General features: G+C 44.8%; 5 protein-coding genes across 6 annotated transcripts; 3 read left to right on the forward strand and 2 right to left on the reverse strand.

Moving 5' to 3' along the window:
- Window positions 1-35,394: 35,394 nt before the first annotated feature.
- LOC125519681 (L-type lectin-domain containing receptor kinase SIT2-like) lies at window positions 35,395-54,728 on the reverse strand. The gene is made up of 3 exons (XM_048684411.1): window positions 52,844-54,728; window positions 47,791-48,324; window positions 35,395-36,880 (listed from the first exon to the last, which is right to left on the reverse strand). The coding sequence occupies exons 1-3, from the start codon at window positions 52,876-52,878 to the stop codon at window positions 35,395-35,397; spliced, it is 2,055 nt and encodes a 684-aa protein (XP_048540368.1). The 5' UTR covers window positions 52,879-54,728.
- On the forward strand, window positions 51,523-55,272 carry LOC125519686 (uncharacterized protein At4g28440-like). The gene is made up of 2 exons (XM_048684416.1): window positions 51,523-51,919; window positions 54,737-55,272. Exons 1-2 carry the CDS (start codon window positions 51,643-51,645, stop codon window positions 54,946-54,948), a joined length of 489 nt encoding a protein of 162 aa, XP_048540373.1. The 5' UTR covers window positions 51,523-51,642; the 3' UTR covers window positions 54,949-55,272.
- Window positions 55,273-55,869: 597 nt separating this feature from the next.
- Window positions 55,870-58,208, reverse strand: LOC125519682 (GDSL esterase/lipase At5g45950-like). 2 transcript variants are annotated; one of them, XM_048684413.1, is made up of 5 exons: window positions 57,540-58,208; window positions 57,322-57,452; window positions 56,719-56,952; window positions 56,370-56,622; window positions 55,871-56,266 (listed from the first exon to the last, which is right to left on the reverse strand). In XM_048684413.1, exons 1-5 carry the CDS (start codon window positions 58,114-58,116, stop codon window positions 56,079-56,081), a joined length of 1,383 nt encoding a protein of 460 aa, XP_048540370.1. In that variant the 5' UTR covers window positions 58,117-58,208; the 3' UTR covers window positions 55,871-56,078. The 2 variants fall into 2 exon arrangements, with proteins under 2 accessions (XP_048540369.1, XP_048540370.1); XM_048684412.1 differs by having other exon boundaries at window positions 55,870-56,266; window positions 57,322-58,208.
- Window positions 58,209-59,734: 1,526 nt separating this feature from the next.
- On the forward strand, window positions 59,735-63,219 carry LOC125519684 (homogentisate 1,2-dioxygenase). Its single transcript, XM_048684414.1, has 8 exons — window positions 59,735-60,197; window positions 60,311-60,556; window positions 60,773-60,852; window positions 61,460-61,627; window positions 61,724-61,899; window positions 62,081-62,150; window positions 62,261-62,415; window positions 62,504-63,219. The coding sequence occupies exons 1-8, from the start codon at window positions 59,989-59,991 to the stop codon at window positions 62,828-62,830; spliced, it is 1,431 nt and encodes a 476-aa protein (XP_048540371.1). The 5' UTR covers window positions 59,735-59,988; the 3' UTR covers window positions 62,831-63,219.
- Window positions 63,220-65,321: 2,102 nt separating this feature from the next.
- LOC125519685 (lupeol synthase-like) lies at window positions 65,322-69,963 on the forward strand. The gene is given in 18 exon segments (XM_048684415.1): window positions 65,322-65,488; window positions 65,677-65,766; window positions 65,938-66,135; window positions 66,389-66,473; window positions 66,585-66,751; window positions 66,948-67,136; window positions 67,235-67,367; window positions 67,492-67,601; window positions 67,684-67,806; window positions 67,946-68,044; window positions 68,278-68,334; window positions 68,444-68,490; window positions 68,564-68,707; window positions 68,897-68,969; window positions 68,971-69,075; window positions 69,317-69,397; window positions 69,609-69,692; window positions 69,813-69,963. Coding segments are annotated over 18 exon segments (1,902 nt in total). The 5' UTR covers window positions 65,322-65,485; the 3' UTR covers window positions 69,927-69,963.
- The last annotated feature ends 948 nt before the right edge of the window (window positions 69,964-70,911 follow it).

Genomic DNA, 70,911 nt, shown 5'->3' on the forward strand with positions numbered 1-70,911 from the left:
TCAAGTGAACGCCATGACCTCCATAGTATTTGGTAAATACTCCTAGCAAGGTATCTGAAATATCCATCTTGTAAGGTGCCGGTTGAAATATGAAATTCTTAAACCATTGCAGGTAGCCGCATTACTCATCTAGGCTCAGATGTATGGATGAAGCTAAAAGCAGCATATACTCTGCTTGAACAACTATACACCAGTGCTCAACGGGTTATCTGCGCAGCATCCTATGACAATCCGGCCCCAACACTGATCAAGGACACTCTGGCAAGGCTATCCATGGTACCGGCACATCTAGAAGAGGTGAAGCGATCTGCTGCCAGGGCCGGCGCTTTGTTGGCACTTACCCGAGCCAAAGTGTGGATAGCTGACTTGGATCCAGTTGACCTTGCCAAAGGCTTTCCAAGCACACAAGAAAACGGGGCAGATTTTGATGATGCAGCCCTTAAAAGAGTGACAAGGGAAATGCGTCCTCTGGCAAGTCAGCTGGCAGAAGATGCTAACTTGACAGTTCACCGGTCTTATTATGATGCCAACAACAAACGGGTTAACCCTGTCATTCCAGAGGTGCAAAATCTTATTCCAGGAATCCGTAAGCACACTTATGCCCCTGACATTGATCCGTCAGAACTTATCAGTGAAGAAGCTATCTTTCAGGCCTTAACCCGGATTGACTGGACCACTACAAACTTCCAGCCGCTAGGTGGGGAGGAGGAGGCTGAGCCGACGCCAGATGACCCATCAACTTCGCATCAACATGGCAATGAGACTTGATCCGGCAATCAGAGTGATGCTCCATAAACCTTGTTCCGCTGGAAACACCATATTTTGGGCCTTCAAGCGCCTTGTAATAGGCTAGTGAAAAAACTTTGATCCGTTGCCATCGTGCACTGGGAAACACTTTGCATTGATTCGTCATGAGAATTTTAGTACTGGCTTATGTACTTTTACAATATTATGCAATCCCTGTGTCTGCCTAAGGCAAATCTGTCCAGGCGGTTTACCACCAATTGTGATTTGAAGAAGGGTGAAAACCTAACTTCCACCATGCCATGCTGGTATATATAGGATATAGAACCGGGTTGTGATGAACACTGGCCGATTGCTGGAGACAAAGTGTCAAAGCCAGACCGGTTTTGAAGGATGTCGGGTTACCTTTAATTGTATACTTTAACAGAAGATCCGTAAGCCATACCGGGTTAAAAAAACTCCGATTTAACATGGACGTTACGAAAAACAAAAAACTTGGCAAAAAAAAGCAAACAAAAACCATGGTCGAGGCTTTTCAAGGGCTGCCAGGCCCAAATCAAGGCTTTTCATGGGCTGCCAGGCCACTAAGTTAAACCATTTTGACAAAGCCTTTTAAGATGGCCCTCCAACTAACCAATCATCATTTTAACTTTGACAAGTTCAGGGTCTCAATGAGAGTAACTGTCAAACGTTCGACGGGTCGTGCCAGGATTACCTGGATAGGAGTGGCTTACTTGATGAAGGCAGGTTAACCCGTGGTTTTAGGTGAATACACCAGGCTTCCAAGCCGTGGGTCGATACCCAGCTACAAGGGTCCTTTCAAACTCTTTGGTATTTGACACAAAGAGCCCCCAAGTAACTTTGTGAGCTGTGCTCAATGGGTGCCTATGTTTGGGTTGTGCTTTACGCAATCAATCCCTCTTTGGCCCCTTGGGTGTGAAGCTCCCCAGCTAGATGGTGGCATGGTAGCCGGGCTAACATGTAGTACTTTGTGTTATTAGCTGAAGCCCCCAAGTTAACAGATATTTGAAGAAAAAACGGCGGAGACCCTGCTTGATAGCAAGGATGCCGGTTTATTATATTGATCATAATATATACATTGTTGAAATATGTACATACGAAAAAGCCTGTGGCTTCAAGTGTAATAAGGCTGTAGGAGAGCTATGTTCCATGGCCGCTGGGTCTCCTCCTCAGAGCTACGTGAGTCTTCTCGAACGTCAATGAGGTAGTATGATCCGTTGTGCAGATTTTTGCTGACCACAAAGGGCCCTTCCCAAGGTGGGGATAACTTGTGCATATCGGTCTAGTCTTGAATGAGCCGAAGTACCAAATCGCCTTCTTGAAAGGTTCTTGTCTTAACCCGACGGCTGTGATAACGCCGCAGGTCTTGTTGATAAACCGCCGACCGAGCCAGACCCATGTCTCGTTTCTCATCTAACAGGTCCAGCGCCTCTTGGCGTGCTTGCTCGTTGTCCGCTTCAACATAATTCGCGACCCGGGGCGAGTCGTGACGAATATCACTTGGGAGGACAACCTCAGCCCCATAGACCAGGAAAAAAGGTGTATATCCCGTAGATCGGTTTGGGGTGGTATTTATGCTCCATAACACAGATGGTAATTCTTCCACCCAGCAACCCGGCGTCCGCTTCAAAGGGACCATAAGCCGAGGCTTGATACCCTTCAGGATTTCTTGATTCGCCCTCTCAGCTTGACCATTAGACTGGGGGTGAGCCACGGATGCTACATCAAGCCGGATGTGCTCTCGTTGGCAAAACTCCTCCATCTCGCCTTTAGAAAGGTTCGTACCATTATCTGTGATGATGCTATGTGGAAAGCCGAAACGGAAAATAATCTTTTTAAGAAATTGAACCACCGTGGCTGCATCACATTTACTGACGGGCTCCGCTTCAACCCATTTGGTGAACTTGTCAACCGCCACCAACAGGTGGGTCTTCTTGTCCTTAGAACGCTTAAAGGGTCCAACCATATCAAGCCCCCAAGTAGCAAATGGCCAAGTGATGGGGATCATGCGTAACTCTTGAGCAGGAACATGAGCTCGACGTGAGAATTTCTGACAAGCGTCACACCGCTTTACCAAGTCTTCCGCATCAGAATGAGCTGTCAACCAGTAGAACCCGTGTCGGAAAGCTTTAGCAACCAAGGACTTTGAGCCGGCATGGTGACCGCAATCCCCTTCATGGATTTCCCGTAGAATCTCTTGTCCTTCTTCAGGAGAAACACAACGTTGGTATACGCCTGAAACGCTAGAACGGTGCAACTCGCCATTGTGAACAACCATAGACTTGGATCGCCGGACTATCTGTCTGGCGAGAAGTTCGTCTTCTGGTAATTCTCCCCGGTTCAGATACGCCAAATATGGAACCGTCCAATCCGGAGTGGCATGTAAAATGGCTACCAACTGGGCCTCCGGATCAGGAACAGCTAAATACTCCTCTGTAGGCAACTTCACAGATGGGTTATGCAAGATATCTAGAAAGGTATTGGGTGGTACCGGCTTACGCTGAGATCCCAGCCGGCTTAGAGCATCTGCTGCTTCATTCTTGCATCGGTCGATGTGCTCCACCTGATAACCCTTAAAGTGACCTGCTACAATATCCACCTCATGCCTATAAGCCGCCATGAGTGGGTCCTTAGAATCCCAAGTACCGGAAACTTGTTGAGCCACCAGATCAGAATCTCCAAAGCATCGAACCCGGCTTAAGTTCATTTCCTTAGCTACACGAAGGTCGTGGAGCAAGGCCTCGTACTCTGCTGCATTGTTACTACAAGGAAACATTAAGCGGAGGACATAAAAAATCTTATCTCCTCGAGGGGAAGTGAGGACAACCCCAGCCCCCGAGCCTTCCAACTGCCTGGATCCATCAAAGTGAATGGTCCAGTATGTATTATCCAGTTTGTCCTCTAGTGCCTGTAACTCGGTCCAATCATTGATGAAGTCCACAAGTGCCTGAGATTTGATGGTTGTTCGGGGGGTATACTTCAAACCATGGGGACCAAGCTCGATCGCCCACTTCGCAACCCGGCCAGTTGCCTCTCTATTCTGGATTATGTCGCCCAAGGGAGCAGAACTAACCACTGTAATAGGATGGCCTTGAAAATATTGCTTGAGTTTCCTACTTGCCATAAAAACTCCATACACTAGCTTCTGCCAATGCAGATATCTTTGCTTTGATTCGATCAGTATCTCACTGATATAATAAACTGGTCGTTGAACCGGATATTCTTTTCCGGCCTCCTTGCGCTCAACCACAATCGCCACACTGACCGCTCGGGCATTGGCAGCCACGTACAACAATAGAGGTTCATTATAAACTGGAGCAGCGAGGACTGGCGGTTCAACTAGCTGCCGCTTCAATTCCTCGAATGCCGCATTGGCGGCGTCACTCCAGACAAATTTATCTGTTTTCTTCAACATCTGATACAGGGGAATCGCCTTCTCTCCCAAATGGCTAATAAATCGGCTGAGGGCTGCAATCCGGCCTGCCAGACGCTGAACATCATTGATACACACCGGTTTAGCCAAGGATGTGATTGCTTTGATTTTTTCCGGATTTGCCTCAATACCTCTGTTAGACACCAGAAAACCCAAGAGTTTGCCTGCCGGAACACCAAAAACGCATTTGTCTGGGTTGAGCATCATTTTGTAAACCCGAAGATTGTCGAACGTCTCCTTGAGATCATTTATCAGGGTTTCTTGCTTCCTGGATTTCACCACAATATCATCCACATAGGCATGAACATTACGCCCGATCTGCTTGTGAAGACAATTTTGCACACAACGCTGGTAGGTTGCTTGGACACTCTTGAGCCCAAAGGGCATAGAAACATAGCAAAAGGCTCCAAAGGGGGTGATGAAGGTTGTCTTCTCCTGGTCCTTAACTGCCATTTTAATCTGATGATAACCTGAATAAGCATCCAGGAAACTCAGGCGCTCACAACCCACCATTGCATCAATGATCTGATCAATACGCGGGAGAGCGAAAGGATCTGCCGGGCAAGCTTTATTTAAATCAGTGTAGTCCACACACATACGCCAAGTGCCATTTTTCTTAAGAACAAGCACCGGATTAGCCAACCATTCGGGATGAAACACTTCGACAATAAACCCAGCTGCCAGTAGCCGGGCTACCTCTTCGCCGATGGCCTTGCGTCTTTCTTCGTTAAAACGGCGAAGGTACTGCTTGACCGGTTTAAACTTAGGATCAATATTTAGAGTGTGCTCAGCGAGTTCCCTCGGTACACCTGGCATGTCAGAAGGTTTCCATGCAAAGATGTCCCGGTTCTCACGGATGAACTCGATGAGCGCGCTTTCCTATTTCGGATCCAAACTGGCACTGATACTAAACTGCTTGGATGAATCACCAGGGACGAAGTCAACGAGTTTAGTCTCATTAGCCAGTTTGAACGTCAGGGCCGGGTCATGCTCAGTTGTAGGTTTCTTCAGAGGGGTCATGTCTGCGGGATCAACATTGTCCTTATAGAATTTCAGCTCCTCTGTAGCACAAACCGATTCAGCATAGGCCACTTCACCTTCCTAGCAATCCAAGGCAATCTTTCAACTTCCATGTACTGTGATCGTCCCCTTATAACCCGGCATTTTGAGCTGTAGATAGACATAACAGGGTCTCGCCATGAATTTCGCGTAAGCCGGCCGTCCAAACAGCGCGTGATATGGACTCTGGATTTTCACCACCTCAAAGGTCAAAGTCTCAGACCTGGAATCAAGCTCATCTCCAAACACGACTTCCAAAGCGATCTTTCCCACAGGGTACGCCGATTTACCTGGTACTACACCATGAAAAATAGTGTTGGACGGTTTAAGACTCTTATCTGTCAACCCCATGCGACGGAAAGTCTCATAGTATAGGATGTTGATACTGCTCCCTCCATCCATCAGAACCTTGGTAAACTTATAGCCCCCCACCTGAGGGGCTACCACCAAGGCTAGTTGACCCGGGTTGTCAACTCGGGGCGGGTGATCCTCTCTGCTCCACACAATGGGTTGCTCCGACCATCGTAGATAACGTGGTACGGCCGGTTCAACAGTATTGACTGCTCTCTTATGAAGTTTCTGATCCCGCTTGCACAGGCTAGTAGTGAACACATGATACTGTCTGCTATTCAACTGCTTGGGGTGACTCTGGTAACCTGACTGTTACTGATTCCCTTGGTTATTCTGCTGGTTATTACCATGGTTGTTCTGATGGCCCTGGTTGTTCTGAAATCCAGAGCTTGAACCGCCGCCCCCATGGAAACCTGGGCCTGAACCGCCTGGTGAATCCTGATCATACCGGTATAGATCAGAATTTTTGAACTCCCTCATTATATGACAATCCTTCCAAAGATGTGTGGAAGGGGCCTCCTTGGTTCCATGCTTCGGGCAGGGTTGGTTTAACAAACGCTCCAAATTCATCCCCCCGCCGCACTGGGGCGGTTTACCTTTGTGACGCTGCATATTTGTGTTAGCCACCAAATCTGAACTATCCGCTTTACGCTTACCATTATTCCCATGGTGTCGGTGTCAAAACCGGCGGATCTCGGGTAGGGGGTCCCGAACTGTGCGTCTAGGCCGGATGGTAACAGGAGGCAGGGAACACTTTGTTTTACCCAGGTTCGGGCCCTCTCGATGGAGGTAATACCCTACTCCTGCTTGATTAATATTGATGATATGGGTAGTACAAGAGTAGATCTACCACGAGATCAAGGAGGCTGAACCCTAGAAGCTAGCCTATGGTATGATTGTTGTGTATGGAGTTGATTGTCTACGGACTACAACCCTCCGGTTTATATAGACACCGGATAGGGTTAGGGTTACATAGAGTCGGTTATAATGGTAGGAGATCTTGAATATCCGCATCGCCAAGCTTGCCTTCCACGCCAAGGAAAGTCCCATCCGGACACGGGACGAAGTCTTCAATCTCATATCTTCATTGTCCAGGAGTCCGGCTGAAGGTATAGTCCGGCTACCCGAACACCCCCTAATCCAGGACTCTCTCAGTAGCCCCCGAACCAGGCTTCAATGACGATGAGTCCGGCGCGCAGATTGTTCGGCATTGCAAGGCGGGTTCTTCTCCAAATCTTGTGTACCTGTAGGGATAATGTCCGATTTTTGTAATGTAGTGCTCCTCGGCGTCCACGCTCAATAATGGCTGTCTTCCACGTGTTCAAACAAATGCGAAAAGCCAGGGTGTTTTTACATCCACACCCCTAGCCGTATAAACGAGCCGCCTATTTAACGAGATGGGGATTTAGGTCCAAACCACATCTTCTCCCTTCCACGAGTTATCATCAGAGCGCCTCCAGCAAAGGTCCATTCCAACATGACCAGCCATCGCAGCTCCTCCCCTCGCCCCTCCGGTCCCAAACCCAGGGACTGGGAGAGTTGCACCATCCCGCATAGCGAGTTAGCGTCACTTCAGGCCAAGGGATTTCTTCCTCTGGCATACATGGTCCCGGTCCGAGCCGGTCTCGCCACCTACAATGGCGGAAAACAAGCGGAGAGCACCCCCAATCCTTCTAAAGGAGAGCGGGTGTGCCTCGTCCCCTATCTAATAAGGGGACTGGGATTTCTAATTCATCCATTTCTCCGCGGGCTTCTGGAGTTCTACGGCCTCCAGCTGCACAATCTCACGCCCGCCTCCGTATTGCATATCGCGGGCTTCGTCGCCCTTTGCGAGCTATTTTTAGGCGTTGAGGCTCATTTCGCGTTGTGGAAGAGGTTATTCTGCCTAGTACCCCGTTCTCAAAAGGGGTCTATATACCAAGTGGGCGGAGCCGAAGTATGGCGCGTCGCCGGGACCGGATACCTATCCGGAACCCCAAAGAAGGCTTCCGAGGACTGGCCTTCGGAATGGTTTTATATAGATGACGTCCCGCTACCGGACCCTATCCGGGTCGGTCTCCCTGAGTTCAACAGTGCTCCATTGAATAAACGCTTGAGCTGGCGTCTGCAGAGCTCTCAAAGAGAAAGCGACAGAGACGTCCTTTACCTGATGGGCCGGATAGGACTGTTGGCTCATTCCGGACTAACCATGATTGGAGTCATGGCCGCATGCATTACGCAGGGGGTGCAGCCGCTTCAATATAGAGGCCACCCCATGTGGGATTTCAACGGGGAGGATGACGCCACACGTTACGGTCGTAAGGGGCCGGCCTCAGCCGCCGCCTTAGTAAAGATCCTGTCCTCTTTGTACAAGGGAGAAAAGGAGGAATTCCTCCACGTCAACCCGCGGGCCGGATTCAGTATGTACGATCCTCCAAGTTGGGTAAGTGAACAATTGCGCTTGCCTGTTTGTTTTATACTCCCATGATTAGATAGGTAGTCTAACGACTTCAATGCAGGAACTGCGACAGGAGGTAAAGGATATAAGCAGCCGCCCTCCACAGCCCGAGGACCCAAAACGGTCCCTCGATACGGACTCCGAAGAGGATCCGGATATATCGGTGGAGCTTATCGACGGGGTGTTCCATCAGCTAAGCAAGGACAATACCTTGGTAGCCATCACGGCTGATTACCCGGGGTTAATTCCGGCCTCCCAGGTGACAGAAACCGGAGTCTCATTCCCTTGAGAGAGATTCCACTCTCATGTATTCCGGTGTTTCTGACGACAATCGTGTTTTGCAGGGGGGATTTCCGAGGCAGGAGGCCGAACCTGCGGCGGCTAGCCAACGAGGGGCCGCAGGGCCCCGTGGGGCAAAAAGGAATGAAGTCCGGACTGAGATGCCGGCGCAAAGGTATAGTGCACCCTCTGTTTCCCTGGAGTTATTCTATCAGGGTATATTAACGTTCATGCTATCTTCAGAACGAAGAGACCTCGCCGGACTACATCCGGAGAGGTTGCCAATCGCACCTCCACCAGCCAGGCTCCAACGTCTGGCCAGGAAGCGGAGGCGAGAACAAGGCGCGCACCGGACGCTCCTCCGACAGAGGATGCGGACAGTCTGTCTGCCACAAATTCTGAAGTGGAGAGTGCCATGAACCACAGGCGTCGCCGGACAGTTCTACGCGACGCTTGTTTCTCCCAAGAGGCTTTAGATGCCTTTAATTCAGGAGATGCGTACCTCCGTGCCGCTCAAAATGGTTTAGCCAGAGCCACGGAGCAGTATGTAAAAGACATACGGGTAAGAAAATTTTGGTCAAATATATATATACCAGTAGCCCCCGAGACTTGAAACAGTTAGAGCAACTGATTTAAGGATCATTTAATATGCAGGTTCTTACAGAGAAGAATACTGTACTGTCCCAGGAGCTGGAAAAGTGCAAGGCCCAACTAGAGGCCGCACTAGCCGCAGCAGGGGAGCCCAAAGAGACCCCCTCAGGTAAGATACACTTCGAAAGATTAGTATTGTGCGGTGTGGGTGCAAATCTGACAAATCATGTTGCAGATGGCGCCGGACTCGATCCAGAAAAGCAACAACTCTTACGCCGGTTAAAGGCCGGTGAGAGTACGTTGACAAAGGTGAGGCGAGAGAAGAATGATCTTCAGGATGCCAACACCAGGCTGGACGTCGAACTTAAAGATGTTCGTGGCCAGCTGTAGGACTCCACAAAGGAGAATCAGCGGCTTCGACGCGGCATATTTAGTAAGTGCTTGAACGAACTTTGAAAAAAGAGTTCGGCGAGGAAGTCGACTAACAGAGTAATGTCTGTAGGTATGCTCACAGGTCGTCCTGCAGAGGAGATGCCCGGTTCTATGGGTGACCTTCTTCCCGAACTCATGCAACTGCACGAGCGAATTCGGCAGGCGATGCGAGGCGTTGCCCAAGCCTTATGGCCTGCCCACTCCATGCCCGAGGGCCTTGGAGAGCTTGCGAAGAAGCTGAAGGGAGCTCGGCGGCGCTTCCGGCTATGGAAGATATCGGCCTGCCGACAAGGCGCTAGGGAAGCCTGGGCCATGGTGAAGACCCGTTTTACGAAGTCTGACCCAAACCACATGGCCGAGGTCGGACCAGTGGGGCCTGACGGGAAGGAGATCCCTGTGAGCTTAGTATACGGCCAAGTTGAGTTGGCCGCGAAGTATTCCCAGCAGGACTATAAATTAGACAGCCTGTTAGATGGTATAAAAGAGGAATACAATCAGTCAGAATGACTATGTAATTTTGAATTGACATGTGTAATGCCTTCTAGCCGGATTGTAGATCGTTTGTCATTGCCGACCTTTTCGCTTCAACCTCGGGACCTGACGGTCCGGAGTGTGTCCGAATACCATAGCAGTTATATAAGAACCGTGGTATGCGTGGAGACCAGGCGTAGGGGTCATTAGTGCTTTATCAGACAAGTGCCCAACTAGTTATGTTATATTACATGGTTAGTAAGAAACATCTTCCAGAGAGAATAGTTCCGTTAGGGGTTCCTTTCGCTGGGAGGCATGCCCTAAAGTGCATGTCCGGACTGCGTAAAAAGATGCAGAAAAAAGCATCTGGGGGCGCATAAAATGAGTAAAAAGATCATCTTTTATCTCACCGACCGAATATTCCCTTAAGAACGCTAGCTTTCGGCTTCACCCAGTCTGAGGTACACATCCGGCTGACCCGGCAGTAACAATCGCAGAGGTGCTCCCTTTACCGCCTAGCCGAACAATCGGGAACGTAGGGGTAAGCACAGGAGCCAGGCAACCCAGCTTGGCCAAAACTTAAGTCATATCGATGCATATAATGGTGAAGAAAAAGGTACATGAGGAAGTTTGACGCATGTGTTGGGCATGAAGCCCGTATAAATAAGCTTCTGTTAAAGAAGCCCCCAGGTTTAATGAGCGCGAGTAGCGCGTCACTAGATGAGCCTTTAAGGGCTGTAAAAGAAAAGAGGGGAAGGAGAGAAATGTAAGACAGAAAAATGCAAAAAGTGGACAGAGGAAGGAGACGAACACAGAGTCCGGCGCTAGGCATGGAATCTTCGGAGACGGGTGGCGTTCCACGGGTTCGGCTCTAGTCGGTTATCCGACGCATCTCGCAGGCGGTATGCCCCGCCAGTCAGGACTTGGTCGATTATGAATGGACCTTCCCACTTGGGCTTGAGTTTGTCCTTTTTCTTATCCGGCAGGCGTAGAACTAGTTCGCCGACATTGTAACTTTTGGCCCGTACTTCTCTGCTTTGATATCTTCGGGCCTGCTGTTGATAAAATGCGGAACAGGCTTTTGCCACGTCACGCTCCTCCTCCAGGGCGTCCAAGTTGTCCTGCCGATCGAGCTCGGCTTCTCTTTCTTCATACATGCGCACTCTAGGTGAGTCATGAATTATGTCGCAGGGCAGAACTGCCTCTGCGCCGTACACCATAAAAAATGGTGTGTATCCGGTGGTGCGATTTGGCGTGGTCCGCAGCCCCCATAGCACAGAGTCGAGCTCCTCTACCCAGTGCGTGTTAGATTCCTTGAGGGACCGCACCAGTTTGGGTTTAATGCCGCTCATGATAAGACCATTTGCACGTTCGACCTGGCCGTTGGTTTGTGGGTGATAGACGGAAGCATAATCGAGCTTGATGCCCATGTTTTTGCACCAGAGTTTTACCTCGTCGGCGGTAAAGTTTGTACCATTATCGGTTATGATGCTGTGGGGGACGCCATAACGGTGTACAACCCCGGATATGAAGTCTATCACAGGTCCGGATTCGGCCGTTTTAACAGGCTTGGCTTCTATCCATTTGGTGAATTTATCCACCATGACCAGTATGTATTTTTTCCTATCGGTCCCACCTTTAAGGGGTCCGACCATGTCAAGCCCCCAGACCGCAAAAGGCCAGGTGATGGGTATAGCTTGGAGTGCGGTGGGTGGCATATGGCTTTGGTTGGCAAAAAGTTGGCAACCAACGCATCATTGGACTAAGTCCTGAGCGTCTGCCCGGGCCGTCGACCAATAAAAGCCTGTACGGAAAGCCTTGCTAACAAGGGACCGAGCAGCAGCGTGGTGACCACCGAGTCCGGCATGAATTTCAGCCAGAAGGTTCCGCCCTTCCTCTTCGGAGATGCACCTTTGAAGGACTCTGGTAGTGCTTTTCTTATAAAGCTCTCCCTCATGGACTCTATAGGCTTTAGATCGCCGCACTATGCAGCGGGCCTCGTTTTGGTCCTCCGGGAGTTCCTGCCTAGTAAGGTAGGCTAGGAATGGTTCTATCCACGGGGCGATAACCACCATTTTTACGTGGGCTGAAGGTGTAATTTCATTGGCAGAGCCTCCAATTGTGTCAGATTGTTCGGCGTTGAGTGGTGCGGCTGGGTTCAGGCTATTATTTGCGGGTTCCCCCTCCCATGCTACAGATGGCTTGAACAATCTTTCCGAAAAGATGTTGGGGGGGACTGCATCGCGTTTTGCTCCGATGCGTGCCAGGACGTCCGCTGCTTGATTGTTTTCTTGGGCTATATGGTGAAACTCCAGCCCTTCGAACCGAGCTGACATTTTTAGGACGGCGTTGCGGTAAGCTGCCATTTTTGGGTCCTTGGCGTCGAAGTCTCCATTTATTTGGGATATCGCGAGGTTTGAATCCCCGCGTACCTCTAGGCGCTGGATACCCATGGATACTGCTATCCGGAGACCATGTAGGAGGGCCTCATATTCGGTTGCATTGTTGGAATCCATGTACATGATCTGGAGCACATATTGGACTGTGTCTCCTGTGGGGGACGTCAGGACGACGCCAGCCCCCAGTCCGGCCAACATTTTGGAGCCATCGAAATGCATAATCCAGTTTGAATATGTGCCGTACTCTTTAGAGAGCTCGGCCTCCGTCCATTCTGCGATGAAGTCGGCCAAAACTTGCGATTTAATAGCTCACCGTGGCTTATAGGTTATATCGAACGAGAGAAGCTCGATGGCCCATTTTGCAATCCGGCCCGTTGCGTCGCGGTTGTTGATAATATCGTTGAGTGGTACTTCCGAGGCTACTATTATGGAACACTCTTGAAAGTAGTGTCGTAGCTTCCGGGATGCCATGAATACCGTGTATGCAATATTTTGATAATGCGGGTACCGTGATTTGCATGGAGTGAGGACAGTGGATACGTAGTAGACCGGCCTTTGAAGGGGGAATTTGTGTCTGTCTGTTTCCCGCTCGACAACGAGCACTACGCTGACAACTTGATGTGTTGCTGCAATGTACAATAACATTGGTTCGCCGGTGTTCGGCGCGGCCAGGACTGGGTTTGTTGCCAATATGGCTTTTATTTCATCAAGTTTGGCCATGGCGGCCTCCGTCCACTCGAAGTGTTCGGTGCGCCGAAGGAGGCGGTAGAGGGGTAGTGCCTTTTCTCCCAAGCGGGAGATGAAGCGGCTTAAAGCCGCCACGCATCCGGTTAATTTTTGTATTTGTTTGAGGTCCTTTGGGATATCCAATTGTGACAAAGCTCGGATCTTGGCTGGATTTGCTTCAATTCCTCTACCGGATACAATGAAGCCCAAGAGCTTTTCGGCTGGAATGCCGAAGACGCATTTTTCCGGGTTGAGCTTGATGTCATATTTTTAGAGGTTATCGAATGTAAGCCTCAAGTCGTCTACTAGAGATTTGACATGTCTTGATTTGATGACCACATCATCCACATACGCCTCCACTGTTTTGCCGATCTGATTTGCCAGACATGTCTGGATCATGCGCTGATATATTGCGTCGGCGTTTTTCAGCCCGAAGGGCATTGTGTTGAAGCAGAATGGGCCGTATGGTGTGATGAATGCTGTTGTAGCTTGGTCTGATTCTGCCATCTTGATTTGATGGTAACCGGAGTATGCGTCGAGAAAACACAACGAGTCGTGTCCTGCGGTGGCATCGATAATTTGATCGATACGGGGGAGGGGGAAGGGATCCTTTGGGCAAGCCTTGTTAAGGTCTTTAAAATCGACACACAGGCGCCAAGATTTGTCCTTCTTTGGTACCATCACCAAGTTTGCTAGCCAGTCCGGGTGTTTTATCTCTCTAATGAATCCGGCCTCTAATAGCTTGGCTAGCTCTTCTCCCATAGCCTGTCTCTTGGGTTCGGAAAAACGCCAAAGGGCTTGTTTGACAGGTTTGAATCTTTTTAGGATATTTAAGCTGTGTTTGGCCAGCCTGCGTGGGATCCCTGGCATGTCTGAAGGGTGCCAGGCGAAAATGTCCCAGTTCTCTCGTAGGAACTCTCACAGCGCGGCGTCTACATCAGGGTTCAGTCTTGCCCCAATGGAATCTGTTTTATTGGGGTCCGTTGGATGGACCTGGAATTTGACTATTTCGTCAGCTGGCTTGAAGGATGTGGATTTGGATCTCTTATCGAGTATCACATCATCCCTGTTAACCGTGGAGCGCAGCGCAGTCAGTTCCTCGGCCGCTAAGGCTTCGGATAGCGCCTCAAGGGCTAATGCGGCCGTCTTGTTTTCGGCGTGGAGTGCTATGTCCGGATCACTAGCTAGAGTGATAATTCCATTCGGCCCGGGCATCTTAAGCTTCATGTACCCGTAATGGGGTATTGCTTGGAAGATTGTGAATGCCTCCCGCCCTAGTAAAGCGTAATGTCCGCTCTTAAACGGGGCCACCTGAAACATGACTTCTTCGGACCTGTAATTATCCGGCGTGTCAAACACCACATCTAGTGTGATTTTTCCTGTGCAGCGCGCTTCCCGACTGGGGATTATTCCTCTAAAGGTTGTGCTACTTCGCTCGATGCGGTTCCAGTCTATTTCCATTTTCTGAAGGTTTTCCTCATAGATGAGGTTCAGTCCGCTGCCTCCATCCATGAGCACCTTGGTGAGGCGAAAGCCGTCCACTATGGGACTGAGGACCAATGCGGCTGGTGCTCGGGCTGTTCGGAATCTAGGTTCATCACTTGTGTTGAAGGTAATAGCAGTGTTGCTCCATGGATTTATTGTTGCAACTTGATAGACTTCGGTGAGGCTGCGGAGTGTTCTTTTTCACATATTGTTTGATGCGAAAGTCTCGAAGACTGTGAGAACAGTACTGGTGTCCTCGGGCTGGTTTCTGCGGCCTCCAGGATTAAGAGGTCCTCGCCAATTTTGGCCACCTGCCGGAGTATCCAACATGCTCTAAGGCTGTGAGTTGGTGTGGCGTCTTCTGTACTGTGAATTCTACAGGGTCCATCAAGCCACCTTTCCAGTACGGTTCCATGCCTTGTAGAGGGTTTTGGCTTTTTGGTGTTTATCTCGGGTGTCCTATGATGATGCACCCTCTTAGTTCGGACGGGATTACTATTCAAGGCCGGATTATCCCAAAATTGTATTTCGGTTTTCCAGGCGCTTTCCATCGCACAGTATTTTTGTACTATGGATGCCAAGTCAGTGAAGCATGTAATATCATGATGACTTACGGCGTTAAGGATTCCCTCGTCCGTGCAATTACTGCAGAAAATAGAGATTGCGTCTCCCTCGCGGCAATCCTTTATCCTGTTCATAACCAGGAGGAATCTGGCCCAATAATGATGTACTGTTTCCTCGGGCCTCTGCCTGATTTGGGAGAGATCGCTTATGTTCGGGTGGGCGGGTGTCGTTGAATCTGAAACCTCACCCAATCCAAGATTCGGAGGCCGAAGAGTTTCCGAACTCTGAAGTTCGGATTCTTGGATGTTGTCCAACGAACCTAGCCCGTTGCCTGATCCTAAGCTCAGGTCTTGAGTCACATCCTCCTCTCCGCGGGTATCCGGCTTGGGGGAGTCAGGAATTCGGACGTAGCTAGTCCTTAAAATAGATGAAGGGTTGCCGCACTGCGCCTCTACCACGGCAACATGGTGGGTGACTTGGGGAGAGTTAATTTCTCTTAGATCGGGTTTAAGCCCAACCTGGTCGTAATCCGTAGTGACCCCCAGGGCGGCGATGCGATCCAAGATCTCATTTACGGAAGAGAGCTCCATTGGATCTAGCTGCTCGACGAGCTCCGAGCTGACGTGTAGGTTGCTTTTGATGACCCGAGAGGTCACCGTCGGCGCAACAGCCGAACAGGCGGTCATGAGAAAACCACCTAGCCAGAGGGTTTGGCCGACAGCCAAGGCTCCCTTAGCAACGGCGCCGTCTTTAAAGACGGGAGGAGGCATCCTTCCTGATTTTGACGGCACAGAGGAACTCTCAATGAAAGCACCAATGTCGGTGTCAAAATCGGCGGATCTCGGGTAGGGGGTCCCGAACTGTGCGTCTAGGCCGGATGGTAACAGGAGGCAGGGAACACTTTGTTTTACCCAGGTTTGGGCCCTCTCGATGGAGGTAATACCCTACTCCTGCTTGATTAATATTGATGATATGGGTAGTACAAGAGTAGATCTACCACGAGATCAAGAAGGCTGAACCCTAGAAGCTAGCCTATGGTATGATTGTTGTGTATGGAGTTGATTGTCTACGGACTACAACCCTCCGGTTTATATAGACACCGGATAGGGTTAGGGTTACATAGAGTCGGTTACAATGGTAGGAGATCTTGAATATCCGCATCGCCAAGCTTGCCTTCCACGCCAAGGAAAGTCCCATCCGGACACGGGACGAAGTCTTCAATCTCGTATCTTCATAGTCCAGGAGTCCGGCTGAAGGTATAGTCCGGCTACCCGAACACCCCCTAATCCAGGACTCCCTCACATGGCTTCCTTGGTTGTGGTGCTACCCTTTTGCACCACCGTTCTTCTTTCCCTTCTCCGGTTTGTCCTCCTCTGAATCCGGATCCTTGGTATTATCTAAATCGGCATACTTAACCAAAGCGGCCATGAGTGTTGACATGTCGTTGCAGTGACATTTGAGCCTTCCCAACTTCTGTTTCAACGGATTGAAACGGCAATTGCCCTCTAACGTTAACACTGCGGTGTCTGCATTGATACGGTCTGATGAATGCAAAATCGCCGAGACCCGTTTGACCCAATGGGTCGTGGACTCCCCTTCCCCTTGGACACAAGCGGCCAGATCTACAATTGACATCGGCTGCTTGCACGTATCCTTGAAGTTCTGGATAAACCGGCGCTTTAATTCGGCCCATGAACCGATAGAGTTGGTCGGCAAGCTCTTCAACCAAGTGCGAGTTGTTCCTTCCAACATCATGGTGAAATATTTAGCACATACCGCCTCATCCACATATAACATCTCCATGGCCATCTCATAGCTCTCCACCCACGCCTCTGGCTGCAAATCGGCGGTGTAATTTGGTACCTTACAAGGTCCCTTGAAATCCTTGGGCAATCACACATTACGCAATGCGGGAGTTAGACATGGTACCCCTAGGGAACTGAACATTACCCCTGGCTCCATGGAGGCAGTGGGGTGAACCGGAGTAGGTTGCCGTGCTTCATGTCGAGCTATCAACTCGGCCTCTCGTCGTGCGCGGCCGTGGTCCACAACATCTTGCGCGTTAGCACCTCCCCCGGCCGGGTTGTTCCCCCGTGGCGAATTTCGGTGGCGCGCGCTACTGGACATGGCCGGTTTGTCTTCCACGTGTCTGCTGTAACTCCGGCTTGGACGGGGAGTGGAATGAATCCGTTCACGGCTGTGTGAATACGCTTGCTGTTGATTTAGTGCTGTCTGAAGGAGATCCCTGGCCCGACACGCTTCCACTGCAACTGGTGACTCGCCGTCGGTCGGGAGGGCCGCCAGACGCGAAGCGGCAGCTACAATATTATCCAACGGGTTGGAATAATGCCTGGGCGGCATTGATGGTGCGACGTTGTTCTGGCGAGGCAGGTCTGTTGCGCGTGGCTGAACCGGCGCTCCCGCTCCCGGTGCCCCCGCCCGGTTTGGCGCGGGTAGGTTATCAGCTCCTGCACCTGGCATGTTGAAAATATTCTGCGGCTCATAAACCGACGGGAGACGTGATCAGTACCTTCTTCTCATGACCTCTTCCGAAGCATTCTGATCCAGCCTAATCCGATAAGCCTGTGCTTCCAACTCGGCCCGCTCTGTAGCCATCCTGGCATTTTCTGCTACTAGGTTCGCTTTAGCCTGGGCTATCTGATCTTTCACCTTTAGAATCTCCGCATCGTGTTGATCCCTGGCTGCTGCGTCTACTTCCGCGGACATCAGTGACGCTAGAGCGTCAAACAAATCAGACAAGACTTGGGCCGGAGGTGGCGCCGAGCTTCCTGCCCCTGCTGGCGTGGTCGTCGTTGAACCGGAGAGCACTGCTATGGCGGTAGATGAATGAGGCGCTAGTCGTGTGCCGGCCATGAAGACGGCGGCCCGGTTTGGCAGACCGGGGGAATCCGGAATACTGTTGCCCTCGGATCCTCCCTCAATCCGGCCGTCCTGCAACTGGTAAAGCGATTCGGTTTCTCTAGAAGATTCGTCACCACTGCGGACTACGGTTTCTCCATCGGAGACCGGTTCCTCCTCATACTGCAAACCATGGACGACACCTACGAAAACATGCCTTGTCTCAGGCTGAACCGGTGAAGACCTTGCACGCCGAGCCGTTTCGATGATGTCGGTGCAGGTGTCCGGCTCGGGGCCGGTTCGTCGATCTTGTCGATGAAGACGTGAATCCCACCAAAGGGGACCCGTTACCCGTATTCGATTGAATCGGCCTCGGGACCCCATCCTGCGTTGTCGATGTAGAGCTTTCCACGGCGACTCTTCGTCATCCGGCCCATGGCGTATCCCTTGAGTCCATCGAAGCTGCCCTTCAAGAACTCAAAACCATCGTGCGATAGCCCCACGGTGGGCGCCAATTGTCGTGGAATTGTCACGGCAGATGTCCTCATGAAAGGACTTAGTCGTGGAGCCATCGCTACGGGTTAGCTTGAAGGGGTTAAACCGGACAAGGGGACACGGGAGTTTTATACTAGTTCGGCCCCTTCGATGAAGGTAAAAGCCTACGTCTAGTTGTGATTGGTATTGCTAGGGTTTCGAAGGCCAGGGAGCGGATCCGCTTTGTCTGGCTCTCGAGTTGTTGTTTTCTGTCCCTGAACCGCCGCCGGGTCACCCCTTTATATACTCAGGAGGACCCCGGCCGGTCTACAGAGTCCCGAGGCTGGCTCATACAAGTGTCCGCCTCGGTCTCTTCTTTCTTATCTTACAATGCAAGTTTATACAATCATGGCGGTTTACTATCATGGGCCCTAAATCGCCTGCGGGCTCTGGGCCTCTAAGCCTCATCCGTAAAGCGCCATCTTCTGGGTTTCCTTGGGCTTCAGTATAGGTGAAGGTGAACCGGCCCCTCCTGGGCGGTTTACCCTTAGTGGTTATATCCTCAACAAGCCGGGTGGTGAAAACCCCCGATTCATATGGTCAGAGAAGACAATGACTTCACCGTCTTTAGGATTGGGCCGTTCCTCGTCCGGGTCAGGTGCACGGTAGGACATAACATTCTTCCCTGAAAAAAATCCTATGGTGAAGAATTCCTTCAAATTATCCTCAATTACTGTGGAGGGGACCCAGTTGCAGACAGTTGGTGCTTTGGACGGCATGATGAAAAACAGACTGAAAGGAAAGTGATGTGCCGGTTTAATCCAATAATGAAAATAAAAGTTAAGATAATGATGGTACAGATAAGTAATAGCGGCTTACATAAGGGCTAATGCCATATAAAGGAAAAAGTGAGCCGGCGCCATAAGCCGCCATAACTACAGATACTTGAGAAATACCAGCAACAGAATTGGCTAAGTGTTGAGACAAACAAGTTTCATAACTTCTTGATATTATTCTGGATCAAATGGCCGTTCGAAATGGAAATATTCTAGACCTAAAAATCTAGCACAGATGAGTTCGTGAGTTCTAATGAGGCTTTTTGTACCAAGAGAAGGAATCTACTGGTATCAAGGATGGGCACAAAACAACTACCGCACGAGTATATATTCTTTTTGGATCAAGAAGAAGCTGCAGTGGAAGAACTACGAAGAAACTGAGATGAACTATGAAGAACACGCAGAAAACCTAGAAACCCTAATGCGGATCTGAGGAACAGGAGGGCAAACACTTACAGCCACGAATCTTCCGCGGAGAGTCGCCGCCGTTCTCTGGACCGATTCCGGTTGATGCAGCGGCCAAGGTCGACGAACACGAGGTGCTCTGCGACGGCGGCGGAGCTCGAGCAGCGGCAGGGTTGTGAGAGGAAGAAGACGAAGAAAGAGAAGAATGAGGAAGACCGGGGCATGCCTATTTATAAGGAGATAAGCGAATAGGCAGGCGCAAAAATCGAGGAAGACCCAAATAATGATTATCCAACTAAACGGACGCCTCGATTCTCGGAAGACATTAAAAGATAAAGATCCGTTGAGGATGACGTCATAACAGTTTTTTGTGTTTTCAGAAGATGACGTCATGGCGGGTTACAGAATTTTTACAGAGAGAGGAAGATGAATTTCGTCTAAGTATTGAAGATTGACAAAGAACAAAGTTCAAAGTCAACCTGGGGCCTAATGTTGGGAATATAGCTACCAGGTAAGACCCGCCCAGGAGGGGCCGGGTCAACCCTAATGGCGGGTTACGAAAGAAGCCCAGTAACATTCAAGGCGATAGTTTATTAAGACTTATAGAAGGCCTAAGCCCAGAGGCGGTTTAAGGCCCAATATTGTAAACTGCCGTATGTAAAGAAAGACTTGTAAAGAAAGGCATATAAAGAAGTCACCAAGCCAGACACGTTTATGAACCGGCCGGGACTCTGTAGGCCGCCAGGCGTCAACTCGTGTATATAAGGGAACGACCCGGCGGCGGCTTAGGGAAAGAAACAACTCGAAGCCAGGCAAAGCGTATTCGCTCCCTGGTCATCGAAACCCCAGCAATTCCAACACAACTAGACGTAGGCTTTTACCTTCATCGTAAGGGGCCGAACTAGTATAAAACCTCTCGTGTCCTTTGTCCCGATTAACCCCTTTAAGCTTCCTAGTTGCGATGGCCCTACGACTAAGTCCTTTTGCTAGGACATCTGCCGTGACAATTCCATGACACCTTGTTTATTTCTACTCGATTTGATTACACCTCAGTGACCGAGTCTAGTCCAGACACAAAACTAAACTCGGGAACAAAGGAGAAGAATATGCTTTACTTTATATATGGATATACTAAGAGATGACACACTTCGGAGAGCCTTGATATAGCTTTTAGTTACCGCGGGCTCTTTGGTGGTCATGTTTATTTCGGTTTGTTCGATCTAATGTACTATGCTTAATTATTATTTTTGTGTTCTATGTTCAACTGATTAATAGCATCCCAGCATTTAGTAATAAAAACTTGTCGTGCATACCAAGACATCCGGTAGGGAGGAACTCTTGGCCATATTGCCAGATGAAGTGAAATCAGTTGTAGCACAACGGAGGGCATCAACTGACCATGAAGCTATTTTTCTAATCTTGTTTCATCATGGTTAAAGCTTATGAATGTTAGGATCTGTGGGACATCAGACTTGTGTAAAATACTCACACATCTAGTAGGCTGAAACACCGCCAAACACTAATCAAGTTTTTTATCATTAATCGTCTCAGAAGAGCTCACAACCCAAGATTTTTTTTCCATGTTTTCCGTTTGTCCGCACACTCAAGGTTTGCATGGTGTATTGGCAATGGGTTGAGTGGCAAAACATCAGGAAGTTCAACTGGTGGTTGATCATGTCTTGAGGAATGTCCTTGAGAAATTTACAAAATCACCATGCCAAAGCTGAAGCAACACGACTCACAGTCTCTGCCACCAACTGCGGACTAGCTATTGCGAGGCTACTGTGAATTTGGATGGCATGTCAGTCGTGGCGGCATGACCAGGACTTCTACATAGGCACTTGAGGGTTATAATATGTGGATGATATTCAACGTCTATGTATCCAGCCTTGTGTGTGTGTGTGGCGTGCATTTGTATCGAACTATTGATGATGGTGGCTTTATATATAAAGCAGGGGGGCCTTTTTCTTCTTAATATGGATGGTACAATCCCACACTATAAGTTCACTCCAGTGGTGTCATGAACGCAGATGGAGTATGTCAAATCATTTCAATAACTATTGAATCTGAGCACCGGTGGTCAGCTCCAAACATTTCATTGATGTTACATCGCTAGTTAGTTTTATTTGGCACTAGTTGCAGAGATGGTTTGTGGACAAGTCTCATAATTCATTCTATGGATGTATACAATATGCGGATAGTTATTAGGTGTACCTGGACGTAATTAATACCCAATAAAAGTGACCACTAATAGCCATATTCGATGATGTAGGGGTCAGCTTCTACATCATATGTGTTGTCCATAGTCACCACCATAGAAGGATGAGTGTTATATGTTTCTATCTTTGGTTGCAATCTCAGACCAGGACATGATCGGAGAGGAGATGGAGAAGGAGACGACCTGAGAAGATAGGAGGAGTGAGCGAACCCTGGCAATCTTAGCCATGTATGTTGTTAACCACTCATCTACCGACATTGGGAAGCTCACATGCTCGAGTGTCTTGCCTCATACATCGAGAAACATCGTTCAACTCACTTTGAGTGGCTCTGCATATGGCTGAATTTTCTAAACTAGTCCTTCAATTCACAGAACAATGACATTATGGACGTCGACATAACCCTCACAATACAAATATGATGGAAAACAATATAAAACCCATTAGAACGGTAATCTTTTGGCACGAATCTATACATATGATTTTCAGAAACCATATCTAAATGTCTAAATTAGAACTGGTTGTTCAAATTTTGAAGTATGGCTGGAGTTATGTCCAAGACCATACATTATGTGAACAATAGGTTGTGACCCAGTCGTGTCTCATGCAATTTTTCGGTTCATTTCCTTAGCCAAAGGATGAACCAAACAAAAGTTTTTGTAGTCGTCATATTTATTGCAACATAGCCAAGATATGTTACCTTGATTTTGTTTAAATTGTACCAATAAGTCGGTTTTTTATTTATCAGAACATCGTCATAATTTACACGTGACATACGTGTCATAAATTATAGTGATGTTTGGTCAATGTCTAATTTCAATGTTCGTGCCAGTGTGCATACACTCAACTAGTAGCCATTATGGAGGAGACGAGTGATGTTTATTCCACACTTTATTATGATAACTTATCTAGTGGCATTAGGGAGGTGTAAGAGGAGATGCTTAGATAATAGATGCAGATGGATGAACAGAAATCATCCCGTGTCCATGAGTGCACTACCCCACCCCTCCATCCATTCTCCCCACCTGATCCAATGGTGATTCCTTAAAACCTAATTAGCGTGGTACCTCCATTTGACATAGAGGTATGAGCAGCAGAGGCAAGGTAAGTGCATACACAGTACAGACATTTAATCACAATAGAATGTTTTTCGATAAAGGGTAGTTTTATTATCTCATAATATAGTATCAAGCGGATACAAAGCATTATGAGTAACACCCGGCCTATGGCCCCATCTAACTTGCATGTAAAAGTATGAGCTGTTGTATTAACTCCTGCACAAAACATACTAGACTGGAACCTTTATCACTGGAAAAATGACTGTAGCGAAAAACCAAAATTTCAACAGTATAAAATTCTGCAAATAATCACTATTTTTCTTTTCCAATTTTCAGCAGTGAGTCGTTGTAGAGCATGTTGGAAGTACATGACCACTATGACCATTTAATTTGCATGTAAAAGTACGAGTTGATATACTAGCTCATGCACAAGAGGTACTAGACAGCAACTCTTTGCCTAATTTCACGTCATTATGTTGCGTTGAATTTATTTAGCACATTATTGTTAGATTTGCACCCAATGAACCACAAATGTGCGGCACCACACCACATGGATGTCAGATCCTCACTCGTAGATGAAACCTTGCCGTCGTTGTTGTTTACATTGCAAACCATTCTCACAATAACGATGATTACAACATAAGTATATAGTTTGTCAAAAATAAAATTCATATTCATAAGTTATTTGCCACATACTATGAAAGAGAATGAAATTCACTGGAGTGTTGTCTACATGTTGCAATATTCTAACTTAGTTCTTTAATTTCACAAAATCATATGACTTTATACATTAATATAATATCCAAAATGTATGATTAACCATTAATTATACGTATAAAACCCAATAAAATGATAGTAAGTTAATTAGGAAATTGTTTTGTGACACCTCTACACATACAACTTTAAACTCGCTATCTGAAAATTTGAAACAACATCGATTTTTATATAACTTAATTTCTTTTTAAGGTATGCCCAAGGCACCACGTTTTTTGAACAAAGGCCGCACATTGTAATTAAACAAAAATAGAAACCATGTCTTGATTTACGATATGACTTGGTTATCCGTGCAACTTTCTTATATATTTTCTTAGCCGAAGTATGTAGCATATTAAGTGTTGCCTTTACATTATATATGTTCACATCCATGTAAGAGCAAACAAATATCTAGAAAGAGGTCATGGAAAAATGAGTGTAGATAACGTAGGGTTCTAGATTATACGGTTTTAAACTTAGTCTAGGTGCAACTCGGTAGAGCATTCTAGAGCGGGAAATGCCCTTTGGTTCGTGTGTGTGTATATATACACCTGATCTAGAAAAAAAATAAAAAATTAAATCTTTTTTAGAATAAACTTGACTTACTTTTGCACCGGTATGTAAATTTTCATGAATAAAAAACAAGCATTGACTTCAGGGCGAAAAATAAAATGTATTGCTATTATAAGTCACTATTTACACTATTTTGGTCGAAAATTTTGTATTTTTTAAGAAGTCAACGGCCTTTTTCTTTTTGTTGAATTTTTTACAAATACAATGGAGGGTCAAGTTCATTTCAAAAATATTTTCAGATTTTTTAATTTTTTTGATTTAATTACTAATTTTCCCATATAGGGTGTATATACACCAATAGACCAAACGTTCTTGTCCATTCAAGAGCCAATTAGTGTATGTTGCCAATGGCACATGATTTAGTGCACCGTCTTTTGACCGATGGCATGGAGCTAAGAATCGATCTTGGATGTAGTGGAACTTGCTAGCAAATCTACGTGAAATTAAAAAAGAATTATGTATGAGATGGCTCCTTTTTTATGTTACATATATGATAGGAGTGCAAACCTTCTCGTAGGGGTAGGTAGGTGACATGAAGCAGAACTGACACTGTTGCATTTCCTTTTTTTCTACCCTACCACACACGACAACATGGACCCAAGAATCTACCCATACCCGGTGGAATCGGCTAGCACATCCATGGTAAAATATGAAATTGTGGAAGTATAATAAACGTTTTTGTTTGCAATTATCATTTAATTGTTGGTGCATGTTTTTTCATAATTGTTTTTGCATAAAATTGTTATACAAAATTGAAACTGTGGAGAATTGAAATAACTTGGCAGAAATTACAGTAGCGAAATCCATAATTATATCATAGGTATTCCTCTTTTTTGGTAAATATTTTAGTTCATGCTTAGCTTTAGTTATTTGTTATGTTAACATGTATTGTTCATTAAAGTAATTGTTTAGATGAAAAGAATATACACCTTAGATATATATAAAACCTGAAAATATTCCTATGAATGTTCATGTTTTTATATCATCATATAAAAAAGCTGAAAACAAACATATCAAATTATACTTTTATATATACATCTTATCGTGCTATAAAATTAAGTGTAAATAAATGTGTTATTACAAGGGATATGGAGATGTAGGAGAGGGAGCCTGGATAAGAGATACAAATGAATCAATTTTTCTTGATGGAGTCGTCTGCATTGCAAACCGCCCCCACTACAACAATGTTTACAACAAGCGTACATGGTTTGTCAACGATAAGCCTCACATTCTCACTTTGGTGAAGATTTTATTTTCACTTTGGTGAGGCACGCATGATTCCCAGTATTTAAATCAAAATCAGAATTTTTAGGTTGTACACTGTTAATCAAAGCAGAAAGCACATTCACAGTTGCAATATGAATTGATTATCATGTGCCTCCTGTGTCATACTATATAACAAATTACATGTTGTATTTACGTTGATGTCTACTTGAGCATGACCAAATATATTTAAAGTGGTTCTAGAGAAACAAGTGTGCAAATGTAGGTTTCTAGAGTGTATGGAGCTTAGTCTAGGTGCAACTTATAGTAGAGCATTCTAGAGCATACTGAGTGTATGGAATTATAGCAGAGCCTTTCTTGATGGTATGATTTATTTTCAAAAATTACTGGAACATTTGTTACATTGTATAAATATTTTTCAAATATTGTGAATATTTTTTATGTACATTTAAACAATTTTTCAAATACACATTCAACATATTTTTGAATGATACAAACCAGTTTTCCTTAAACTACGCAATCATTTGTTTACAATGTATAAACACTTTTTTTACAAATATACAACAATATTTTCTTGAAATGCGTGAACATTCCTTTGAAATGTCATGAAACATTTTTGTTGTACGTAACATTTTTTGTAAGTTACACAATTTTTTATATTGTATAATAAATTTCCAAAAAATGTCACAAGCATTTTTGCAATTCTTGAACATTTTCAAATGTCACGAACATGTTTTTAAGGGGACCTCCTATTTGCCACATGACGCGCTGCAAAGACAACGAGTGCTCATTCCCGGGCGCCCCTATATCTCGCGTTCAGCAAGAGGGGAGGAACCCTCGCTGAAGGGCACCGAGATGAGCCGGCCCAGGAGTGCTGAAGGGCACCGTTTACATTTTTGCTTTATTTTTCTTCTTTTATTTATACTTTAAAATATTATAAATATAGAAATTACAAAAATAATCTCTACAAACACATTTTGAAAATATTGAAGAAGTATTTGAAATGTATTAATCAAGCATCCGAAAAATGTTGAACATGTATAGAAAAATTGTTGATCACGTATTAAAAAAAGATGCAATTTTTCGATCATGTATATAAAATGCTAATCAAGCATTCGAAAAGGTAAGTATTTTAAAAATGTTAATCAAGCATTTGGGAAAATGTCAGGTGTGTATACAAAAAATGTTAACCATGTATTAAAAAAATGTCCGTATTGCATTTGAGAAAAAAAAATCTTAATCAACCATATACAAAATGACATGTGCATAGAACTTTTTTGACCATGTGTTAATAAAATGTTATCATTGTATTTAAAACATATAAAAAATGTGCATAGAAAAAATGTTGATCATGTATTAAGAAATGCTAATGTTGCATTCGAAAAATGTAAAACAATCATATGAAATGTTAATCAAGAATTCTCAAAATAGGTATATAGAAGATGTTGGCATGTATTCAGAAAATGTTAAACTCTTTTTGAAAAATGTTCAATGTGTATTTGAAAAATGTTCGTGACAGATACAATTTTTTTAGAATAAACACTAAAAGAAAAAATAAAAACAGTTTTATAAAATGCTAAATTTGTAATTGTATAGAAAAATGTTGACCATGTATTAAAAAAAATCAAAATCATGTTGTAAAAATGTCAAACGTGTATTTGGAAACTACTCTTGGCATATACAAAATATATAGAATGAACCAAAAAGAAAGAAAATAAAATACTAAAAACAATGAATACCGGAAAAGAAACTAAAGAAAAAAAAGAAAACTAAAAGTAAAACCGAAAAAGTAAATGCAAAAAGAATGATAAAACATTAAAAATCAATACAGAGACAAAGAATAACAAAAAGCCTTGAAATCCAAGAAAGACACAAAAAACCGAAGAAAAAAAAGGAACAATAAAAGCCAGAGAGGAATAAGAAAACCAAACCCAAAACAAAAGAAAATAAGAAAAAAGAAAAAACCCAGAGAAAACTGAATAAAAATGAAGGAAAAATAGAAAAGAGTAAAAAACAAATAAAACTGAGGAAGGTCGCGCCGTATTACTATGTCAATAGTTCGACGCACCACAACAAACTATTAAGGACAACTGGGGTCAAAACCCCTGTGAGCTCCCTTTTTATTCATTTATTACCATTTTAATGTTTTTTTGACGAAAAGGCCTTCATGGCTAGCTTTATTAACTCAAATCAAACTTACATCATCTGCTAACAAAGGAATAATAAAGCTAGGAGGTGTATTCGACCACAAAGTTGGTGGATTACTCCTCCTAAACCTAGCAAGCTCATGAGCAACCATGTTTGACTCCCTGTTACATTGTTCAACAAGTACCTTCCTGAAATTCAAAAGTAGACTTCGACATTCATTAAGTATTGGTGCTGCAATCATTGAGTAACCCTCGTTCAAATTCAACGCCTCTACCACGGTCACATTATCAGTTTGGACAATTATGTTGGCACACCCAAGGCTCTGAATGAGCATTAGCCCTTGCTGCAACGCTTCTAATTCGGCCGAAACCACATCGGCTACATGTTCCATGCAAGCAGTTGTTGTAGCGACAAAACCTCCCAGGTGGTCATGTACCACAGCTCCACATGAACCAGAGTTTTCCTCGTCAGAAAAGGATGCATCCACGTTAAGGATTTGGAATCCTGATGGTGGCTTCTTCCATTCATTCAAGCGATCATGTACCTCTGGCAGCCTTGCTGATCGAACAAAGCTCAGGGATAAGGCGTGTATTGCCAGAACTGTGCGGTCAATTGTCTGCACCTATTCTCCTCTCACAACTTCTCTTCTTTGCCACCACAAGTACCAACACGTAGATGCAACTATCTCAGGAATTTGAATGCAATCAGAGAAGGTGCACTAGTATTTATTTTCACACAACAGGAACTCAAGCACCTTTGCACCTGATTGGTCCACCACCAAGGCTTCTTTTATTATTTCATGCAAGCCCAACTCTCTCCATATATTATTCGCCCGGCCACATGTGAAATGTGCATGTTTAATATCCTCGGCACTGCTTTTGCATAAAGGGCATTTAGTAGTATTACCTACATGGCGGTTGGCGAGTGTACAAAGGAAAGGAATCGTATTGTGCAATCACATCCACACAAAAATCTTTATCTTCGCCGGTAGTTTCAGATTCCAAACTTTTTCCATACTGGATGGTTGAGCGAACTGGTTTGTCCCTCTTCACTTTGTAGTTTACTTCCAAACCGATCATCCCATTCGACATGATATGCTGACCGTACACTAAATGTTCCACTTTTTGTAAAATGCCAGGCGATATTGTCCTCCTCTTCATGGTGTGCAAGTGGGATTTGTGAAATTCGTTCTGCATCGATTTGCCAAAAATTATCACGCACAAGCAATTCATCCCATTCACCGAAGGCGGGATCTATCAGTTCATTGACATATGTCAAAACCCGGTTACCGCGCACCGTAATTACTTTCCTTGATGGACTATTAGGAATCCAACAATCTTCCCAAATGTTTATCTTTACACCATCTCCCACTCTCCAAATGCTTCCCTTCTTGAAAGTTTGAATCCCTGCAAAGATACTCTGCCACACAAATAAAGACCCTTTCTTCAAGGTGCAGTTTAATATGTCACCAGAGGGGTAATCTCTAGCTCGAAGTACTCTTGCACAAAGGGAATCAAAGTTCTCAATGAGCCTCCAACATTGCCTAGCTAGCATGGCAAGGTTGAAAGAATGGACATCTCGGAATCCCATGCCACCCCTCTCTTTCGGTATACACATCTTCCACCAAGAGAACCAATGCATTCTCCGACGATCATCCTCATCTCCCCATCAATACTGCAACATTGCATCAGTGATACCCTCACAAATTTTCTTTGGGAATTTGAAAACACTCATCGCATATGTGGGTATGGCTTGGGCCACCGCCTTTACCATTTTAATGTTCGCGACGTGGCCGGCCGAGATGTAGCTCCCCCCCCCCCCGGCTCACCCTATGACCTTATGGGCCGGCTCATGTACGGGGCGAGATGCCCACCTTTTTTCATTTCTATTTTCTATTTGTTTTTTGCTTTTGTAAATAATGCAGGATTTCAAAAAACTTAAGTTTAAAATAAAAGGCAAATTTTGATAAAAGTGTAAAAATGATAGAATGTTTGTGAATTCTGAAAAATGTTCATGATTTTTAAAAAGCTCGGAAAATTCTAAAATGCTCGTGATTTTGAATTTTTTTCGCCTATTCAAAGAAAATGATGAATGCTCATGGATTCGAAAAATGTTCCTCTCTTTAGAAAATTTATATGAATTTACGTAAACTGTTCACATTATTAAAAAAATATGTTCGGGAATTTCTACAATTGTTCCCAAACTTCAACTAATGTTCAACAAATTCAAAAAATGTTCGCTAATTCATAAAGTATGCATGAACTCAAAATAATACTCGTAAAAAAATGTTCCTGAATTCCAAAAAATGTTCACCGGCTCGAAACAATTGTTCATGTGTTCCAATTTTTTATGCTGATTTTAAAAAGTATTCGTGAATTTAAAAATAATCATGATTTATTAAAACTGTTCATGAATTAAAAAAATGTCCGCAATTCAAAACAAACTTCATGCATTCTAAAAAATGTTTATGATTTCAAAGAATGTTCACGATTTCAGAAAATTTCACTAATTTGGAAATGTTCGCAAATTGAAAATGAAAATAAAACAAGAGAGAAATAAAAGTGGAAAAGGAAGAAAAAGGGAAACTAAAAAAAGAAAATGGACACAAAAAAGAAAAGGAAATAAAAATAAAACAAAACGAAAAAATAAAAATAAAAGGGAAGAAAAAACGATTCAGAGAAGGTCCTAGAGCGTTCCCCAAAACCGGTGGGGATGAAATCCGGTAATGGGCCGGCGGGAGGAGCTGCGCACTACGGGCCGGCCCACCTCGCGAATTCAAGCGTTGCCAGGCAAACCGGTTTTGGGAACCTTCTAGAATGTTCCCTAAACCGGTTTCTTTCCTTTTTATACTCTTTTGCCGGTTTTCTGATTTTTCCTGTTTCTTTATTATTATTTTTGTTTCTGTTTTTTAAATTCTGTTTCGGTTTCTGTTTCTTTTTCTTTCTCTTTTTTCGTATTTTTTTCATCCTTAGTTTTCAAAAAAGTTTAAAAATCCCTTATTTTCTTCATAATTTCATAGAAACACACGGTTTTTAAATTTTGTTCACAATTCAAAATTTGTTCAGCGTACATTACAAAACGGTTCAATGTATATTTTAAATTTGTTCGGGATATATCACAAAAAAGTTCAGTGTGTATTTTAAAATTGTTCAGCGTACATTATAGATATGTTCAATATATATTTTAAATTTGTTCGAGATATATCAGAAAAATGTTCAGTATGTATTTAAAAATTGTTCAGCATATGTTACAAAATGTTCATTGTATATTTAAAAAAACTATTCTTTTTGGAATTTCGAATTTTGTGTTCAACTTTACCGTAATTGTTCACGTTTGAAAAGTTTTTTCGAATTTTTTGTTCAACTTTTCCGTAATTTCACGTTTGTCAAAAATTGTTCAGAATTTTTTATTTTTGTTCTCGATTTTCTTGAATTGTTCGAAAATTTTCAGAAGTTGTTTGGTACATTAAAAACTCGCGCTGCCTCCGAACCAGAAGAAGTTATCAGTTCAACTGGTTAGATTCTAGAGTTCCGGAGCGGAATGTAATGGGTTCGATCTCCTGCTGTTGCGGGATATTTTTGGCGTTTTTTCTTAGGCGCTCGAGCTCCAGACCTTCAAATGGGCCGGCCCATCAGCGTCTACCTTCAGCGAACGCACCTCTGCTTGACGCTAACGAGCGTCAGACAGGAGCTCCCGTGCCTGGTCGCGCGCCAAATAGGATCCGTCGTAGCTTTTCTTTCTCCAATCGTGGGAATATACGACCACTGCCTTTTTTGGTTTTGTAAAAATTGGTCGAATAAAAAAATTGATAGATTTCTAAAAACGTTCAAGAACTTTAAAAAATGTTCAAGAATTCGGGGAAAAATCATGATTTTTTAAAAAAACACAAAATTGAAAAACGTAATGTGAAGCATATTTGTGATTTTTTTATTTGTGAATTTTACCTTCTAACCTAGGTTACTGCTCTAATGCCATGAAGTTAAGTGTTTGTTATTGTATCATTCATTTTAGCAGAAAATGATTACTCCCCCTGATCCTTATTACTTGTTGCTCAAATAGATATATCTAAACGTATTTCAATGCAATATACATCCGTTTGAGTAAAAAATAATATGGATCGGAGGGAGTGACTATAGTTCTTCAAATAGAAGGCATTCAGTATTTGTATCAGAAAGTTCAGAATGTCTGAATTCTTCTAAACATTCAAAGCCTGGATAGACTGCAACGATTTGTTAATTCTTCACCTGGTACCCTGACTGGGTTAGCTTATACACTCCCTGACACTCCTTTTAATTTCACAAAAGTAGAAACTCTAGAACTGTTTACAAGTATTACCCATATATATTCAAGTCAAGCTGAGAACTGAGAAGAAGCAGAGATGGCAGCCGAATCTTAACTAGAGATCATCTTCCACTTGAGAGGGTGGAGGTCATCGTTCCATTGCTGCATGTGTACTGGCTAAAACCTTCATTCTGCATTACGGCCATCATGCTATAACTAAAGTTTATCGGCATCAACTCTGGGAGCCGCGTCTCACCGTCGAGGTATTGCATGACTTGCCGCATACTGGGCCTTACATTGGCAAATGGATGTGCACACAACAATCCTATCTTTAACGCTAGACATACCTCATCAGGGTTGTGGTTGCGGCCTTGTAGTCTTCTGTCCAGTGTGTCTGCGAGTGACCCTTTGCGCCAATGCTCGAAAACCCAGTCAACTAGTATCTCTGAATGATCCTCTTCTACCTCTACATGGTTGAGATTGTTGCTGATAATAGGCCTTCGTCCACAAGTTACCTCGAGAATGAAAATGCCAAATGAATACACATATGTTAGAGGTGTTGCCTTACCGGTGCGCGCGAGCTCCGGAGCAAAATATCCCATGGTGCCGACAACGCGTGTTGTTTGTGGATCAGTGCCATGCTCATACAATCTCGAGAGGCCGAAATCACCCAGGCGCCCGTTCATTTCACTATCAAGAAGCACATTGCTTGCTTTGATGTCTCGGTGGATGACAACTTTCTCCCACCTCTCATGAAGGTAGAATAAGCCAGACGCAACACCTATGATGACTTCAAATCTCCGAGCCCAATCTAGAATGGGTTTATCATCCTCTCCTTGTCCTTGGATATGCAGATACCTGTCAAGGCTACCATTTGACATATAGTCATAAACCAACAGGAGTTCACCCCTTCTCCTACAATAACCGAGTAACTGGACGATGTTGCGGTGACGGAGACGACCGATGCTAACAATCTCGGCGATGAACTCCTTCATTCCTTGCTTTGACTCATGGGACACCCTCTTCACGGCAACCTCCAATCTAGAGACCGGTGGATTATGGTCCATGGTCATAGGGTTCGTGTTAGGATTGTGGAGAGACTACTGCAAGGCATGTCCAAATTGGATGGTCTTGGGTTTTCTTTATTTTTTATAAGCCAATTTATTGGCAGCAATACTTGGCTTTGACTAGCATAGTATTGATATGTGCATCAATCGATGCACAGGCATGAGGTCATCCTCCTTTCCGAAAAAGGTAGGATCATTCTTTTGCGTAATAAAGCTAGGGTCATTCAGGAGGCGCCCAATTTATAATTTTTTCATTGCAATTTCATTAGTGTGTCTTTTCAAGGTATCATTTTTATTGTTGAAGTCATTTTCAGTTGTCAGGTGGGCATCTGATTGCTCGGGGTTTGCTGTAAAATACCACCCCATCGAATTCAATTTCATTGTTTGGTTACTCCCTCCTTTCAGGTTTACAAAGGCCCCACATACTTTGAGGCCAACCAATTTGACCAACAAAAAAATATGTCATAAAAAGTACTACTAAATTTGTATTCAAAAGAAGTTTTCAGTGATACATTTTTTGTAGCACACAACTCATATTTATTGGTCTAACATGTGGGTCTAGTAAAATCGAGAGGAGGTCGTATGTAGTATTAGTTTCTGAATTTTTTTATTTATTTAAGTCATTGGTCGGGGAGACACAGACACCCCATTGTTTGATGGTGTTATAGAACTCCACCCCTATCAAAACCGGGTTCATTATTTACCCGTGGACTACAAAGTTGAAAGAAATAACAATAAGACCTTGACAAGTCAAGTCTCGAGCGCACTCCACTTACAATTAATTAGTCTAGCGGTATAGGTGTCCGATGATGTGATTTTCTTTCATTGTCAGGAATGAATCAAACTTACAAAAAAATCATGCGGCTAGGTGAAAGATGACATATCAACCCTCTTTGGCATCATGTCCCTTCATTATCTTCGGTGGGAAAAAGCAGAAATTGTTTAGAGCTTAGTAGCAGCCACCTCATTTCTTTTATTGAAGAAGGTGGTCAGGAAGATGCCCTATTGCTCATTGTGTTATTGTAGAATTTTCCCCCTATCGAATCATGTTTACTATTACATCCATTTCAAAAATATAAATCAACTTCTGATATTGACATGGTCTCCACGGTGATACTTTGACCATTAATTTCTATAAAAATATGATGTGTGAAATAAAAATTAGTTTACAATATAAAATATATATGGTTGATAATGGATCTAATGATACTACTAATTTGGTGTCATAAATGTTAGAATTTTTTTCTATAAACATGGTAAAACTTAAAAAGGCTTGACTAGGACAAATGCTAAAGCAAGTTACATTGTGGGATGGAGGAGGTATTTAACTATGGATTACATCATCCATAGAAAAACAAAAAATAGTCGAGTCTGGAGCAGAATAATTTGTCTCCACCCAAGAAGTAATACTAGCATATAGACGAAGGGTATTCTAGAGATAAAGTGTTCGAGGATGCGATTTCCCTGTTCTTTTCATGCCTCGGTAGAAAAAAGAGTATAAGCAATTTTCATCGTAGCGAGCTGGCTCGAGTTTTTTCTCAATTGAAGCCGACCGCTGGAGCTGCCTCGCGTTCATGGTGTCGCAATATTTTACCCTACATCAAAATCAGGTAGGAATGAATCAAAATTCCCCCGAAAAAAAAACGACCAAAAGAAGGCAACTAGTTAAGTCTCGTGGCTTGCTGTAGACATTTTGCTTCGTAGACGTCGTTTTCTTTGTCTTTGGAGCAGAAATGGCAGCCGGTCCCTTTCAGTGTATTTTTTCTAAAATTATTAAAGCAGGCGGTTCACATATTCATGGTGTTGTAGGTCTTCCACCATCCACATCTTCTTCTCAGTAAAGAAAGAAAACATGAAGAAAACAATGGCAAGTCAAGTCCCGTGCGTGATGATGTGTTTGTTTCTCATGGGTTGTTTGAACAAGCTGAGCATCATCATATGATAACGACAAGTTGCCCGGTTCCCACGCCCAAATAGTCAGCTCGTTCTTTTTAAATCCAAACAAGCACTCCATCGCCCGATGTTGAGAGGCCAGCTTCCCAGGTTTACAGGGTCAATGGAGAATCTATATAGATATGACTACTATATCTCATTACAAAAGGAGAAATATAGTTAACAATATATACATCCAGTATCATGTTTACAACTATATGCTCCCTCTGTTCAATAACACAACGCATATAGATTTTTTTTAAAGTCAAACCTCACAAATTTAGAGCAAGTTTATGGAGAAAAATATTTACATCTAGTATGCCAAATATATATCATTAGATTCATCATAAGACATAGTTTCATATTTTATATATTTGATATTATAGATATAAATATATTTTTTGTATAAACTTGATCAAAGTTTGTAAAGTTTGATTTTTAAAAAAAATTATAAGCACTACATTGTGGAACTGGAACGGAGGGAGTACTACACATAAACCCACCCTTTGTCAAAGAAAAAAATGCTACGCACAAACACCCAACATCATAACTTGAGGGCGGCCATGTGTGCACATATCACCTCCCATGTACCGAGAAGTCTGATATTGAGCCAAAGCTCGTCATCATCGGCGAAGGATAGGGCAACATTGTGGACGAGTCAACTTGGCCTTCATTCTTCATCAGGGCCAACATGTGGAAGCTGAAGTACGCCGGCAGCAGCTTCGGGAGTGGCATGTCACCGTCAAGGTACTGCATAGCTTGCCGCATGCTGGGCCTTGCTTCGGGAAATGGGTGCGAGCATAAGAGCCCTAGTTTTAGCGCAAGGCACGCCTCACTGGTGTCATAGCTACCTTGAAGATTGGCATCCACTACATCAAGAAGTGATCCTTTGTGCCAGTTCTGAAGCACCCAATCGACCAGGACGACCTGGTTGCCTTGTGGGTCCTCCTTGATAGGCATTTGCCCACAGGTAACCTCAAGAATGAAGATGCCAAAGGCAAATACATCGGTGAGAGTGGTTGCTTTACCTCTGAGTACCAGCTCTGGAGCTAGGTATCCTACTGTGCCAACAACATGTGTGGTCTGCGGGTCGGTACCATGGTCGTACAACCTCGCGAGACCGAAATCTCCTAGTCTTCCATTCATCTGTTTGTCAAGAAGCACGTTGCTTGCCTTGACATCCCGATGGAGGACAACTTTGTCCCATTCTTCATGAAGGTAGAGCAAACCCATCGCGATCTCTTTGATAATCCGGAATCTTTGCCCCCACCCTAAAGTAGCATTTCCTTCTTGACCATACAAGTGGTTGTCGAGGCTTCCATTTGCCATGTAGTCATATACTAGGAGAAGTTCACCTTTCCGCCTGCAATATCCAACTAACTGCACGATATTACGGTGTTGAAGATGGCCAATGCTTACGACTTCAGCGACGAATTCCTTTACGCCCTGCTTCGAGTCGTACGATACCCTCTTTACGGCAACCTCCGATTTAGATGTCGGAAGAACCCCTTTGTACACCCTTCCGAACCCGCCTACGCCGATCAAATTCTTGTCCTTAAATCCCTTGGTGGCACGAAACAGATCCTTGTAAGAGAATCGGCGAGGGCCGTACTCAACCTCCCAATCCTCACGCACCTCCTTATACCTAATATGTCTCCTCACCATTATAACACATAGAATGCCGACAGCTAACACAAACAACGCGGAAGCTATCGGCAGAACTATCTCTAGGAGTTTGGATTGAGGTCTTGGGCCCAGGTAAGGTAGCCCGGGTAGTTTGGTGGTATCTATAAATGGAGCAGGGGTGTTCATTCCAAAGCTCCAACCAAGCACATAGTGATGGCCTGTGCTTAAACCTGTTGAAGATGAGAAGCCAAGGTAGGCTTGGTCTGTGAGCACCGGTGAGAGGTCATAGGTGGTTGAGAGTAATGGCCTCACTGGTTTTGTGACACCAAGGGGTGCTAAGGTCACGTTGATTTGTGTGGACTCCCCATGGTATTCCACCCAAACTTGTATTGGCCCGGAGCCAATAAGGGACATGTTTGAGAGCATGCCATCGCCCCTACTATCATCATGAGCTCTTTTATGGTACCCTGGGGTAAATTCTGGCCGTCAGTTCGTGAAATCGTATGGTGTGTGGTGACATATACTGCTCCAGTTCTCGCGAGCGGTAGACCATGCACTGGTGAGCTCCCGTCCTTCAGTATAGATGTCCTGAGGGCATTTTGGGAAGAAAAAATCGACAGAGGTAATCAGCCCGGCCGCGTGTCGAACAGGCCCATCCGTCCCTCGTGTCCAACTAGCCCACCCCGCCCTCCCCATCCAATTTCGTTCCCTCCCCTAAAAAAATCCGATTTCGTCCCCACCGTTTGGCCCCGATCTCCACCGCGCTCTAGGGTTCCGGCCGCCGCCGGCGAGGGCCTGCCATTTGAGGCGCTCCTTCGTTCTCCACCGCGCTCAATAGGCTCCCGGCCGCCGCCGGCGAGGGCCTGCCATTTGAGGCGCTCGAGGAGGATTCGCCGTCCCCCGACGCCGCTGCTCCCCTGGACCCCGTCGCGCTCCGGGACAGGCCTGCGCTCACCCCTTCCGGCCGCCGCCGGCGAGGGCCTGCCATTTGAGGCGCTCGAGGAGGACTCGCCGTCCCCCGACGCCGTTGCTCCCCTGGACCCCGTCGCGCTCCGGGACAGGCCGGCGCTCACCCCCGACTTCTCTCGCCTCGTCTTCTCCATGGAGCTCCCCTGCCGAGGCCCACGCCGGAGCTTTGGGCCGACCTCCCCTCCGGCAGCACGCGCCGCCCGAACCCAGTTGGCCGCATCGGCAATTTCAATATTGCACTCTCACAGTCCGGCTCTGCTCGTGCCAAGCTCTAGGTATACCTTCTAATCCTCCTTGCAAATCTTAGGCTGAAATTGGATGTGATTTGCTTAATTCCAGTAGTAGTTTCTGAGAAATATATATTTCATAGCACGAGCACGTAGTATGAGAGATTATTAGAGCAGTAGTTGTACCTACTACGACATGTATTTTGCCGTTGATTGTACAAGTTCACATGTACATCTCTGAATAAAGAAAAACCTTATTGCTGAAGTTATAGAACAGAGGTGGTGTTGTTCGACTTCCATTATGCAGTACCATTTCTTGCAAAATACTTCCAATTAGAATAGTTGTCGTTCAGTATTTGCCTACCTCTAATACCATTCCTCACAAAATACATACACCTTTTTTAGTGTCTGAATTTTATTATCTGTTGATGATCAGTTTTTCGTGCTCCAGCTCTTGGATGTGCTATCCTCCCTTCTCACTCTCGGGCTCCAGCAGCAAATGGACGAAAAGCATCACGAAGCAGCTCAGCTCCATCTTCTATAGTTATTTCTTGAATCTGTGATATACTATATAATGCATTCTGTAGAAAACAGAATGATGTTCATTGGAGCCTCTCTCTTGCTATGTTTCTTCCATTTGTTTCTGCTCTAAGAAAACTCCATACTTGGAAAATGTCTCTTCATGACTTCTTTGAAGTTTTTTCTGTAGTTTTCAGTCTTGGGTGCGTGCAGTTTCTTCATGTCACATCTGAAATTTGGGGCCATGTATGTACATTGTAATTAGCAGGGCCTTCCCTGTTTGTGATACTAAATGAGGTACCTCTATATATAGGTTTGCACCGTGTCATTTTTTCCTGTCATTAATTGATCTTCATACCAAGAAAATCCTGTTGGAGGGATATCGTGCATACTCTGGTTTTCAGTGCTTTTTATGAGAAGAGGGTTTTCAAGTAATTATTTTTATCTTTGATCTGAACAACAATAATACTTTAGGATTGATCAACACTAATATGTAGCCTGAGTTGTGGCTCATGGTAGTACACCACATGGTTGAGTACCTGAGATGGAAAGCCAATCATTAAGATTATTTTTCCGTAGACAATTACTAAGTATTTTGAACATATTTTTCCTGCCATCTATTTTTTTTGAAATTGGTTGCTTGATTAGAAATACTGACTGTTAGTATATACTTCCTCGTCCCAAAATTCTTGTTTTATTCTATTTGCAACAATTGGCGATTGGTATGAGTACTTATTGACATATCAGTCTAAGGTTTGAGCTTGTGATGCAACTGTGATTGTACTGAACAGCGTCGAATGAATTCGTCAGTTAGAGCGTGCATGTACTTGAGTGTTTGGTAGATTTCTTCTCTCTGGTCTTCAAAAATACCCAAATCGACGCGTATTTTGTCATGCTAGTACTGATCAAGAAGGTGTTGACTTGTACATTCAGTTCACATGGCCGAGATATTCACTTGTTTAACTTCACACTTATTAATTACAGTCCAGGATCTGCTAAACCTTGCAAGTACAGGAGGATGAGTGCTCTCTGTCCTACAAGTCAAAGAGGCCTCCAGGTCAAACAATGCTTGCTGTCACTAGAAACCGATCAAACTTAAAATTCTGTGCGAAACCATGTGCTTGATACTCATGTACGTGCTTTATAATTATAAGTTTCTCCAGTTGAGTCTGTCTACTTTGTCATGACTAAATGATTCAAAAATAGGGATCGCACCCCATGACTGCCTTCTATTTAGTTTAGATCAAGCTAAAACTTGTTCCTGAATTTCGTAGCCACTTATATGTTCAGTTGTGTGATTTGCAGGCTGAGACCTTGCTAGGTTACTTGCGTGCACACATGGTGGGCAAAATTTGATGCCATTTCATGCAATGCCATCACGTACATCATGTGCAACTAAGACCGTTCGGGTCTGCCGGAGATGAAGTTTGAAAGGCGTTTTCTTTTCCAACTTAATCAAATGAGCTCAATCTTTTTCCACGCCCTCACAGCACCATCGCAAGCATGCATGCCAATTTTTGTTGATTTCCGACGTTCGATGTATTTTTTTAATGGTTTTTGGCTGAAAAACCATAAACACCGTCTGGACTGACGCAACGTGCGATCGGTGTCCGAATTCGTTCAAATCTTGTGTGGGGGTATAGAATGGGCATGCGCACATGCTGGCAAAAGTTTGTGTCATTTTATGCATGCCATCATGTATTTTTTCAACTCAACGAAATGAGCCCAAACTTTTTCCACACCCTCACGACACCATGGCAAGAATGCATGCCAATTTTCGTTGATTCCCGACGTTTGATGCATTTTCTAGGGTTTTCTCGGTGAAAAAACCCTAAAACACTGTCCGGACGTGACACAACGTGCGTTAGGTGTCCGACTTCGTCCAAATTTTACGTGGGGGGTATAGATAGGGCATGCACACGTGCTGGAAAAATTTGATGTCATTTCATTCATGCCATCACGTACATCATGTGCAATCAGGACCGTTCAGGTCTGCCGGAGGTCAAGTCTCAAAGACATTTTCTTTTCTAACTCAACCAAAAATGAGCCCAAACTTTTTCCACACCCTCACAGCACCATGGCAATAATGCATGCCAATTTTTGTTGATTCCCGACGTTCGATGCATATTTTAGGGTTTTCCCGGTGAAAAAACCCTAAAACACCGCCCGGACATGACGCAATGTGTGTTCAGCGTCCGTTTTCGTCCAAATCATGCGTGGAGGGATAGATTGGGCATGCACACATGCTGGCAAAATTTGTTGTCATTTCATCCATGTCATCACGTACATCATGTGCAATCAGGACCGTTCGGGTCTGCCGGAGGCCAAGTCTCAAAGGCATTTTCTTTTCCAACTCAACCAAATGAGCTCAAACTTTTTCCAATTTTTAGGATGTACAGAAGGATATTAGGTGACTCCAATTATCTGTACAAAATAATTTGCGACCCTAGTTATAATATTTTCCAAATATAGGGTGTATAGTTTTTGGCACGAAAATTAAAGAACGCACGTGGAGTGAAAATTTCACAAGTTTTGGGCGAGATTACACCTGACTAATTGACATGATAAAATAGAGGAGTTTGCCTAATATAAGTAAATGTAATCAAATCCCTAAAAAAATTATTCAAACGAGTGGGGCAACGCAAGACACCTTATATTTTGAACTTTTTCTAAAAGATCTATACACCTTATATCAAGGAACGGAGGGAGTATTTTTTTTATTGCGAACTATCTGAAGTGACATAAATAACTATATATCTGAAAAGTTACATAAAAAATATTTGTTCATTTGGTTAGGTTGTCTAGTAATGTCCTCAAGGTCACGGGTTCGAATCCCATTATGGACATTATTTATATTTTGCTTGTAATTTTTTTTATTATCTGTAGCCCAAAACGGTAATTCATTTTGTGATTTTCACCTATTGCCTCCTTTTCAGTGTATACTTTGCATACATGTGCCACTACTAGAAAAATGGCTATAGATGGGATTGATACTAATGGCGCACCAGACAAGCGGTGCGTCATTAGTATATACTAATGGCGCACCACCTTCTGATACGCCATTAGAGCTGAAACTACTAATGGCGCACCTGGCCCAGGGTGCGTCATTAGTATCAATTTTTTTGGAACTAGTGCGCCTGTCCAAACAACTAATGTCGCATCCAGACACAGTGCGCCATTACTAGTTGTAAGTAGTAATGGCGCACCTGTCGGAAAGTGCGCCACTAATGTTGTTTTTCTTATTATATTTTTTATTCCTTTTTTTGCAAAAATTAATGGCGCACTGTTCCATCGTGCGCCATTACTAGTTTAAACTAGTAATGGCGCACTGTGGAGTGTGCCATTAGTATGTTTTTTTTTGCAAAACTACTAATGGCGCATCACCAGAAGGTGCGCCATTAGTAACCTGGATTACTAATGGCGCATTTAGAGTTGGTGCGCCATTAGTAAGTGGGCAGCAACAAGATATTTTGGACATCCATCCATCCATCCATCTCTCTCTCGCTCGAACCCACCCAAACCCTCGTCGCCTCCTCTCTTCCCCCCGAACCCCTCTCTCCCTCGCCGCCGTCGTCACCCACGCCGCCCGGTTCCGGCGAGCTCCGGCCGCGCGCAGCATGCCGGCGAGATCCCCTTGGTCCGCATCTGGCTTACCTCCATGCAGATCCGCGGCTCCCCCACTGGCTAGGGTTTTGCATCCCCTTTTGTTCGCCGGGATCCGCCATGGCAGGCCACGGCGAGGCCATAGGTGACCGGATCCAGCACTGGTAAGCCCCTCCCCCTCCTTCTTCGCCCACCATCTCCTCCTCACCTCACCTCATCTTCTCTTCCTTCTCTGCAGGTCGCCATGGGCGTGCCGACGACGACGGCAGGAGGGGCGCACCTCCGTGGGGCGGGACGCCGCCATGGAGATGGATTCCCTTGTCCGCCACCACGCAGCGGCACCATGGAGCCTCCCAGCGCCCCAAACCCTAGCGGAGAGAGGAGCTGCTCCTAGTACAGCACGCCATGGAAGGGATTTTTTTGGTATTTTTGTTGTTGTTTCTCTTCCCGATCTAATCATGTGGAAGGCCCTTTTCCTCACCATGATTTATTCATCTCCCCTTCCTCTGTTTTGTGCAGGTTGCTCTAATGGCGAAGCTTCTTCTGCAGGACACCCTCCACCCCTCCCCTGCATCCACCTCCTACCCCCATACATGGTGAGCTACAACCTCTCTTTCTAGCCCTTGCAAATCTGATCTGGAGTGGACATGAATTGCAATTGTCATGGACACTACATAACAGCAAGTATTGGTTCAGTTTTTGTGTGAAATTCGATTGTCATTGTGCTTTTTGATGCTTGCTTCAGAAAAATAAAATCATGGATAGATAGAAGATGGAAACAGTGAGCTTCCTTTCAAGTTAGTAATACTAAAAATCATTTGGCTCATCAATTTTTCATGTCTTGTGTTAAATCCACTCCATTGCAATCTGGCTATGTATGGATGGTTTGGTACAATTTGCCATGGATGAGTATAGTAGTTACGTACACATGTGCTCTGTAGTTTTAGTCCTTCTTGTGTTGCTGCACTTAGTCTAGAGATACAACAACATTAGTTAGGTCATGGATGGATGGATCAATACATACAGCTAGCACTGCTAGCAACAACAACAAAATAACCTTGTGATTGATTCTGTTGACGCTAGCATGCTCTATTAGTTTTGGAGCCCAACCATGGACTGTACGTACTAAGCTAGCTCAAGCACACACATGCAGCTTGATTTATTTCTGTAGATACTAGCAGCAGCATGCGTGTCTCCTATACTAGCTTGCTTAATTTCTGTACTAGATCAACGACACTAGCACTTACTTGTTTGTTAGATTCGGAGCAGCAGGCATCCTCCGTGGACGATGACGACAACCAGGTCATCCACCGCCACGACGACACCCCGCACATGGTCCAACTCGACTACAACATCCACCGCGTGACGGCGACGTGGTCGTGTGCGGCATCGACCAACCTCCTCTCCTGTGAATCCGTCTCCTACCTGTAGCTCCCGCTCTTGTGCTGCTATATTAGTACCTTGCTCTGTTTCATGCGTATGGGTGATTTTGTTTGTGCTTGTGTCATGGAAAAGATCATTCCTATTTATTTGTGCTCTGTTTTCTTTATTATCACGAGTTGCAAAATTAGTAGTGGGAAGTAAACTTTTGTTAACTTGTTGGTTGAACCAATGGAACTACTGTTATATTTGATTTGTTGCTCAACTAGTGCTGCAATGATGGGATCGAATGATTGCATGACCCTAATGTTGGCCTATCATTTCAATTATCTTGGTCTTATAGATGTTATTGTTCCTGTCATATAGCACATGCTAGTTTCTTTATTGGTTGGCTGCTGGTTCTGTTTGTTCATATGCATAAGTGCTACTGTTTCTTTGTTATCTTATAAAGGATATAGTCCTTCATTTGTATATAGCCGTAACTCTCTTATTGATCAACATATACTGATTCATCTCTTTACTGCAATTACTCTGTGTACTTCATGATTTGCTCCTGTAGTGGTATAAAATTATAGTTTCTCTTTCAAGCTGGTATCTGTGTTTTGATATATACTAGTCTTTATCTAAATACCATGTATTGGTATTTCTTGTATGGTTTAGTACATCATCTACTGGTGGTTTAGTTGTATATTGTACAGGACATAGTCCTGACGGTTGCATGTAGTGATAATTCTTTCTTTGCATTAGCTATTTCATATGTTTCAGATAATTTAGATGCATGCTTATACTCCTATCTATACCAGGTGCATGTGTTGTGCTTGTGTACCTATATACAGAATAGTACCCATGTGTAAGTGGGTGTATGTGTTCTGCTTATAGCAGATGTTTAGTAAATGTGCTATCAATGGCCTATTTCTTCTTGCAGGTTATGGACTATATCTTTCCTTGCCAGTTCCCTCTCTCTTAAATCTGATTTGAACAGATGCTGCACTGGTCTCTTCACTTTCTTTCTTTCTCTCCTACTCTCACTGATAAGAACAGGTGCTCCTTAATCTTGCCATGCCAATGATGGTGTCCTGAGGCTCTCATCGTTACTTAAAGATGTTGCACTACTTGATCCAATGATGCAATAGTCCTAGTACTACTAGGCTGCCTGAGGACAATCCCTACTTCAAACCCTACCTCTGGGCTAGTTGATTAGTAGTGGGTTTGTTGGATTTCATCTGAAAACTAACCCAAGCTTAATTGAGGGATCCCCTAATCATGGAGTTAGTTCTAGTTTGAGTTGATCTTTGGGTTTGGCTTTGATCTATACTCTACTTCTGTCTTTTGGGTTATTGGCTCCATTTATGCAGTGTTGGCTCTCTTCTACTGTTTCTTTGATCAACTTAATCTGATTGGGGTTTGACTAATGTTTCCAAACTCGTAAGTGCTAGCTCCTACATCAAAGGCATTTTGCTAAGGGGAATGCTACATTTAAACCTTGATCAAGTTTTTCATGTTTGTTGTTTCTTGTTTTGCAGGTTGATGAACTGGAAGAAAGAAGCAGAAGATGAAGAACTAGATAGTTTAGTATAGGTTTAGTTTAGGACTTTTTCTAGATACGCCCGCTATCTAGCGGGAGAGGGGAGGGAGCGTTGGAGGAACCGGATGAAGACGAGTTTCATCGTGATGATGCTCATCGTGATGACCGCAGCTCTCTTCTATGTGATGGTAGTTTAGATGATCGATATCGACTTGTAATGTGAAGACAAACTCGCTACTCGCGGTCTCGAGACTTGTAATATAATGTTCTATCTTTGTTCGGTCTTTTTAATTCGGAGACTAATATGATGAATTGTATTCGGAGACTAATATGATGAATTGTATTCAGAGACTAATCTTCTATTGTATTCGATGAATCTGTTGTTGATGTGTGCTGTCTATATTTTGTCCAATTATACATTTTGTAACCTGTGCAAAAAACAGAAAATTAAAAAATAAAAAAACCTAATATTCATACTAATGGCGCATCACATCACAGTGCGCCATTAGTATGCCAAAGGATACTAATGGCGCATCATTAAACAGTGCGCCATTAGTATGCCGAAGTTACTAATGGCGCATCTTGTTATTGTGCGCCATTAGTATGCCAAAGCACCTGGGTATACATGGTCCCTTAGGAGGCATATTAATGGCGCACTGTTGTATATACTAATGGCGCACCTGTGGTACGCCATTAGTAAAATATACTAATGGCGCACACTAATGCGCCATTAATGGCCAAATTAGGTGCACCATTAGTAGGCCTTTTCATGCAACCATCCGTCCAGATACCGCCATAGCCAACTTTTCAGCTCAAGAACAGAATATATAACTCACCCAAGAAATTAGAAATTGACTCGCGAGATCATATGAACACGCTTACTATGCACTTCCTAATCCCAATAAAATGACCTTCATGCGATAAGATAAATCATTCAGGAAACACCAACACAATAAATCTTCTGCCACACAACGCAACAAAATAATGGTTTCAGGAGATGCATCAATAGCATGAGTAGACGAGTACATGAGCGGCACCACCACTAAACAAATCAATTCATATAAGTCTGGCATTATAAAAGTCAGGCATTATAAAAATAAAATTCACTTCTTCGGAACATTGTTTTCATTCCAAATCTCGTTAAACGGCTTCCACCTCTTGTTGGATGTCTTGGATGGAGCACCTTTCGGTTTAATTATTTTTGGATTCCGGACATTTCCTGGACATGCTTGGCTTGACCCTGAAAAATATGCTGGAAGAGGGCCCAGTGATGCCGCCTCATTTTCCCCACCATCTTCGCCGCCTTCAGCTATAATACCCTTGAGAAAATCCACCACCTTCTGTGACGTCTCCTGGCTGTTTGAAGCTTTGAATAAATACAGACTACAAATGTTCCGGAGTTCATGGTAACGATCCATCCGCTCAGACCATTCATGCATATTACCATTCCTCTCCGAGTCAAATGCGGACTTGCCTACTATCGTCCATCTTGTTGAGACACAACACCTAGGAATGCTGACTAAGCCAAGGTATTTTAGAACAGAAAAAATGTGAGCGCACGGGATCTCCTCCGATTCCATCTTCAGACAACGGCAATTCAAGCTCTGAAGCAACGGGCCTGCCATGACAAACCTCACATCATACGTCACATGCCTACTCTCTTTGTGAGCTACTGTATACAGAATAAAAGCATCATTCTTGGTCACTTCTGCTACTTCCCATTTTGACAACTGCATGATTTGATGTTTTACCTTCTTGAACATCACTGGAGTATAAATAAGAGCAGCACTTCTCTCAAGTGGATCAGCTGTTAATTCAGTAAAAGGTACTGTCAATGAAGCTATAGCATCCAACTCGGCCTCATTCTTGCGGATACGCGATAAACAGTGATCTGAGTGCTCTAGCAAATCAACAAGTGACATTCTCCTATCCAGATTCTTATGAAGCCTAGAGTTTAGGCTTTCGCTACGCTGATTGCTCTGCATGCCAAGGAAATATCTACCTTTCGTATAGGCCCTAGACCACTTCTTCCTTAGCCCGTACATCGTCATAATCCAAGCATCTTTTTCAGAGATATCATAATCCACCATAAACTCAACCCAACGTCTCTCAAACTCATCGACATCCCAAATGTGATAAACAAATTTCCTAAAATCCTTGAGCTTTTGCTTCCGTAGGTGTCGTATCATGTTTTGCTCGATGTGCCAGCTGCACAACCGGTGATCTGTATTGGGAAAAACCGCCGCTATTGCCTTCGCCATTGCATGGTCACCATCTGTGATAACTAATCTAGGATGTTTCTGCTGCGTTGACTCCAAAAATGCTTCAAGCAACCACACAAAAGATGCCTCGGTCTCAGCTGAGACAATACCGAAGCCAAACACGGTCGTGCTGCGATGGTGATTCACTCCTATGAAGGGGACAAACGGCGGGTTGTATTTGTTCACACGGTAAGTGCTATCAAAGATCACGACGCCACCAAAGGCATCGTAGTCAATCCGAGACTGTGCGTCTGCCCAAAAGATGTTCAGCAGATGCCCTTCACTATCAGTTGTGTACTTGTAAAAAAATTCGCCATCCATGTCCTTTCGGGCTGCCATATAACGGAGCACAAATTCGGCATCACGGCCTTCTATCCTTTCCTTCTTATACTTGGCAACAAAATTATACAGGTCCCGAGGTATAAAGCCTACCTTGCTGAAACCACCACTATCCTTCTCCATTACTTCCATTATTTGATGTGTTCGAAGGCCACCAATTCCATACTCAATGACATCAGCCTTTTGCACATCACTCAGCCCACGATGTAGCCACGGTTGTGCGTGGGAGAGTGGCGCGGCCACAGGAGCAGGGCTGTGCGTGGGAGAGTGGCAGCGACTGCCGGCGGCGCCCACGGCAGGGAGAAGGAGGCGAGCGGCGGCGACTGGCGGCGGCGGCAGGGAGAAGGAGGCGAATGACTGGGTGTGCCGTGTGCGTACAAAATGGGCTGAAACCTAGGCCCATGGCAAAAATAAAACATGTCGCCCTTAATTTTGATGCCTATTCTACCCTCAAGAATTCAATGGTCAGATTTAGTTATACTGGTCCATCCTGCTTCAGCAGTATAGGGTACCGTAAAAAAGCTCATCATTGTAGAAGCCGGCGGTGTTGGATTTCACCGAGTTGAGGCTGTTGATGTCGACGCCGACATGGTTGTTGTCGATGTCCCCGAACTCGGTGTTTTGGATGGTGTCGAGCTCGACGGCGAAGAGGTGGTTGCTCGTGCTTCCATTATTAGTGGCATTGATAAGGCCCAGGAACTGGATGGGAAAGGCGGCGGAGAGGTCGGTGCTCAGGGCGATGAAGAAGGCGAAGCCATGGCCCCGTATGTCGCCGAATGAGGAGAGGATGCCGAACACGAAGGAGATGGAGAAGGACCGCACCGTGCCGTTGGGGGCCTCGCGGAAGCGCACCGGCGCCGGGTGGAACGCGTGGCCCTTGATCCGGAACGTCTCGTTGGTGAGCTTGACGAGGCCGGCCGGCGTGATGGTGGCCGCGCCGTCAAGGGTGAGGTTGCTGCCGGCGAAGCCGGTGTAGAGGAAGCTTTCTTGGTCCTGGCTGCCGGTGGCCGGGCTTTGAAGGCTGAGGCATCTGATGAGGACCAGGAGGATAGGCAGACTAGATAGCTTCATGCTGCTGGCCATGGCTAGCTGTGTGGAGTTGTAGTTTGCACTGCGGCGAGATTTATTTATAGCCTGGATGATGTAAAGCTAGCTATAGAGCACGACCAATCGACTGTGGATATATGAATTCAGTCAAAGAGATGGACGGAGCACCTTTGAACCTTACCCAGGACGGCACTAGGTGATTATTATTAAACCTAGCTAGTACGTATAAACAAACCCACCTTTGAAAGCTTCAAATGTGGTTTTCAAACTTTTCAAAATTGTTCAGAAGTTGAAATGTTCCTTTTTTCTAAATTTGTTCAAGAATTCAAAAAATGTTCAGGATTTTCAAAACAAATCTTGTTTTAAAAAATTGTTCAGAAATTTTAAAACTGTTCCTTTTTTCCAAATTTGTTCACAAATTGAAAAATGTTCTGGTTTCATTTTTACAAATTTAAAATAATTTTCCTGTTTTTAGAATTTTGTTGCCAAACTCAAAAAATGTGCGAGATTTTCTAAAAGTGTTCGTTGTTTCAAAAAATTGTTCAGAGATTTCCTAATTTCTTCAGAATTTTAAAATTGTTAGAACTTAAAAAAATCATAATTTTTAATTTTTTTCGTAGTTTCAAAAAATGTTCATTTCCTTCAAAAATTGTTCACACTTGTCGATTTGTTTTCGATATTTTGCAGTTAATTCGAGTTGTTAAAAAATATTCAAAATTTGATATTCCAGAAAACGTTATTTTTTTAAAAAAATATGTCTTTTTCGTAAAAAATTGAAATTTCATAATTTGTTTGCATCTTTCAGAAAATGTTAAGATTTTGAAAGATTACTTGCATTTTATTTATTTTTACAATTTGCAAGAAAAATGTTTGAAAGTTTTCAACAGGTGTTCATTTCAAGTGCTGTGATTAGTTCTTTTCTTTTAGCGCTGGCTTGAAGGATTAGTAACGTGCAACTGTTCGGTGCATTGGTTAGCGACGGGGATCTGTAACTGACTGTTCTGGGGTTCAATTCCTGTATACAGTGGTTGTTTTCTGAACTTATTTTCCGTTGCTCTACAGTTACGAAAGCGGGCGCACGCTAATGGCCGACCTATTTCAGGAGCTCCTGTATGTGTTGCGCCCCCAATTTGACGCATAACGCATCCAATAGGAGCTCCCAAAGAGGGACCTCCTATGTGACGCATTTTGCGTCATACAACAGCTCGACGCACAGGGTTGACGCACGACTAGGCCAGCCCACCACCCCTCTCGTTGTTTCATTTCCTTTCGCGCGCGACAAAAAAAGCTAAAAATCAACAACGGGTACCATGAATCGATACCACAACCGCACACTCCAACCATGAGCCATTAGCCACTGCGCAACACACCACCAACTGAACATAAAGGTACATAAATCTATAAGAACAGATAGCAGCGTTGAAAACATTTTGAAAATATTTCTTGAAATACCACATTTTTTCGTATTCCAATTTTTTGGAAAAGTGAAGATGTTTTATAATTCTAATTTAAAAATGAAACACGAACAAAAATTGCAAACTCAAAACAGATTCCAAAACGCGAACAATTTTCAAAAATGTTTCTAAAAAACAAACAAATTACGAAAAATACAAACATTTTTTGAGATCGCAAACAGTTTTTAGTTAAAAAATGGAAAACAGAAGCATTTTTTGAAATTGCGAACAAAACAGGGTCACCCAACGCCCTATGCGCTGAATAGGAGGCCCCACAATCAATCGGGCTAGATTTTGGACGATTTGGTTAATGCTGAGAGAATGGGTCGACCTTTTCGGATTCGCCCCGGTTACACCGTGGCACAACCCAGTCCAGTCCAGTCCAATCCACTTGGCGTGTATTTTGCGCAGACACTTCAACCCGAGCAAGGCCACGTCAAGCATCCGCACGAGCCTTCCTATGCCGCAAACATTTGGGCATGTATATGAACTGTCCATTCGCCTCCCTCTTCCTCCTCCTCTTTTTGATACAAGAAGGGAGAGATATCCCCATCCCATCCCATCCCATCCCATCGCTGCAAGCCTTCTTCAAGTAACCGCCACCGGAATCCCTCTCCCCTTCGTGTCTCGGGGGCGGGTCATAATTGTACGTTTTTGATCACGGATTTGATTGCTTCAATTGTTTTCATGGCTTATGCATAGCTTGTTTGTCTTATATAACTTTGCTTTTTGCCGCGTGTCCTGTGTGCATGTCTGTCTTGTTTTTTTTAGGGGAAAGCCAAATTTTATTCATCAAAGACCACTGGGTGGGATACAACTCGGATCATGGGGTTGGCCTAACCATAGATGGCGCCCCGGACCAAGACTAAGCGAGTATTTGGCAAGTTTGTGTGCGTCGGCATTAGCCACACGACCTTCAAAACAAAAATTACATTGAAACATAAAAGCTCTACTCTTTATCTCCTGTATGATAGAACCACTCCTTCCTTTGCCTCCACATGAAATATCAGCCACCGTTTGTTTGGAGTCGGATGCAATGACAAAGTTGTGTATGTTAAGGTCTTCTGCCAGCGCCAATGCCTCACGGCAAGCGATTGCTTCCAGAATTGTTGGGTCCTCTAGGCCAGCTACCACCAATGCTGAACTGCCAAGATAATTTCCTTGCCCATCCCTGCATACTGCCGCTGCCGATCCCCCCTTTCTTGCTCTCACTCCAGCATCTACATGGGTCTTGGCGAAACCAACAGGGGGTGCCTTGGGCCTGAACGCCTGTGGCTGCCTCCTAGCTAGAACTGCACTTGTCGTCGTCGGGCTTCTCGTGGTAATCATATTGAGTTCGTCAATGAATCGCCTGACGAACAAATTAGTTGCTTGTGGCGATTGGAAAACTCCTTCATGTATAGCCTTTCGGCGTGCAGTCCATATCGCCCAAAGTGTGACGGCCAACAAAACGAACTGATCATGATCAAGTGACTGGATGAAGGTGAAGAGCCACTGCTTGGCGCTGGGTTCCGTGTTCGACACCAGGCTCTGAGCTAGCTCCTCACATTAACTAGTGCCCACACACATCTTGAATTGTGCATCCCTGCAATGCAGAGGCCGGGTACATGCAACATCCCACCACGAGCCCAGTCCAGTAGGAGCGTGTTGGTCCGCTCACAGACACTTCAACCTGGGCCGGCGTGTCCAGCGACCCATATACGAGCCCGTCCCTCTTGCTCTTTTATACATACATGGGCCAAACCATCTCCATCCCCATCCCACCACATTCGCCTCCCTCTTCCTCTTCCTCTTCCCACAAGTAACCGCCACCCCCACCACCGGAATCTCCCCCCCTCCGCCGCTCGCTCTCTAGGGTTTAGGGTTCCGGCGAGATGTCGACGGCGAAGCCCCGCCCCACCGCCACCCGCGGCGGCCTCGCCCCCGCCCCCTCCCCCTCCCCCTCCCCCGCGCAGCCCGCCGTGGTGCTGCGCAAGCCCGTCTTCACCACCATCGACAAGCTGCTGCCGCAGACGCACGGCCACAACCTCACCGCGCGCGTCCTCTCCGCCCGCACCGTCCTCGACAAGCCCGCCGCCCGCACCCGCGTCGCCGAGTGCCTCGTCGGAGACCCCACCGCCACCGTCCTCTTCACCGCCCGCAACGGCCAGAGTGAGCTTCCCCTCCGCCCCATCTCATCCGCTCTGCCTTGCTTTGCTTGCTCCATGTGTGGATGAATAATGTACCTTGCCTCTGCCCTTGTGTTTGTTGGACCCATGGATGGATTCGCCCCGTGCTGTTTGCTGACAACGCCCTCCCCTAGTATACATTTGTAGATGATTTGTGTAGATCTACTTGCTCTTGTGCCTTCTGTCCTGTTCGATTGAGCAGTTTCATCTACCTGCATTGATGTCCATGTTCATCCATTGACTCTTTGGGGACAGAATACTGCTTGCAGTTACTTACCATGGGTGCAGTCATCATTTCGTTTTCTGATTCACCGATGTTGACAGCGATGGCATTGTGGGGGGAGGAAGCATTCAAATCAGCTTGTATGTGCATGTTGATTTTCATGGGACATGTAGCCTAGTTACAAATTGGTGCTTACAATACATGCTTGTTTGTTCTCGACTGCTCAGGAATCAGTTGCAGTTACCTTGTGTGATGTTATTTGGGTCCTGCATTGCAGTACAAGGCTTTAAATTTGGCTTGTAGGTACATGCCGATTTTCAAGGGACATGTAGCCTACATTGTTGTTTAAGCTGTGTGTGTGCTTATTTATTCATGAATCGTTGGGTAATCAGTTGCAGTAGCCATGTGTATGTATACCCATCATATTTTGTTTTTCTGGTAGACTATTGGTATGAACGCATATGTTTCCCTGTGGAATACGGGTTAGCCTGCATCAGGGAAACTATCTGTAAAATCGACTGACTTGTGCACTTATGATTTGGATGTCCATGCACAAAATTGCAAGTTAGAGCATAAAACTGGGTGTATGCTTAACTGGAGTAAAACTCACATCTGGGGGGCATGCTGCATTGTTGTTTATGTTGTTTACATGCTTTTTGATCCATCGACTGTTTGAGGACAGACAATTGCTTGCAGCTGCTTACCATGGGTGCAGCCATTTTTTGATTTTCTGTTACACTAATGTTGGCAGTGATGTCTCAGGTCCTGCATTTTGGGAGAAACCTTTGAAATCAACTTTTGTGTTGTACATTATGATTTCAAGGGACATGTAGCCTAGCTACATTGTTGCTTGTATATCAGTTGCAGTTACCATGCTATCATCGCTTGATTTTATGTTACACTAATGTTGCTAGTGATGTATTGAGTCCTGTATTTGGGGAGAAATCTTTGAAATTGCCTGAAATTGTTGTTAACAGTGCATGCTTCTTTATTCATCAACTGTTGGGGATTCAGCTGCAGTTACCTTTGGTGTAATCATTAGCATTCGATTTTCTGTTATAGTACTAATGTTGGTCAGAATGCATAGTTTTGCCTGTGCAATATGGGTTAGCCTTGCATTAGGGAAAATATCTCAGAAATTGAGGTGCTTATGTATGATTGAAGGGCCATGGACAAAATTGCAAGTTGTAGAACATAAAAGTTGCATGTATGCTCAACTGAAGTAAAACGAAGCATTTGTGATGGGTAACCAATGGGGGTATGCAAAGTCACTTGTTTGCAATTGCTGTGGGTCTTAGCAGCATTCTATTTTCTGTTCCATTCTTATGAGAATGTGCTACTGCCACACTGATTAGGATGAGTGTTACACTAAAGTTGGCAGTGATGTCTTGGGTCCTACATTTTGGGTGATAAATGTTTGAAATCAGCTTGTGTATACATGATAATTTCAATAGGCATGTAGCCAAGCTACATTCTTGCTTGCATTACGTGCTTCTTTATTCTTCAACTGTCGCGGAATCAGTTTCAGTTACCATGGTATCATTGGTCCTGCATTGGGGGAGAAATATTTGAAATTGCCTGCCTATACATGATTTCAAGGGGTATGTAGCGTGTATTGTTGTTAACACTGCACGCTTATTTATTCATCAAATGTTGGGACTCTGTTACAGTTACCATTGGCGTAATCATCGTCATTTGATTTTCTGGTATACTAATGTTGGTCAGAATGCATAGGTTTCTCTATGGAATATGGGTTGGCATGCATCAGGGAAAATACCTGATAAACTAACTTGCTTATGTATGATTTGAAGGGTCATGCATGAAATTCGAATTTCTGAGTACATAAAACTTGTGTGCATGCTTAACTGAAGTACTCCCTCTGTAAAGAAATGTTAGTAGTGATCTAACGCTTTTATATTTCTTTACGGACGGAGTAAAACTCACATCTATGATGGGTAACCAGGGTGGGAGATGAATGACACAAATCCACTTGCTTGCAATTACCATATGGGCCTTAGCAGCATTCTATTGTCTGTTACATCTGTCTTATGACCATGTGCTACTACCACAGTAGTTAGGATGAGTCTATCATGCTGTATGTGCTGATATGCCAAACCCAGATGGATTTGTCTGCCCTGTTGAAACATCTGTAAAATTGTTGTGCATGCTGTAGAGGGACATGCATGGGGCAAATTTCTTCTTGTTCCGAGTTAGATTGCCTTTTGTGCACATCATCAAATTTCTTCTTGTTCCGAGTTAGGTTGCCTTTTGTGCAAATGATCTGTCACATGTGGTAGGAAATAGAGGATGCCCGTAAGCTGATTATTGAAACTGGTGGGACGATGTGTGATTTACGCTTTCACTTCCTGATAGAAACCATACTACATAATCTGTTTTCACTATGTATAATGACTGCTGCAGATTTCTAATAAGTAACCAAAGTCAGTTTAGTTCATCACATTTTAATGGTTTATTTATCTGATTTTGAACGGATAACATTTTGTGTACATTTATGTGCTGTGTACAAGTTGCAGCACATGACAACTCATCTAACAAGTGGCATTTCCTTGTCAACAGTTGAGATGCTGAAGCCAGGCAACACGGTGATCTTCCGCAACGCCAGGATCGACATGTTCAAGGACACGATGAGGCTGGCGGTGGACAAGTGGGGCCTGATCGAGGTGGTCGAGGAGCCCGCTGACTTCAAGGTGAACGAGGACAACAACATGTCGGAGATCGAGTACGAGCTCGTGAGCGTGCCGCCGAAGAAGCAGGAGCGTAAGAAGTGAGCGGCGGATCGGGCCGGCTCTCTCTGGCCGTGGACATAGATTTTGGGAGGCAGTGGGTAGCAGTAGTAGGTTCGCTTCATTATCCTGGAATGCGCTATTAGTAGTAGTGAAAAAGGCTTCAGCAGGAAGGAAGGCCTGGTCTCTTTGGGTTTATGGATGGATGGATCGTGTTCTGTGTCGGTGGTGGCGTCGTGTAACTGGCCAGCCTATTAAACTTTGTTGGTATGGAGTTTTGGATGCTGTTCTGATGGCAATATTCTGGGATTATCAAGTGATGTGCTCTTCTGAATGAATCATGAGAAGCAGTGTTAGTTAAACTGTCAACAACTGTTATCTACAGTATCGATCTGTCTATCTATCTACGGCTCTGCAGGTTGTTTAATTTCCAGGTTGGAGATAGTAGAAGATGTGTATCAGCCATGAGTCCTCATACCTGTTGTCTGCTGCCATCTCATACTGCTTCTAGTAGTTGCCTATTTTGTACTGGTAATTGTGATGTCCCTGTATTTTGATGTTGCGAAGAAAAGTGCAAGTCACAACATCGACCTGATTAAGATTTGTGATTTCATAGCAGGATCATATTCCTACCCTTGGTGCTGTGCATAGACCTCTCCTCCCTGGGTTACAGCGGCAAGGCCTGACGGTAAGGAATTGACCCCCCTTAGTGAATTAATCTGTTCATGCTGATCGACATGATTAATCTGTTTCTTTTTAACAACTTCACTGTAGTCTTACTTAGTACTCAACTAAACTGCAGCAGAGTTTGAATAAAGCACATGGCACTGGTGTAAAAAGTAGCCTTAAACACTTTGGCTTGATCCACACAGGATCCTCTTGAGCTTCGGTGCCTAGCTGTAGATTCCGGTATTAGACCTCTCCTTCATGGGGAACAGCCCCGCAAGAACCACGGTAAGGAATCGACCTGCCCTGTAATTTGCCCATGCTGATCCACCGTAGTTATTCTGTGTCTTTTTCTTCAGTTGCAAAGGTTACAGTAACACGTTCTAGTTTTACAACTCAACTGAACTGCAGTAGCACATGCACCTGCAGTACAGTTGAGTATAGCACATGACACTGGTGTAAAAGAAAGAAAGAGAACAGAAATGGTCTCGCTGTGGAGCTTTGAGAGTCTAGCTGTAGATTCCGGCAATGGAGTCCAGCATCAGGCTTGTGATAAGCTGGTTTGTTGTCTCTGTTGGATGGACAGCATCCCAGTACATATACTTGCTTGGGTCCGGGCATGTCCTTCGCCCTCTGCATGTCTGGCCAACCTCGATCATCCCCGACCCGCAGCACCCTCTTGACACCTCCGTCAGCCCTACATTTCATTCATTCCGCAAAAGCAGCACATCTGTTAACCATGCTCAAGAACTTTCTAATCATGCACGCTAATGTTTAGAAGAGATCTCAAGTGGCGTTACCGTAATTCTGAGGGTTGTCTGTTGCCGCCCGTATGATTGTGTAGGTATCTATGTAGGCGCTCTTCATTCGGGGCTGGTAGTTGACGAAATTCGACAGCTGAACCAGTCTCGAGTTGAAGGAAGCCGCCAGCTGGTTTAGGTCGCTGTCGCATCCATCTGGATCCCTTCCGAGCAATGTTCTTGCGATCGGTAGACAGCCGATCGGGGGTAGCCCGACGAACACAAACCTTCTCGCTCCAAGCATCCTCATCACCTGCATTATGATACATCCAGCATTGATCACAAAAATCCCAACACATACATGTGCATGATTGATGCCAGGTAGTTTGGTCCATAGATTCATGCTTACCTGGGTATAGTTGCCGAGGCGTGCTATCAGGTGGTTCTCGTACCGCAGCATGGCGATGGGGCCAGCTGATCGGTTTGACGCGATGTAGTTTAGGAGCATGTCATTTGTACCAGCACTTATGATGAAGGTAGCCCTGTTAACAATTCGCTCTGCTCTTCTCAGTCCGAGCAGGGCTCGGATCAGTTGCTTGTAACGCCAGAAGTGCCACAGTTGTCTCCGGAATGGCAGCGCGCTCTGCAAGTAAGAAGCTTAGCTAATAGCTACCACAGCACAATTCATGAATGAGTATCTAAATTTCATTTAGATTTCTTCAACAGCATTACTTTTTTTTGTCCTACAGGAAAGTTTTATTTGCCAGTGAAGTGAATCGAACAAGTACTGAATCATTTTGGGTCCTGTTTAGGTCAACCTTGTTGCATGACCAGTCATGCCTATTTTATGAGTTTAACTCTACTAGGAGGCAGGTTTTTTTTTATCATCTGAATGAACCACACATATGAACTTTGTGCTTTAATGATTCATTCACTAAGATTGCTATCAAACAGATACATTTTCATGCAGTGATATGGCTGAAAATATTAACAGTTGATGCTGACGACGTACTAATGTGTTGGCAGTGATATCGTCGTATCCAGAGCCCGCCGACGCGAAGCTCACCCCCTTCCTGAGCTGCCCCAGCTTGAGCGTCGGGTCAAGGAAGCCCGGGATGGTCCTCATTATACCGAGCTTGTCCGCTGCAAAACCGCCGCAACTCTGCCAAGTCAGGTATCCTGAAACAACAGCAGCAAAAGGAGACAGAGGAAGAAATATGTAACTGTTACCCAGCATATCAGTGGCCAGCCTGCCGTTGGTGAAGCGGCCGGTGGGCCTGCGGCCGTAGAAGTTGATGCCGTAGGGCGGGAAGTTGGCCTTGGCTGTCGTCCGCAGGCGGTTGTTGTTGCCTGGGTCCACCGTCGAGTCCCCGAACACGAGGAGGGTGGTGCAGACCGCGGAGCGGTTGCCGCCCCTGGGTGGCTGTGCTGGTGCCGCCGCGTCGGGGTCCTGAATTGGTGGCACGACCTGTATTGGTGGTATGATCTGCTGTGGCGGTGGCGATGGAGGGTCCTGCTGCTGCTGAGGCGGCGGCGGCGATGGAGGCGGAGGGTCCTGCTTCGGCGGCGGTGGCGGTGGTGATGATGGAGGGTCCTGCTTCCTGGGAACCGGCGGGGCTTGTCCATGTGATGGTCGGTGTCGCCGCGGAGGCGATGGTGGTGCGTGCTGTGGTGGCGCTCCTGGGTGTTGCGGCGGTGGCGCCGATGCCTTTGCTGGTGGTGCTGGTGCCGCTGTTGCCGCGCAATGCAGCTCCCCGGCGGCGAGCAGCAGCGCCACCAGCACGCCGGCCAGCGGGAAACCCCTCATGGCTTTGGTTGACGGTAGTAGAGTGTGAGGCAGCTAGTTTTCAGCTGGGGAGGATGAAATCATGTATATATGTGGATGAAGGGGCGAGAAGAATGCAGTAGGGTGGTGGCAGGCAGCAGCAAGGTTGGGTTGGGGTGGGGATGGGATGGGATGGGATGCAAATGCAGTGGAAGCAAGCAATGCAAAGGTGGCTTGGTGCCTGTTAGGTGGGTGCTTGTTATGCCTGGGCTGGGTTCACTTTGTGTGAGCAGCAGCAGCTTTGGACTGGGAGGAGGATTGTTTCTAGGTGCTCCCGTTGCAGAGCAGGGCAGGCAGGCCCTTGCTGGTTTGTAGGTCTGGGTAGGGGAAAACAGGAGGAGAGGGGTTAGTAGTAGATGGTTGCATGGTTTGCTTCACTGGTTTCTCATCTTCTTCCTCTTCTTGTGTGCCTGCCTGCCTTCATCTGCTGTCAGTTGCAGACATTTGTCGAAGGAGTTGAAGAAAATGGAGGCGGCCAAGGTTGCCTTGCCCGGTTCTAGATTGGAAGTGCGGAGAACAATGTTGGAGAAATGCCCTTTTGGTGGACACAGATTCATAGTTGCTGTCGTTGTTCTGTTTACATTCCTGCCCATCCATGGATATGAACGGCGAGGGAAGAACTAGGGCGCCGATGATGTTGAAGAGACAGACGCGCATTTGCATATATCTTGCTAGGGATATGAATGTATGTGCAGCAGCATTGCAGTTTGGTGGTTTGTTTTCAGCACATGCAGCAGAGGGCCCCGTCTGTCGAGACATACTGCTAGCTACATATTCATCTGGACTGACAGGGTGGTTTTTCTTTTTCTTTTTTGAGTTGCTGACGGGGTGCATTTTGAACAGCAGACAGTCTGTGAGGTAAAAACGCATGCTCCAGCTTGTTACCATGAGAAAGGCACATACATAGAGTGATTGATGCGATTTGCTTCACTGGTTTTTCATCTTATTGTGTGCTTCAATCTGCTGTCAATGTTTGATCCGTCGATCAAACTATTGTCTGTTCATCAGCACATGGCATATAGTGTACTAAAACCATATATAGTTTCAAAAATCAGACCGGGGAGGCTGTCGGTTTAGTTTTTGATTGGTCGGACAACTGGTTCATCTGTTCATTTCGTTTGCAATAAGAAAACCCGAAATATCTAGGTTATTCTTCAATATTAAAATTGGCCTTAAATCAAACGAATACATGTAATATTGGATGTCATCCCTTACTGAATGTGTTGCTAGCCTAGTTTTACAGGTCATTTAGTGTGCCTGGGCACAAAGAAAGAGTTGGGTCACAAGTTTTACAGGTCATTTTATGAATATCTTCAGGTTTTTCTTAATCAAAAGATGAGTGCGCCTTAAAAACCGGACAGGGCATCGGTTCTGGTTTTTTCCTGTCGGACCGTTGGTTTGGTCTGGTTTTTCCTGTCCTGAAAGAGGAGAAGGCGGACAGTGACGGCGAGGACAACTCCCGGCGATGCGCAGATCCGGCTCGGTCCATATTGCGTCTTCGACCGGTACTTTCGCGAGAAGGACGGCAAGGGCGAGGGCGGCCGTGGATGAACTCCATCATAGTCAACACATGCCAAATTTGGTAGTCTGTTGGATTTGAAATATGATAATTGAGATGCTCCGCTGTAATAATAAAGCATTTGGGATCGTGAGTACTAGAGTGCTGCTTTGCTAATTGCTATTGGGAGTGGTGAGAGGAGAGAGACGCTTCATCCATCTCATCTGCCGCACAAGGCGACGACCTCCTGACGCTGTCCCTCACTCCCACACGCCTCGCCTGCTCGCCACTCGCTCCCTCTTCGCCTCGCCGGCGTCTGGGAAGGGCCACCGCCACCGCCACCGCCACCGGACACCATGTCCGCCGACCCGCCAAACCAGCCGGAGCAGAACGGCGACGGGTACGCGTACCTGTCGGGGCTGGGCAACAGCTTCGCCTCGGAGGCCGTCCCGGGGGCGCTACCCGCCAACGGCCACAACAGCCCGCTGCTCTGCCCGCTGGGCCTCTACGCCGAGCAGCTCTCCGGCACCTCCTTCACCACCCCGCGCCACCGCAACCTACGAACGTACGCTCTTCTTCCTCCCTCCTCCTCTGCTCTGCTCCCCCGCCGTTCCAACCTCCAGCCGAGGCGAGGCTGAATCAAGATCCGCTCTTTCTTCTTTCCGATTTGATTTGCAGGTGGATGTACCGGATCAAGCCGTCGGTGACCCACGACCCCTTCCACCCGCGGACCCCGCCCAACCCGCGCCTCCTCGCCGACTTCCACGACCCGAACGCCGCCGTCGCCACGCCCACCCAGCTCCGATGGCGGCCCGCCGACCTGCCGCCCCGCGATGCAGATGCGGACCTCGACTTCGTCGACGGCCTCTACACCGTCTGCGGCGCCGGCAGCTCCTTCCTCCGCCACGGATTCGCAGTCCACATGTATGTCCTCCACTCTGCTACTCCAACTGCTCTGCTTCTTCCTACTGTAGCTTACTAATTGCTGAACTGAACTGAACCATCCTTCAGTTCAGACTGTTCACCTCACCACTCCACTCCACAGTTGACTCTATTCAGCTGTTCCAAATTCAGACCAAAATTGAATGGCCGATTGACTCTGCTCGCGCTCGTGCTCATGCTCATGCCCTCTTGTTCCAGGTACGCCGCCAACAAGTCAATGGACGGGTGCGCCTTCTGCAACGCCGACGGCGACTTCCTCATCGTGCCACAGCAAGGGAGTGAGTGCAGCGCCTTTCACTCCAAACCACTAAATTCAGACACACTGTACCAGTATCTTCCTGCATCTAACCTCATGCTTCATTCCGATAAACTAACTCACAATTCAGCAACACAACCGCCGTTTCCTTTGTTACTACACCATACCCCGCTACGCCACCAGCAGGGTTATTATCACCTGGACATCCCACCGTTTGTTCCCCAACAATCTCTGCTTGACATCCTTTTCAGTGCCCCACCCGTACCGTCTTGTGTTGTTGTATGTGTGATTGATAGCATTTGAAAAGAAAATCTGGACTGAAATTGCCTCATAATTCAGTCACACATTTTTTGTTAGTACATATACCGGACCCCACTACCAATAGGGCGACGATCACGTCTTACTGTTGTTCCCCAAACTTATGTGCTCGCCGTCCTTTTCCAGTGTCCCCCTCATGTCGTCTTCTGTCGTCACGTGCGTTTGGCAGCATAGTTTTCTCTTAAAAAAGTTATAGAAAGAAAAAGGATTTTTTATTTATTTATGTAATGATGCACTGCCTGTTAAGTTTTGATTACCTTTGATGAGAATGTCGATCCTCATTACTTCCACGGTTTTGGTGTCAAGCCCAGAGTTGTTGATCACAACCGAATGCGGAAAGATGCTGGTGCCGCCTGGCGAAATCGTCGTCATTCCTCAAGGCTTCCGCTTCGCGGTCGACTTGCCTGACGGCCCTTCGCGTGGCTACGTTTCCGAGATCTTCGGCGCCCATTTCCAGCTCCCTGATCTCGGCCCAATTGGTAATATACTCGCGCCTCTGCATTCTGTATTCTACTGTAAGACTGAATCAGCATGCTGTGCTGTTATAAGGTGCCTAAAGTGTGCTTGGGGTGCAGGTGCTAATGGTTTGGCTTCGGCGAGGGATTTTCTTTCCCCCACGGCATGGTTCGAGCAAGTCCACCGCCCTGGATACGTCATAGTGCAGAAGTATGGTGGTGAGTTATTCACTGCCACACAGGATTTCTCGCCATTTAATGTGGTTGCGTGGCATGGAAATTATGTCCCTTACAAGGTAATAAACCATTCCAGCAGTGTGGACGCCTCATCTATCGAGTCCCTTTTAACTGTTAAAATGTGTCTTCTCTTGTTTACATAATTGATTAGGAATTTTGTAAGTGGTCATATGTGGAATGATTTTCTTTGGCCCTACATCTTGCCACATGTTCCTAACTTGATTTTTGTTTTCCTTTCAGTACGATCTGAGCAAGTTCTGTCCGTTTAACACTGTTCTGTTCGATCACGCTGATCCGTCAGTGAACACAGGTGACTGCTTCTTCTGACTGAGATAATACAGTTGGCGGAGCATTTGAGCTGCTTCTTGTGTTATGTGTCTGATAACCTCATGCATATGAATTGTTCCTCACATTTTGCAGTGCTGACTGCTCCAACTGACAAGCCTGGCGTGGCACTGCTTGATTTCGTGATATTCCCGCCTCGGTGGCTGGTGGCCGAGAACACGTTCCGCCCTCCGTACTACCATCGCAACTGCATGAGTGAGTTCATGGGGCTGATCTACGGTGTATACGAGGTAATAAATTTCTGGCCTCGGTATAAACTGAACTGAACTTGCTATCTGTTTCCTGAAGTCATTAACTGAACTGAACTTTGCAACACAGGCTAAAGCTGACGGCTTCCTCCCCGGAGGCGCGAGCCTGCACAGCTGCATGACACCGCACGGGCCGGACACCAAGACGTACGAGGCGACCATCAGCAAGCTTGGCGGTCCGGACGCCAACACGCCGACGAGGCTGAGCGGCACTCTGGCCTTCATGTTCGAGTCTGCGCTTATCCCGCGCGTGTGCCGCTGGGCGCTCGAGTCGCCGTCCCGGGACCTCGACTACTACCAGTGCTGGATTGGGCTCAAATCCCACTTCTCACATGGCAACGATGACGGTCCATCACTGGCGCCAACTGACGATGGCGACAAGGATGGCGAGAAGTAGCTCTGTTTCTGCAGGTAGGAAATGAAATTCCCAGGCCATGTGTGTATACTAGTTATTACTTGTGTAAAGGGAGAAAGCAAACAGTAATCAATCCAGTAGGAATAAATAAGCAGAATGTGCAGCATGCATGTACAATCAAAATCCCTATCCTATCCATTCCCATCACAATGTCATATGTATACATAATAGTAATATCACTAGCAAAAGCATGTACAATACATTGCGGTGACGAGCAGTTGGTTTTCTTTTGTGGTTAGCAGCCTATTTATTGGCTGATTGTACCCTGACCACTTTTGTTGAATAAAGCTCCCCTAGTTAATTCTGTAAGAATAAAGCTCCACATGTTTTTGGAATAAAGAGGAATAATGTGGCTGCATCTTCAGCCTTCTGCTTGTTGTGTTGACAGATACATACATGTATGTGCCTATCTCTAATCCATATAGATTCATCACTGAATTCTGGCCATCAGTTAGTTGCACCTGTATTGGATGTACAGAGTGCTTCAGAATTTGTGTGGATATAAGCAAATTCGGCATCCATCCAAATTCTGCTTCAGGGATGAAGTGGAGATGCATTTGATTCCAACCTGTAGCTAAGGCTGTGAGTATAATGTGATTGTTTCATGGAACAGCCTTGTAGCTAGTACTGAAGATTGTGCATATGAGGTGGGTAGGGAGGGAGGGTCCTCTGAACTCTTGGCAACTGGCTCTGCATTTTTTCTAGATCGACCCATGTTTTAGTCTCTGTATGTAATTAACGCTTGAGTACGTATTGCCTTCTTTGAATTCCAGTTTGTAACTTTGAACTGTGATTCCTTTTTTGTTTGTATTTAGTGTAACAGACGATGCTACCATGATCAATTGTTAAAGCATACTATATTCTTTCAGACATGGTGAATGCAGTTTAGCTGCTCTGTTGGCCTTCCATGATTAATTCCTAGTACTGATGCTGATATTGCTACCGTTTGTTCATTTTCACCGCATGCATCTAGTACTTTTGCTGATATTTACATATAAATAGTTGGAGCAATGAGGATTATAATGCATTGTATTTCTATCATACATGTTTCATGGTTGCCTGAAAAGATAAATCTAATTGAAGTGTGCAATTTATCGTTCTCGACTCAGACGAGCAGTTTGGGTGGGTGTCCGTGTCTTCAAGTTTTGGGCGTTGCAGTTATCAACTTACACAAAATGTTTCTACTTGCACAATGTTCTTTCTTTCTACAATTAATCACTGAATTTGAGCCGTCAGTCAGTTGCACCTGGATTCGACATACAGAGCGCTTCAGAAGTGTGGATATAAGCAAATTCGGCAACAATTTTTGTTTGAGGGTTCGGCAATCAAATTTTGCAATCAGAAGTGTGAGTCACATTGAGAAAGAACATTAACGAATCGTAACGCGAAAGGGGGCGACAAACTCCACAGTGAAATCGGCTAGATATATCATTGGAAGCGCACAAAATTAGTTTCAGAGTGCACCTACGAAATTCACTCTTTCATTTCATCGAATTTTCACAAACCGTTTGAGCAAACGAGATGGACGATGCGCCGCACTCACACGGCACACACCGAGAATCGCATGACGGTCAAGCATGCATAAGACATTTCCCCTGGTTTTCAGCTGCCAAGCAAGCTCCATCGTGATCGAGCACGCAAAAGGAAGGACTCATCGCTTCCATGTGATTTTCCCCCGCCCCATTTCCCGGACATATAAACACATTCGGCCCACTCTTCATGCATCATCCATGCTGCTACTCTGACCGACCGAATGCACAACATTCTACTCATCACCCTGCTTCTTTCATTCGGCGTTTGCTAGGGTGGGATGCGCACGCTCCTCCATCGATTCCCTCCGCTGTGATCGTGCCTGCTAACAAGTGCAATTCAAATATTCTGTAAGTGCTTTGATGCTCTCTTATTTATGTCAGTACGTCTTCGATGGTTACATGACATATTTCCTATTTCCAAGAACCTATATATCAAACTCCTGCATGCATGGAGAAATTAAGGTGGCAAAACCTCTCAGCAGTAAAAGAGAGAACCTGATTATGGATATTCTTTCCACAGTTTCTGACCTCTTAGACCCTGCTTTTGCCATCAGGTGTGGCTTGATAGTGGCAGAAGAATATTGTGTTTGTGCTGTAAAAAATATAAATGTGGAAGCTCAAGATTGCTGAGGGTGGCCCGTGGCTCACGAGCGGCAACAATCACGTCGGAAGAGAAACATGGGAGTTTGACCAAAATGACACCGGATCAAGCGAAGAGCGGGATGCGGTCGACGCTTCACGGGCCGAATTCCAGAAGAACAGGTTCAGGACAAGGCACAGCTCCGATGTTTTGGCCCGCATGCAGGTAATTAAAATGCACCGATATATACACACCTTGTCTTGGTGGTATCTATCCAACTGAATATTTGAAGCGTTTTTATGAAACTGAGTACATGCTCTGCTTTTTGTTGTGCAGCTAGCAAAGGGGAATAAGTTCAGCCTTGACCAACAACAGAAACCAAAAGATGATGAAACTAGTGGTGATATCAATATAGCTACGGTGTCGGAGACACTGAGAAGGGCACTCAGATACTTCTCAGCCGTACAAGCGCATGATGGGCACTGGCCAGGAGATTTTCCGGGGCCTCTCTTTACCACAGCAACCATGGTAATTAAGATGCATCATACATAAATTTGATGTTTGTTTGTTTGCATCATCATCACCATCAAGTTAGTTATGATAAACATTTATTTAGATGGTTATGCGTGCTATATATTCTTGCTAACTATTCACAACTTTGGTGTGACATCGACATGGGAGACATTCTCATGTTTGTTCATTCCTGCTTGCTGCAGATCATAGTTTTGTATGTCACGGAGTCGTTAGGTACTATGCTATCGTCAGAACACCGCAAGGAGATCTATCGCTATCTGTACAACCGACAGGTAAGGTGCACGCCACATTTGCCAGGAATTAATCTTGGGTAACTTTTAACAAGTTCTGTTTTCCACAATATATATTTTTCACTAAAACTGTTTCTACGGATGTCTTCAAAAAATTTACACAAGAAAATTATATCGGAATAAATAGACTGACCCAAGTTTTTGTATTATCAGAATATGGATGGAGGATGGGGACTACATGCGGAAGGTGAGAGCTCCATGCTCAGCTCGGCTCTCAACTATACCGCTCTAAGACTACTTGGTGAGGGTGCTGATGATGGACCGGATATGTCCATGCCGAAAGCTAGGAAATGGATACATGACCATGGTGGTGCAACAATGATACCAATCTTGGGAAAAGTCTGGCTCTCGGTAACAATCATCGTCCTTGTGCCGGCTCCAAGTTTCTATTTTCAGCAAGTGATTCACAAGTTAGCTTGATTCGCCAAACATTTGACGCTTCTTGTTAATATACTAAGAGTAAAAAATATGTTCTTGTTAACAAGCAAGTCTGAAACTGCATGCTTTCAGTTATGCAGAATACTTCAACAAGAGTAAAAGTTTGACAAAACTATTTATGTCGATCGACCCGAAGCGCATATGAACTATATACCTGATGCTGCAGGTACTTGGGGTTTTTGAATGGTCAGGTGTAAACCCTATGCCCCCAGAATTGTTCCTTCTGCCATCCTTCGTTCCTATTCAACCAGGTACGCAGAGTTCTTCGCCGGTGCGTTCAGTGTTCAGCAATGTTACTAGGTATGAACCATATTAGGAAGAGCTTATTTTATGAGAACAATCATGTGGTTTCTCAAATGCAGGACGGTTGTGGAGTCACTTCAGAATGGCTTTCATCCCCATGTCCTATTTATATGGCAAGAAGTTTGTTGGCCCAATAACAAAACTCGTTTTATCATTAAGGGAAGAGCTGCATATTCACCCCTACAAAAAGATTAACTGGAAGCAAGCACGCAAATTATGCGCAAAGGTGAGTCCACTAACTATATAGTTTTACCGTTTGTTCTGCAAGTATTCTACGTGATTTCACATTTAGATTTAATTTCATATGTAGAGTTCTGATCTGTCACAGTTACAATCTGTCCTCACAACTAGAATAAACTGTCAGTGAATTTCTTGTTCAGTTTTAAAGGATTGGTGACAACAGATTATGAATTCAAATGCAGGAAGATGCCTATCATCCACATACCTGGCTCCAAGAATGCTTGGCCGATTGCCTTTACAGTTTCGGTGAACCTTTTCTGGCATGTTGGCCAGTTTCCTACATGAGACGAAAAGCTCTACGACAAATTGCTGATTTCCTGAAATACGAAGATGATATTTCACGGTATATCTGCATCGGCGCCGCGCAAAAGGTAAGGCTTGCGGAGGTCTTATCAAAATAATTCAGTGCTGATTTTCAGTGAGCTGTAAATGAACGTCATTTCCTCACAAAGAATAAACATTATTACAGGCATTATCCATGTTATGCTGTTGGTCTGAGAATCCCAATTCAGATGCATTCAAGCACCACTTGGCTAGAGTTGCTGATTTCCTATGGCTCGGCGAAGATGGGATGAAAGTGCGGGTAAATTTTAATGACTCTTGTTTCTGTAATATACAGGGCGAATATATCCTTCCAATTTAAAATGCATCTCAGTCAAATTGAAATTTGTGCACAAACTAACTGATGTTACACAACTTCATTGTTCATTCAAAAGGTGTGTGCAGGTCAATCATGGGATGTCGCTTTCGCCGTACAAGCGATATTAGCGGGTGATGTTGCAGAGGAATTTGGAAGCACTCTCAAGAAAGCACACCATTTCATAAAAGCATCCCAGGTATTAATTTTCCAGAATTGAATCTTGTTACTTATATTTATCTTGACTTAATCCCTAACCCTACTAACTTAATTTTGTTAAGATTGTGGACAATCCTTCAGGTGACTTCGCCAGAAAGTACCGTCACATTTCTAAAGGAGGATGGGCCTTCCAGGTTGCGGATCAGGGCTGGCAAGTTTCAGATTGCACAGCAGAAGCTCTTAAGGTGCGATATCAAATTAACTAAAGATGCAAAATAAGGTGGACAGAACTAAAATGGAAACATGCCTTTCATTTTGCTACTACAAAGTATTGCATTTCATTTTGTTTCAGCCTTTCAGGCTTTTGTAATTCCTCTGTTTCAGGCTCTGTTACTGCTCTCAAAGTTTCCGTCAGATATCGTGGGTGATCAGATGGAAACATGCCGCTTCCATGATGCAGTGAACATATTATTATCTTTACAGGTGTGGAAACACATGTTGTACTTCAGATTCTATATTTTGGTCTGTGCATAGACAGGGGCATGTCCGTAAAGTTGGGTAAATGTTAGTTTTCAGTTTGATGCTAGTGAATAATTCAGCACTAAGGCCATATGACTGGTAACGAAAGGCAGATTCAGTACAAGCAATGTCTACTCTTATGTGCAAGTTCTGTCAGGTTGTGTAAAAATGATTTGACACTAGTAGGTTGTCTGCAGAATCCTAATGGTGGCTATGGAACTTGGGAGCTAGCTCGTACACATCCTTGGATGGAGGCAAGTGTCTTGTAAAACACCTGCACTTCATGCTATTATTATTTGGAGTTTAGGAAACTCAATTTAACATTGGGTAATGAGACTTTTAATATTTTTTTCCCTTTTTCAGAATTTAAACATGACAGAGATATATGCAGACATCATGGTGGAGCATCAGTAAGAAATCTACAACTTTTCTTAGCAATAGCTCTTGCATGTGACTCAATATTAATACGCATACATATCACAGGTACGTCGAGTGTACCTCGTCGGTCATCCAAGCATTGGCCCTGTTTCGGCAAAAATACCCCGTGCATCGGGAAGATGAAATAGAACAGTGCATCAGGAGAGCGACAGAATTCATCGAGAAGTCACAGAATGAGGACGGTTCATGGTCAGTCTACTATCAAAAGAAATCTAGTGTTTATAAGTATTAACAAGGAGAAGGTGTGTTCTTGACACATTGCTACCTTTCATTAGCTAACTAAACAAGAAAATGGTCACATATTGAACTTTTGGCAAAATGCTGCAACTTCTCTTGATGGAGAAATTAGCAATCGATGGTCATTAAGTTATTTTGCAGGTTTGGATCATGGGGTGTTTGCTTCACATATGGCACATGGTTTGCTATAGAGGGCCTATCAGCAGTTGGACAGTGTTAACAATAACAGCACCTACATTCGGAAGGCTTGCCAGTTTCTATTATCGAAGCAGCTAAGGAATGGTGGATGGGGTGAGAGTCATCTTTCATCCACAACCAAGGTAAACGCCATCGAATGACTTCTTATGTTGATGAACAGAAAGTGCTCACATCTTTGAGAAAATCAAGGATCCTGACAAAGAAAATATTCTTTATTCTTTCTTCTTCCTTTTTTTTTTCTTGTTTTACGGGGTTATTCTTTCTTCATTTCTTTCTTCAATATACCTTGAAACAAGATACTGGCAAAAACACATGCACTTCCTATGGTAACTGATCACACATGTCATCTCAAATTCTAAACAGGCTTACACGAACCTAGATGGGGAGAAATCACACATAGTCAACACCGCATGGGCGATGTTGGCGCTAATGAAAGCTGGACAGGTGTTCACTTCTCTTTCTCTCTCCAAATGTCAAATTCCAAAGAACTACCATGGAGTTAATGCACCTTTAGCTCCAGAATAATCGAACCAATCTATAGTATAGCTTCTGATCTTGGAAAAAAAATTATAGGATAACTTCAAGGTTCAGGTTCTAATTAATTCCATTGAATTATGAAGTATTGAATTAATTCTAGCTTTTCTTCGAAGTTCAGGCCGAAAGAGATGCATCTCCTTTGCACAAAGCAGCAGGACTTATCATGAACATGCAACTCGGCAATGGTGATTTCCCTCAGGAGGTAACTAACTGCTACAATGTACCATGTGTTATACACTTATACTACAATTTGATCCAAAATCCTATATTCTTATCTTATAATGCTATAATTAAATGCTATAATTTGTATGTTATTATGCAGGAAATGATTGGAAGTTTCTTGAAGAATGGCCCCTTATGTTATATGGCTTATCGCAATATATTCCCCATATGGGCCCTTGGAGAGTATCATAGATTGGTACTTTGCTCCGACTAAATTAGTTACTTCGGGTTTGGAGCAACTGAATTATGCTCCTCTGCTGGCAATGCTACCCTATGAACCCGGCAGGCTGAAAGTGATTTCTTGAAAGAAAGAGAAGATTTGTATGTCTTGAAGGAAGAAACAAGAAGATAGTCGAGTAATTATAGGTGGTGTGCATATATGAACATGGTACAGAATATTATCTGTTGTAATCGATTCATTAATTTGTTGTAAATTGTACATGATTCCCCAATTTTTTTTGTACAATCATTGTTATGCAGATGTATTAGTACTATTAAATAATTAATTATTGATACAGTAGCTTGTTGTGTACTTTATGCAATTAATTATTAGTGCACAATGGTACAGATAGTTGTGTACTGTACTGCATAGTACTGTGAATTAATTATTATTAGTACTGGTATTCCATATATTTTTAGTATTAGTTAACCTATTGCAGTAGCTTGTTGATTTATTATTATTATTATTATTATTATTATTATTATTATTATTATTATGGAAAACTCTTAAAAACAACCGGATGATCTTTTCTCTCTAAAGCCATCTCCACTACTCGCCATGTGCCCCTGTGAGGTCCCGCCCGCCGCTCTCGTTCTAACCTTATCTCTTTACAGAGTCATCTCTTCCACATATTTCTCCCTCTCCCTTCCGTCTTCTTCGTCATGCACGGGCAGAGGAGAGGCCCCCATGACGAGCAGCACCACCGCCGCTGCCTGCTGCAACTATACCCCCCCCCCCAGCAACCCGGCCTTCTTCTTCTCCCTCGAAATCGCCGCCCTCTGCCTAAGGATACTCATAGTGGGGAGGATCATATACTAGTATCATGCATATGATACTAGTGTATGATACCACCTTCATAGTGCATAGTATCATAGGACCTTATTTATCGCCATGCATGACACAAAGTAGTATAGTATTTATTATATTACGGTATTTACCTATGTTACTCTAACCCTCTCTCTCTTCTTTAATTATATGC

This window comes from Triticum urartu, chromosome 7, assembly GCF_003073215.2.
Source record: "Triticum urartu cultivar G1812 chromosome 7, Tu2.1, whole genome shotgun sequence".
In the NCBI taxonomy this organism is placed as follows: Eukaryota; Viridiplantae; Streptophyta; class Magnoliopsida; order Poales; family Poaceae; genus Triticum; species Triticum urartu.

Excerpts from the sequence above, each read along its gene's own strand:
- LOC125519682 (XM_048684412.1), bottom strand. The coding sequence starts at position 58,116 with ATGAGGGGTTTCCCGCTGGCCGGCGTGCTGGTGGCGCTGCTGCTCGCC. Across the intron at positions 56,953-57,321 it reads ATATCACTGCCAACACATTA|AGCGCGCTGCCATTCCGGAG; the intron begins GTACGTCGTCAG and ends TCTTACTTGCAG. Across the intron at positions 56,267-56,369 it reads AGACAACCCTCAGAATTACG|GGCTGACGGAGGTGTCAAGA; the intron begins GTAACGCCACTT and ends AATGAAATGTAG.
- LOC125519686 (XM_048684416.1), top strand. The coding sequence starts at position 51,643 with ATGTCGACGGCGAAGCCCCGCCCCACCGCCACCCGCGGCGGCCTCGCC. Across the intron at positions 51,920-54,736 it reads CACCGCCCGCAACGGCCAGA|TTGAGATGCTGAAGCCAGGC; the intron begins GTGAGCTTCCCC and ends CCTTGTCAACAG.
- LOC125519681 (XM_048684411.1), bottom strand. The coding sequence starts at position 52,878 with ATGGCTGCACCCATGGTAAGCAGCTGCAAGCAATT. Across the intron at positions 48,325-52,843 it reads GTAAGCAGCTGCAAGCAATT|TCTGCCTATCCTCCTGGTCC; the intron begins GTCTGTCCTCAA and ends GAAGCTATCTAG. Across the intron at positions 36,881-47,790 it reads GCCGGCTTCTACAATGATGA|GGGCGATGGCATGCTCTCAA; the intron begins GCTTTTTTACGG and ends TGATGATAGTAG.
- LOC125519684 (XM_048684414.1), top strand. The coding sequence starts at position 59,989 with ATGTCCGCCGACCCGCCAAACCAGCCGGAGCAGAACGGCGACGGGTAC. Across the intron at positions 60,557-60,772 it reads CACGGATTCGCAGTCCACAT|GTACGCCGCCAACAAGTCAA; the intron begins GTATGTCCTCCA and ends CTCTTGTTCCAG. Across the intron at positions 62,151-62,260 it reads TGATCCGTCAGTGAACACAG|TGCTGACTGCTCCAACTGAC; the intron begins GTGACTGCTTCT and ends CACATTTTGCAG.